Source organism: Oncorhynchus clarkii, unplaced genomic scaffold (genome assembly GCF_045791955.1).
Source record: "Oncorhynchus clarkii lewisi isolate Uvic-CL-2024 unplaced genomic scaffold, UVic_Ocla_1.0 unplaced_contig_11073_pilon_pilon, whole genome shotgun sequence".
Lineage (NCBI taxonomy): Eukaryota > Metazoa > Chordata > Actinopteri > Salmoniformes > Salmonidae > Oncorhynchus > Oncorhynchus clarkii.
This window is the reverse complement of record NW_027258603.1, coordinates 1-64202: the sequence shown is the minus strand read 5'-3', so window position 1 is coordinate 64202 and position 64202 is coordinate 1. Positions and strand designations below refer to the sequence as shown.

The window sequence follows — 64202 nt, the reverse complement described above, 5'->3', positions numbered from 1 at the left end:
AGTAGCTTTGATTGGACTGATCATGTCAACATCATACCTTCAAAATCGTAGCTAGCAGGCTAGACAGTCATCATCATGAATCAAGTCGAATCTACTGGCAAATCATATGATGAGAAATAATAGACAAAACATATCGGTGCTCATCGGCCATTGGACATAAACACAACAAGTTGGAAATTTAACAACACGTGTTGAACGGTCATCCAACTCTGAATTGTAAATCTGGCCTCTTTCTAGAGAAACGACCTGAAGCTCAATGACCTCATGATTTGACCTTGTTTTTTCCGAGTTCCAGTTGTTTTGAAAGCACCATAAATCCAGAAAATTCCAGGCTTTGTTGACAAAATTTCCCCACGAAGGACCGTGCCAACGGCCGTGCCAACTTCCTGTTCAAGTGAGCACAGCAAGGTGAGTCCAAAACTGTTTTCTATGCTGCTGCATAAATGATGTAATATGCCATGGAGATATGTATACTGTAGCTAAGAAAGTAAAACTAAGTGTATGTTGTGTAGTAAGATGTTAGTAGCCCATGTGCCTCACCCTAATAATTTGTTCTATTTACCCCTCTTAATTTCACCTGCTGTTCTGACTTGGTGGTGCACATGTAGCCTATCACCTGTTCTAGAGAAATGTAATCATTGAATATTGTAAGAGCTTTCATTGTCTACTTATATGCCCCCTTTATTTTCTCCTCTGGTTCTGACTTAGTGGCTTTGCTGGCATGCAATCTAGTCTTCAGGAGATTTTATTATATATTTACTTTATTTAGTCTGATTCTTAACACAATGGTCTATAATATACAGTAAGTCTGATCTCCTTAACAATGGTCTATAATATACAGTAAGTCTGATCTCCTTAACACTGGTCTATAATATACAGTAAGTCTGATCAGGGTAATTACTTGTCAGCAACAACACTACTGTAATTCCCCAAACGTATTGTATTATTAGTGTTGCCAGTCTACAGTAATCACATATTGGAAGTCTTATATTCCTACTTCTGTCTTCGGAGATGAATGATATGAGGCTTTGTATTTGTTGCAGCTCGTCACAGACAGGTGTGAATCAGTCATACAAATAAGCATTGGATATTAAATGTTCCAGGAATCAAATACAATTTCTGACATTTTAGTATTGGCCACATGCAGAGATAGTAGGGGACTTACAACTCATAAAGACATCATATTATATCTATGTAGAGATGGTAGGAGGACTTACAAGACATCATATTATATCTATGTAGAGATGGTAGGAGGACTTACAAGACATCATATTATATCTATGTAGAGATGGTAGGAGGACTTACAAGACATCATATTATATCTATGTAGAGATGGTAGGAGGACTTACAACTCATAAAGACATCATATTATATCTATGTAGAGATGGTAGGAGGACTTACAACTCATACAGACATCATATTATATCTATGTAGAGATGGTAGGAGGACTTACAACTCATTAAGACATCATATTATATCTATGTAGAGATGGTAGGAGGACTTACAAGACATCATATTATATCTATGTAGAGATGGTAGGAGGACTTACAAGACATCATATTATATCTATGTAGAGATGGTAGGAGGACTTACAAGACATCATATTATATCTATGTAGAGATGGTAGGAGGACTTACAAGACATCATATTATATCTATGTAGAGATGGTAGGAGGACTTACAAGACATCATATTATATCTATGTAAAGATGGTAGGAGGACTTACAACTCATAAAGACATCATATTATATCTATGTAGAGATGGTAGGAGGACTTACAAGACATCATATTATATCTATGTAGAGATGGTAGGAGGACTTACTTGTATCTATGTAGAGTTAGATGATGACACGGATCTACAACTAGTAGACAGAAACCACCTGAATATTGATTTACAACTAGTAGACAGAAACCACCTGAATATTGATCTACAACTAGTAGACAGAAACCACCTGAATATTGATCTACAACTAGTAGACAGAAACCACCTGAATATTGATCTACAACTAGTAGACAGAAACCACCTGAATATTGATCTACAACTAGTAGACAGAAACCACCTGAATATTGATCTACAACTAGTAGACAGAAACCACCTGAATATTGATCTACAACTAGTAAACAGAAACCACCTGAATATTAATATTCATTAGATTTTTCTTGAAGGTTGGGTGATTTTTAGAAATTAATATTTATAACAAGATGTTCAAACACCTGGGAAACAGGTCGGGGTGGACAACTGTTAGAGGAATTCTAAATTCCTATATGTTTTGTAGCCAAAACCAAAATCGCACTCTCTCTATTTCATTAATGAGTTGTAAATTCATTAATTATGCATGAAATAGATCGAGATCAGTCTTAAAAGTCAGGTAACAGCGTTTAATTCAAGAGAGTACTAGTTACATACACATTTTTCCACAGGTTATAAACTGAAATTGACGTCATCAGTTTCTCACACTCTCTCCGATCCACACAATAGCGCAGTGTCTTCAGGTCTGGAGACTGTCTTCTACTCCCCTCATAAAACAAACATTCCAGTCTGTCTAAAGAGATATGCCATCCCTCTCCCTTAAACCCAAGGTCCAGACAATTCATTCGTTTTACTTACATTTTCAGTAACAGCTTAACCAAGAACCCATACATTTCACACCATAACATAATAGTATTAAAATAACTGGTTCTAAGCTAAATGTATACATAATTAATCATTTCAACTATAATTTCCTCCAGCACCAACCCTCCTGGAGAGCAGCATTTTCTTCCAGACCTATTTTAAACATATACTTCGCCCAAATTACAAAATCTTAAATGTTTGTGTCCGTACCTGAAATCAGTCTATGGACAAGCAGACTGAACTCTGCCATCAACCATTAATATGATGATTTCCTGTGCAGAGCCTTGGTGTAGTGGTGACACTTCCTGGTACGTGTCTGATTTCCTGTGCAGAGCGTTGGTGTAGTGGTAACACTTCCTGGTACGTGTCTGATTTCCTGTGCAGAGCCTTGGTGTCGTGGTGACACTTCCTGGTACGTCTCATACAACTTTCCACCTGAGAACAGAGATCAATCCCTGCTTCCAACCTGTTAATAACCTCTTGCGACGAGCAATCCCGTATCCGGGAGCGTAATTATAGCCTCAAGCTCATTACCATAACGCAACGTTAACTATTTTTGAAAATCGCAAATGAAATGAAATAAATATATTGGCCCACATGCTTAGCCTTTTGTTAACAACACTGTCTTCTCAGATTTTCAAAATATGCTTTTCAACCATAGCTACAAAAGCATTTGTGTAAGAGTATTGATAGCTAGCATAGCATTAAGCCTAGCATTCAGCAGGCAACATTTTCACAAAAACAAGAAAAGCATTCAAATAAAATAATTTACCTTTGAAGAACTTCGGATGTTTTCAATGAGGAGACTCTGTTAGATAGCAAATGTTCAGTTTTTCCAAAAATATTATTTGTGTAGTAGAAATTGCTCCGTTTTGTTCATCACGTTTAGCTAAGAAAAAACCCCGAAAATTCAGTCATTACAACGCAAAATTTTTTCAGAATTAACTCCATAATATCGACAGAAACATGGCAAACGTTGTTTAGAATCAATGCTCAAGGTGTTTTTCACATATCTATTCGATGCTAAATCATTCGTGGCAGTTGCCTTTCTCTTCTGAACCAAATGGAAACGTCCATGCAGCTGGAGATTACGCAATAATTTTGACGGAGGACACCAGGCGGACACCTTGTAAATGTAGTCTCTGATGGTCAATCTTCCAATGATATGCCTACAAATACGTCACAATGCTGTAGACACCTTGGGGAAACGAGTGTAGTGTAGGCTCATTCCTTGCGCATTCACAGCCATATAAGGAGTCATTGGAACACATTGCATTCAAAATCTGGGGACTTTCCTGTTTGAAATGTCATCTTGGTTTCGCCTGTAGCATCAGTTCTGTGGCACTCACAGACAATATCTTTGCAGTTTTGGAAACATCAGAGTGTTTTCTTTCCAAAGCTGTCAATTATATGCGTAGTCGAGCATCTTTTCGTGACAAAATTTCTTTTTTAAAACGGGAACGTTTTTCATCCAAAAATGAAATACTGCCCCCAGAGGTTCAAGAGGTTAAGGGATTTTTTTTATCAATGATGACTAATTATGTATACATTACAATCAGGACTGACTAATCAGAATACTATTATGTTACTGTATATGTACTAATCCGAATACTATTATGTTACTGTATATGTACTAATCAGAATACTATTATGTTGTTGTATATGTATGAGTTTTAATTCTTGATCCCAGTACTGAATATAATGTGTGTGAATGAATCGAGGATTAGAACAATGACGGTCTGTTCCTGGGTAGGAATGAATTAACGATATCTTCAGACTGGCTAGAATGCTTATCTACACCGGAAAACCTTGGCTCAGTCATAAATTATATTAAATTGGTAGGGAGACAGATGTGGGAAGGCTTGAGATACATCCTTTGTACTGGAACGGAGATGGCACGGGTTGGTACTGGAACTAATGACGTCATTTTCAGTTTATAACCTGTGGTAACCTGTATCGTGTTCAGTACTCTCGTGAATAAACTCTGCTGTTGGACTTTAAGACTGGGCTCTGTCCATTATTATAGAATAAGGGTCTTACAAATCCTTATGAATCGACAGAGTGTTTAATTTTAATTGGGTATTACAACATAGAGCAATGTAATTCCTTTAACAAATTGGTCCTTCGAGCCGGATCTAAATATCCGTCCCTGCCATCTGGAGGTCGTACGCCGTTAAAATCGTGCACGTTAGTTAAGACCTGGCCTCTGAATTGAGGTTTAAAAAAAACAGGCCGGTATACACCCCAGAAGACAGGGGTGGTGACTAGATCCAAACGAACAGGGCAGGTCAGTAGCCTTTATTCTCGAATTTGGGAGGGATTATTTAGGATATATTTTTGATTCATGTTCTAAAGGAGTTTGGATGAGGTTAACTTAGTTTAGAGTAGTGAGATATGAGATATGAGATATTAACGTTGATATTAACGTTGAAAGTCCCAAGGAGAATATCCTACTGGTGAAATGTAATGTCCGATCAAAAGTCATCTATAGACGTGGTTTCCAAAAAGGAGAAATACATACTGATTATCTTTAAAGAGACACACACATAGTCAGACAGAAAAGCAACTAAAGTAACTAAGTAACGGTAAATAGCAGATTCATAGAAATACACGCACATAGAATGTAAAATTAAATATAGAAAGGCATAGATAAGTGATTAAATACCATAGCTAAGTAACGGTAAGGATGGATAGAAATTCCTCAAAGGAAGTGTCAGAACTAACGGGAGATTACCGTTATAGGAGAACAAAGAGAATGGAAGGGAGGCGTCCAAAATCTCACTCAGACAAAGAACCCGAATGGAAGCTGATATTACTAATATAGTCAAAAATCAATGATTTTAGATAAAGTCAGTGAGACGCTTAGTGGTATTTGAGAGATAGGAGAGAAAGGAATTACTGTTTATATATTTAAGAATATATAAGTAGCACAGATACTTCTTAAAGTAGATAAGACACTTGACAGAGAATTGGTACAGGATTGATTTTTTAAAATCTTTATTTAACTAGGCAAGTCAGTTAAGAACAGATTCTTATTTTCAATGACAGCCAGTGGGTTAACTGCCTGTTCAGGGGCAGAACGACAGATTTGTACCTTGTCAGCTTGGGGGTTTGAACTTGCAACCTTCTGGTTACTACTCCAACACTCTAACCACTAAGCTACCCTGCCGCCCCTAATGGATGCCCAAGGGAGAATTGGACATACATGATAATGTCAGAACATAAGGATAATTTACTAATCCTACTAGTCATTACTAGTCATTATTTAGGGTAGATAAGGTTGTTACCTGGGCAGAGCCAGGTATCAAAAGGGGGATGGGTAAGTTTGTGGTCTAGGATAGGACACTTAGTGGCCTATTGGATAATAAACTAATAATACATTTTAAAAAATGTAGCTAACAAATAGGCATAGAAGTTAAAGATAGAATCCGATAAAACATATGAGAAACTGTTTGTTAACCAAGCCTGTATGTCCAGGATTTTATGCATTACAGGTGAGGTCACTCAATCCGGTCCCTGAAGCCTGTTGGGGGGACCATACCAAGCACTCCTGGTGACTTCCTTCGCGGTGAGGATAGCTGAAAGAGTTCCTGGGGTGCGTATCACACATTGTGGGAGGGTAGGACACACTGACACTGTCGAACAATCACAGACGTAGGAGAGGAACCGCAAACCTTTTAGGGTGCGGGGGTCAAACTACTATTGAAGATTCCCGATTTTTCCCCAGCTGTGAGCGTTCATAGAAGTGAAGTCTTGGCCTCTTGCTGGTGATATATTTTCTGTGAAAAGGGTGGGGCTTCATCGGAGGGCTGTTCGTCTGAGCTGTCTTCTCGTGGGGGCCATATTCCTGATACAGCACGTCCCACCTGAGTATGCAGAGAGTGGTAATTGACCCATGGTTTAGACAATGAGGATTTTGTTCCAAACAAGCATAAGAGATCCCTAGATCTGGGTAGACAGGAAGTTGGAGTAGAGGTTGGGAAGGATCTCTCAATGGAGTTTTATATAGACCAAATGGGGTCTTTAACTACATGGCAGTCTAGGACTCTGAGCCATTACGGTATATATCGGTGCAGGTCCCCATGTGGGTCGTGGGGACAGGTCATAGCTCATAGGGAGAGAGAGGGCTATATGAATCTACTTACCCAGTATGGAAGGAGGTGGAGTATAGTGAAGGTGAGAGTTTTTGACTGTAATCCGGAGAGAGGGATGTATTGCATAAAGATACGCCTTACCCTTTAAAAAGTAATGAAAGAGGATCTAGGATTATTGTATGTTGGATATGACCAGTTTTCAGTCGACACCCTAGTACAGTTCCGGGTAGAGGAGGTTAGGCCAGTATGGTAAAGCTGTTCACGAAAGCAGGAATGCCAGATAATGACAATTACATTGATTTGCACTATTTATATCCACAGGTTCCCCTTTAAATCAAGACTTCCTCCCTTTACAGTGACCGGAGGAGATTATTACCGTTTGGCCCGGTACAGTACTCTTGGGAAATATGTAGGGGAAGTTAGTACCTGCAATTGGACAGAGAATATTACCACTGACGAGACCATGTCTAATTTGACAGGCTGTTTGAATAAGGTAAAGTGGGCCAGGGCTGACATCTGGAGGTTGTGTGGGGGAATGATGTCAGGGCCAGGTTTTACCGGCAGATTGGACAGGATTATGCTCCCTTGTACATTTGGGAATGCCTTTCACACTCATTCAACACTAAGACATGACGTTAGCCAAACGGGAGAAAATAAGTACTCCATCTGGGTCTTTTGAAGAGAGAGTATATATTGATAACGTTGAGGTTCTACTGGGGATACCAGACGAGTTCAAAGCAAGAAATCAGATCGTAGCAGGATTAGAGTTAAGCATTTCCTGGTGGTCTACTCTCAATAAGAACGTGGACTGGATTAATTACATTTATTATATTCAACAGCGCTTTATCAATTATACCAGAGATGCTATTAAAGGTTTGGCAGAACAGACTGAAGCAACCAGCCTGATGGCTTGGCAGAATAGAATTGCATTAGATATGTTATTGGCTGAAAAGGGAGGAGTATGCGTGATTTTCGGGACCATGTGTTGTACTTACATCCCAAATAACACAGCTCTGGACGAATCAGTGACCGAAGCCTCAGCTGGTTTGACCACCCTGGCTCACGGTTTGGCAGAAAACTCTGGGGTTGATACTTATCTGACTACTTGGTTTGATAGTACGTTTGGAAATTGGAAAAATATTATGATCACTGTGTTATGGGCTACATTCACCTGATGTGACTGTTTTAGTTTTATGTGGCTGTTGTCTAATTCCCTGTGTATGAGGCCTTATTTCCAGGACTCTGGAGAAATCGATGACAATATATGGTGAGGTACCAGCCGATTCCAGGTTCTGACCCGTGGAGTGCTGAATGCATGTCTACAGAACAAGTGGACGAATCTGGATCCTTCATTTGCGGGGAATTTATGTTTGAGGAGACCATTTTTGATGTGTAGGGAGCTAGGTTGTATCCTGTTTCAATATTAGACTGTTTTTTTTATGAAGATTGTAACGAAAATCCTGATAACAAGAGTTATGATTCTGATGTAGGCCTGAGAAACAGTCATGGCGAATGCAAGTAGTGGGTTATGTTTAGGTGATGTTTTGATGACAAGAAATATCTCTAATAAAAATAGAAATAGGCTTTTTAATATTACAATATAACTACATGTGATTGGATGTATAATATTTAATCAAAGGGTGGATATGTTAAGGGAATTTTTATCAATAATGACTAATTATGTATACATTTCAATCAGGACTGACTAATCAGAATACTATTATGTTACTGTATATGTACTAATCAGAATACTATTATGTTACTGTATATGTACTAATCAGAATACTATTATGTTACAGTATATGTATCTAATCAGAATACTATTATGTTACTGTATATGTATCTAATCAGAATACTATTATGTTACTGTATATGTATCTAATCAGAATACTATTATGTTACTGTATACGTACTAATCCGAATACTATTATGTTACTGTATATGTACTAATCAGAATACTATTATGTTACTGTATATGTACTAATCAGAATACTATTATGTTGTTGTATATGTATGATTTTCTTTATTTATCCCAGTACTGAATATAATGTGTGTGAATGTCGTCAAGAGTTAGAACAATGACTGTCTGTTCCTTGGTACAAATGAATGAACAATATCTTCAGACTGGCTAGAATGCTTATCTACACCGGAAAACCTTGGCTCAGTCGTAAATTATATTCAATTGGTAGTGAGACGGATGTGGGAAGGCTTGAGATACATCCTTTGTACTGGAACGGAGATGGCACGGGTTGGTACTGGAACTAATGACGTCATTTTCAGTTTATAACCTGTGGTAACCTGTATCGTGTTCAGTACTCTCGTGAATAAACTCTGCTGTTTGACTTTAAGACTGGGCTCTGTCTATTATTATAGAATAAGGGTCTTACAAATCCTTCTGAATTGACAGAGTGTTAAATTTTAATTGGGTATTAAAACATAGAGTAATTTAATTCCTTTAACATCATTCTACTACTGTATAGCCTGGTTGTTGTTATTAAATGGTGCTTTGTATCAGTCATTCTACTACTGTATAGCCTGGTTGTTAGTGTTGTTATTAAATAGTGCTTTGTATCAGTAATTCTACTACTGTATAGCCTGGTTGTTGTTATTAAATAGTGCTTTGTATCAGTCATTCTACTACTGTATAGCCTGGTTGTTGTTATTAAATAGTGCTTTGTATTAGTCATTCTACTACTGTATAGCCTGGTTGTTGTTATTAAATGGTGCTTTGTATCAGTCATTCTACTACTGTATAGCCTGGTTGTTGTTAGTAAATAGTGCTTTGTATCAGTCATTCTACTACTGTATAGCCTGGTTGTTAGTATTGTTATTAAATGTGGCTTTGTATCAGTCATTCTACTACTGTATAGCCTGGTTGTTGTTAGTAAATAGTGCTTTGTATCAGTCATTCTACTACTGTATAGCCTGGTTGTTAGTGTTGATATTAAATGGTGCTTTGTATCAGTCATTCTACTACTGTATAGCCTGGTTGTTAGTGTTGTTATTAAATAGTGCTTTGTATCAGTCATTCTACTACTGTATAGCCTGGTTGTTAGTATTGTTATTAAATGTGGCTTTGTATCAGTCATTCTACTACTGTATAGCCTGGTTGTTGTTAGTAAATAGTGCTTTGTATCAGTCATTCTACTACTGTATAGCCTGGTTGTTAGTGTTGATATTAAATGGTGCTTTGTATCAGTCATTCTACTACTGTATAGCCTGGTTGTTAGTGTTGTTATTAAATAGTGCTTTGTATCAGTCATTCTACTACTGTATAGCCTGGTTGTTGTTATTAACTGGTGCTTTGTATCAGTCATTCTACTACTGTATAGCCTGGTTGTTAGTGTTGATATTAAATGGCGCTTTGTATCAGTCATTCTACTACTGTATAGCCTGGTTGTTGTTATTAAATAGTGCTTTGTATCAGTCATTCTACTACTGTATAGCCAGGTTGTTAGTGTTGTCATTAAATGGTGCTTTGTATCAGTCATTCTACTACTGTATAGCCTGGTTGTTGTTATTAAATAGTGCTTTGTATCAGTCATTCTACTACTGTATAGCCTGGTTGTTGATATTAATGGTGCTTTGTATCAGTCATTCTACTACGGTATAGCCTGGTTGTTGTTATTAACTGGTGCTTTGTATCAGTCATTCTACTACTGTATAGCCTGGTTGTTAGTGTTGATATTAAATGGTGCTTTGTATCAGTCATTCTACTACTGTATAGCCTGGTTGTTGATATTAAATGGTGCTTTGTATCAGTCATTCTTCTACTGTATAGCCTGGTTGTTGTTATTAAATGGTGCTTTGTATCAGTCATTCTACTACTGTATAGCCTGGTTGTTAGTGTTGATATTAAATGTGGCTTTGTATCAGTCATTCTACTACTGTATAGCCTGGTTGTTGTTATTAAATAGTGCTTTGTATCAGTCATTCTACTACTGTATAGCCTGGTTGTTAGTGTTGTAAAATTATTTTAACAACGCTAGTGACGTGGGTCTTGTACGTGTGCCCTTTCTGTTCAAAGGCAATTTGCAGCTTTTTTGTCTAAATTCTTATTAATAAAAACTTTGAAATAATATTTCATTAATCCTCTCCAAACTGGCCTGATTTACAGAGCCTCAATACTGATCTTAACCACAGAGTGGGGCTGTAATACAGAGAGAGGAACTGTTGTGAGACAGTATCCCAAACTGTGTGTGCGTGTGTGACATTCCTACACATTTGTGTGTATGTGTTACATTCTAGACTTGACATTCTTTACAATGCTGACATATGTGTATATAAAGAGGTACAGAATACATATCTAGCTGAACCAACAACACATGGGTCTATAATGAGGTACAGAACACATCTATCTGAACCAACCACACATGGGTCTATAATGAGGTACAGAATACACATCTATCTGAACCAACCACACATGGGTCTATAATGAGGTACAGAATACACATCTATCTGAACCAACCACACATGGGTCTATAATGAGGTACAGAATACATATCTATGTGAACCAACCACACATGGGTCTATAATGAGGTACAGAATACATATCTATCTGAACCAACCACACATGGGTCTATAATGAGGTACAGAATACATATCTATCTGAACCAACCACACATGGGTCTATAATGAGGTACAGAATACATATCTATCTGAACCAACCACACATGGGTCTATAATGAGGTACAGAATACATATCTATCTGAACCAACCACACATGGGTCTATAATGAGGTACAGAACACAAATCTAGCTGAACCAACCATAGAACCACTGAAAGCTTAGGGTTAGGGTTGGGTTAGATTTAGGGTTAGGGTTGGGTTAGGGTTTGGGTTGGTGTTAGGGTTGGGTTAGGGTTAAGGATAGGGTTAGGATTGTGAATAGGGTTGGGTTGAAGCTTGGTAGGTTAGAGTAGGCTAGGTAGGGTTAGAGTTGGGGTTGGGTTAGGGTTGGGTTAGGGTTGGGTTGGTGTTGGGGTTGGGTTAGGGTTAGGGTTGGGTTAGGGTTGGGTTGGTGTTCAGGTTAGGTTTTTGGTTAGGGTTCGAGTTGGGTTAGGGTTAGGTTAGGGTTTGGGTTGGTGTTAGGGTTAGGGTTAAGGATAGGGTTAGGGTTGTGAATAGGGTTGGGTTGAAGCTAGGGTTAGGGTTAGGGTTGGGTTGGTGTTAAGGTTAGGATTTGGTTAGGGTTAGAGTTGGGTTAGGGTTAGGGTTATGTTTTGGGTTGGTGTTAGGGTTAGGGTTAAGGATAGGGTTAGGGTTGTATATAGGGTTGGGTTGAAGCTAGGGCTAGGGTTAGGGTTGGGTTGGTGTTCAGGTTAGGTTTTGGTTAGGGTTAGAGTTGGGTTAGGGTTAGGGTTAGGGTTAGTGTTAGGGTTAGGGTTGGGTTAGGATTAGTGTTAGTGTTGGATTAGGGTTAGAGTTGGGGTTGGGTTAGGGTTGGGTTAGAGTTGGGGTCGAGTTAGGGTTGGATTAGGGTTAGGTTAGGGTTAGGGTTGGATTAGGGTTGGGTTAGGGTTAGGGTTGAGTTAGGTTTGGGTTAGTGTTGGATTAGGGTTGGGTTAGGGTTAGGGTTGAGTTAGGGTTGGGTTAGGGTTAAGGATTGAGTTGGGTTAGTGTTGGGTTGGGTTAGGGTTAAGGATATAGTTGGGTTAGTGTTGGGTTAGGTTAGTGTTGGGTTGGGTTAGGGTTAGTGTTGAGTTGGGTTAAGGATATAGTTGGGTTAGGGTTGGGTTAGGGTTGGGATTGGGTTGGGTTAGGTTTGGATTAGGGTTGGGTTAGGGTTGGGTTGGATTGGTTTAGGGTTAAGGATATAGTTGGGTTAGGGTTGGGTTAGGGTTGGGTTGGATTGGTTTAGGGTTAAGGATATAGTTGGGTTAGGGTTGGTTTAGGGTTGGGTTGGTTTAGGGTTAAGGATATAGTTGGGTTAGGGTTGGGTTGGTTTAGGGTTAAGGATATAGTTTGGTTAGGTTAGTGTTGGGTTGGGTTAGGATTGGGTTGGGTTAGGGTTGGATTAGGGTTAGGGTTGAGTTAGGGTTAAGGATTGAGTTGGGTTAGGTTAGTGTTGGGTTGGGTTAGGTTAGTGTTGGGTTGGGTTAGGTTAGTGTTGGGTTAGGGTTGGATTAGGGTTGGGTTAGGGTTAGGGTTGAGTTAGGATTAAGGATTTGAGTTGGGGTTGGGTTATGGTTGGGTTAGGTTTAGGGTTGGGATAGGGTTAAGGGTTAGGGTTGGGATTGGGTTATGGTTGGGTTAGGTTTAGGGTTGGGATAGGGTTAAGGATAGAGTTGGGTTAAGGTTAGGGTTAAGGATATAGTTGGGTTAGGGTTGGTTTAGGGTTAGGGTTGGGTTAGGTTTATTGTTGGGTTAGGGTTGGTTTAGGGTTGGGTTGGGTTAAGGTTAGGTTTATAGGGAAGGGTTAGGGTTGGTTTAGGGTTGGGTTGGGTTAGTGTTGGTTTATGGTTAAGGATATAGTTGGGTTAGGGTTAGGTTAGTATTGGGTTGGGTTAGTATTGGGTTAGGGTTGGTTTAGGGTTAGGTTAGTGTTTGGTTGGGTTAGGGTTAAGGATGTAGTTGGGTTAGGGTTAGGTTAGTGTTGGGTTGGGTTAGGGTTGGTTTAGGGTTAGGTTCGTGTTGGGTTGGGTTAGGATTGGGTTAGGGTTAGGGTTGGTTTAGGGGTTAGGGTTAGGTTAGTGTTGGGTTGGGTTGAAGCCAGCATGTGGATGGACTTGAGAATTAGGTTTAGGATATATAGTTAATTCTCTGACTGTATGACTTGAGAATAAGGTATAGGATATAGAGTTAATTCTCTGACTTATTTGACTATAGAATAAGGTTTAGGATATATAGTTAATTCTCTGACTGTTTTGACCCAATGGAACCCCATTTCTAGTCCTGTAAACAGAAACAGAACAACATACATGGAAATGAGTTCAACACGTTTTAGTGTATTTTTAGTTTTAATCATGTTCATTTGTATCTCTCTCTTTATGGCAGATTCTCAGTCGGTTTCCATGGTCCATTAACCTAACAGCCTGGCAGGTCTACACAGTGAGAGAGAGAGAGAGAGAGAGAGGGTGGGGGGCGAGATAGAGGGGAGAGACAGCGGCTCTCACCCCCTCTGAGCACCCCCCCTGTCAGCCACCCTGATAGCCCTTCTGACAACCCCCCGCCCCACACACACACACCCACTGAGGACAAACACAAGACACAGATTGTACTACTTATGGACTCAAATTGGAAATATATAGAAGAAAAAAAACTTTTTCCCAAACACAGTGTGTCTAAGCTCTGGTGTCCAAACACCCAGTGCACCCTGGACCTTCTGTCTGAGGCCAAACTAGGCTCACCCAGCCACATAATAATACACACAGGCACAAACGACCTGAGAGCACAGCAGGAAAGGGTGGCCACAGCACTGAAGGGAGTGATTGAAAAGGCTTCTTCTACTTTCCCCAATGCACAAGTGGTTATCTCCACCCTGGTACCACGAAAAGACTTCCACCCTGACACAATACAGTGGGTAAACGCAAGTATTTCCCGTGACTGTGCCTCAAAACCAAATGTTTTCCTGGCCCACCACTCTACCCTGGACTTGAACAGTCTCTATGACCAGGTCCACCTCTACAAGGCAGCAGTGCCCACCTTTGTCCGAACTCTAAAGGACATCGCTCTCAAACGTATCCCCAACACTTCACACAGGAGCAACAGATCAATAGACACCCCACCCAGACCAGCGAGACACCCTCCCAGACCTGCAGGACCCCCCCTGGACCTACACATAGAGGACCCACGCCAAGAGGAATTACATCCAGACCACAGCACCCCCAGACACATCCACACCCCCACCCCAACCAATCAACACCCCCCCACGTCAACCATGCCCACACCCAATTTAGGCCCCCTCAGATCAGACCTATGCCACCCCCATGCACCCCACCCCCGCAAAGAGGGCCTCAACATGGTAGCCACACATACGCCCAGGTAGTGAGCGGGCAAACAGTCCCAACCCCCACTCTCACACTCGCCCAAGCCCTTCTGACAACCCCCAGATGCTCAGCAGGCTCTGCTCACACTTACTGGCCTGAGGCCAAACCACGACCAACAACATTGGACACTCTATGGAACAAAAAGCCTTCACTATATCATCCTGGAATAACCAAGGCCTGAGGTCATCTGCCTTTGGCCTAAAGAGCAGGAACCCGGACTTCACCAAAGAAATCGGTAATACAGACATTGTCATCCTGCAAGAAACCTGGTATAGAGGAGACGGACCCACTGGTTGCCCTCTAGGTTACAGAGAGCTGGTAGTCCCACCACCAAACTACCAGGTGTGAAACAGGGAAGGGACTCAGGGGGTATGCTAATTTGGTATAGAGCAGACCTAACTCACTCCATTAAATTAATCAAAACAGGAACATTCTACATTTGGTTAGAAATTCAAAAGGAAATTATCCTAACAGAGAAAAATGTTCTCCTGTGTGCTACCTATATCCCCCCACTAGAATCCCCATACTTTAATGAAGACAGCTTCTCCATCCTGGAAGGGGAAATCAATCATTTCCAGGCCCAGGGACATGTACTAGTCTGTGGCGACCTAAATGCCAGAACCGGACAAGAACCTGACACCCTCAGCACACAGGGGGACAAACACCTGCCTGGAGGTGACAGCATTCCCTCCCACATATGCCCCCCTAGGCACAACTATGACAACATAACCAACAAAAACGGGTCACAACTCCTGCAGCTCTGTCGCACGCTGGGTATGTACATAGTCAATGGTAGGCTTCGAGGGGACAACTATGTTGGGTACACCTATAGCTCATCTCTTGGCAGTAGTACTGTAGACTACTTTATCACTGACCTCAACCCAGAGTCTCTCAGAGCGTTCACAGTCAGCCCACTGACACCCCTATCAGACCACAGCAAAATCACAGTCTACTTAAAGAGAGCAATACTCAATCATGAGGCATCAAAGCCAAAGGAACTGAGTAACATTAAGAAATGCTATAGATGGAAGGAATGCAGTTTGGAAACCTACCAAAACACAATTAGGCAACAACAAATTCAATCCCTTTTAGACAATTTCCTGGGTAAAACATTGCACTGTAATAGTGAAGGTGTAAACTTGGCAGTAGAAAATCTTAACAGTATATTTGACCTCTCAGCTTCCCTATCAAATCTAAAAATCTCATATAGAAAACCGAAGAAAATTAACAATAATGACAAATGGTTTGATGAAGAATGCAAATATCTAAGAAAGAAATTGAGAAACCTGTCCAACCAAAAACATAGAGACCCGGAAAACCTGAGTCTACGCCTTCACTATGGTGAATCACTAAAACAATACAGAAATACACTACGGAAAAAGAAGGAACAGCATGTCAGGAATCAGCTCAATGTAATTGAAGAATCCATAGACTCTAACCACTTCTGGGAAAATTGGAAAACACTAAACAAACAACAACACGAACAATTATCTATCCAAAATGGAGATGTATGGGTAAACCACTTCTCCAATCTTTTTGGCTCTATAACATAGAATAAAGAGCAAAAACATATACATGATCAAATACAGATCTTAGAATCAACTATTAAAGACTACCAGAACCCACTGGATTCTCCAATTACATTGAATGAGTTACAGGACAAAATAAAAACTCTCCAACCCAAAAAGGCCTGTGGTGTTGATGGTATCCTCAATGAAATGATCAAATATACAGACAACAAATTCCAATTAGCTATACTAAACCTCTTTAACATCATCCTTAGCTCTGGCATCTTCCCCAATATTTGGAACCAAGGACTGATCACCCCAATCCACAAAAGTGGAGACAAATTTGACCCCAATAACTACCGTGGAATATGCGTCAACAGTAACCTTGGGAAAATCCTCTGCATTATCATTAACAGCAGACTCGTACATTTCCTCAATGAAAACAATGTACTGAGCAAATGTCAAATTGGCTTTTTACCAAATTACCGTACAACAGCCCATGTATTCACCCTGCACACCCTAATTGACAACCAAACAAACCAAAACAAAGGCAAAGTCTTCTCATGCTTTGTTGATTTCAAAAAAGCCTTCGACTCAATTTGGCATGAGGGTCTGCTATACAAACTGATGGAAAGTGGTGTTGGGGGTAAAACATACGACATTATAAAATCCATGTACACAAACAACAAGTGTGCGGTTAAAATTGGTAAAAAACACACACATTTCTTCACACAGGGTCGTGGGGTGAGACAGGGATGCAGCTTAAGCCCAACCCTCTTCCACATATATATTAATGAATTGGCGCGGGCACCAGAAAAGTCTGCAGCACCCGGCCTCACCCTACTAGAATCCGAATTCAAATGTCTGCTGTTTGCTGATGATCTGGTGCTTCTGTCACCAACCAAGGAGGGCCTACAGCAGCACCTAGATCTTATGCAGAGATTCTGTCAGACCTGGGCCCTGACAGTAAATCTCAGTAAGACCAAAATAATGGTGTTCCAAAAAATGTCCAGTCACCAGGACCACAAATACAAATTCCACCTAGACACTGTTGCCCTAGAGCACACAAAAAACTATACATACCTTGGCCTAAACATCAGCGCCACAGGTAACTTCCACAAAGCTGTGAATGATCTGAGAGACAAGGCAAGAAGGGCATTCTATGCCATCAAAAGGAACATAAATTTCAACATACCAATTAGGATTTGGCTAAAAATACTTGAATCAGTCATAGAGCCCATTGCCCATTATGGTTGTGAGGTCTGGGGTCCGCTCACCAACCAAGACTTCACAAAATGGGACAAACACCAAATTGAGACTCTGCACGCAGAATTCTGCAAAAAATATCCTCCGTGTACAACGTAGAACACCAAATAATGCATGCAGAGCAGAATTAGGCCGATACCCACTAATTATCAAAATCCAGAAAAGAGCCGTTAAATTCTATAACCACCTCAAAGGAAGCGATTCCCAAACCTTCCATAACAAAGCCATCACCTACAGAGAGCTGAACCTGGAGAAGAGTCCCCTAAGCAAGCTGGTCTTGGGGCTCTGTTCACAAACACACCCTACAGAGCCCCAGGACAGCAGCACAATTAGACCCAACCAAATAATGAGAAAACAAAAAGATAATTACTTGACACATTGGAAAGAATTAACAAAAAAACAGAGCAAACTAGAATGCTATTTGGCCCTACACAGAGAGTACACAGCGGCAGAATACCTGACCACTGTGACTGACCCAAAATTAAGGAAAGCTTTGACTATGTACAGACTTAGTGAGCATAGCCTTGCTATTGAGAAAGGCCGCCGTAGGCAGACATGGCTCTCAAGAGAAGACAGGCTATGTGCTCACTGCCCACAAAATGAGGGGGAAACTGAGCTGCACTTCCTAACCTCCTGCCCAATGTATGACCATATTAGAAATACATATTTCCCTCAGATTACACAGATCCACAAAGAATTTGAAAACAAATCCAATTTTGATAAACTCCCATATCTACTCGGTGAAATTCCACAGGGTGCCATCACAGCAGCAAGATGTAGTATGTATGTAGGGAATAGGGTGTTATAGAGCTCTGGTCAAAGTAGTGCACTATGTAGGGAATAGGGTGTTATAGAGCTCTGGTCAAAGTAGTGTAGTACAGTATGTAGGGGATTGGGTGTTATCGAGCTCTGGTCAAAAGTAGTGCACTATGTAGGGAATAGGGTGTTATAGAGCTCTGGTCAAAGTAGTGCACTATGTAGGGAATAGGGTGTTATAGAGCTCTGGTCAAAAGTAGTGCACTACAGTATGTAGGGAATAGGGTGTTATAGAGCTCTGGTCAAAGTAGTGCACTACAGTATGTAGGGAATAGGGTTTTATAGAGCTGTGGTCTATAGTAGTGTACTACAGTATGTAGGGAATAGGGTGTTATAAAGCTCTGGTCTAAAGTAGTGCACTATATAGTGAATAGGGTGCCATAGAGCTCTGTTCAAAGTAGTGTACTCTATAGGGAATAGGGTGTTATAAAGCTCTGGTCTAAAGTAGTGCACTATATAGTGAATAGGGTGCCATAGAGCTCTGTTCAAAGTAGTGTACTCTATAGGGAATAGGGTGTTATAGAGCTCTGGTCAAAGTAGTGTACTCTATAGGGAATAGGGTTGTCACGCCCTGACCATAGTTTACTTTGTATTTTCTATGTTTTGATTGGTCAGGGTGTGATCTGAGTGGGTATTCTATGTTTCATGTCTTGTTTGTCTATTTCTATGTTCAGCCTGATATGGTTCTCAGTCAGAGGCAGGTGTTCGTCATTGTCTCTGATTGGGAACCATATTTAGGTAGCCTGGGTTTCACTGTGTGTTTGTGGGTGATTGTTCCTGTCCTATGTGTCCACACTATATAGGCTGTTAGGGTTTCGTTACGTTTTGTTTTTGTAGTATTGTATTGGAGATTCGTGTTTCGTATTATTAATAAACATGGATCGTAAACCACACGCTGCATTTTGGTCCGACTCTCCTTCGTATGAAGACGAAACTCATTACAGAATCACCCACCACCAACGGACCAAGCGGCGTGTCAACAGGCAGCAGCAGCAGCAAAAGGAGGAGTTATGTTGTAAGGATTTCTGGACATGGGAGGAAATCCTCGACGGGAGAGGACCCTGGGCTAAACCAGGGGAGTATAGCCGCACCAAGGTGCAGCCGAAGAAGGAACAGAGGCAGCAGGAGCAGCAGCAGCCGCAGTGGGAGAGAGCGTCATGGGAGTATGAATTAGATAATGGTGGACCATGGGCTCAACCGGGAGAATATCGCCGTCCCAAGGAAGAACTGGAGGCGGCGAAAGCTGAGAGGCGCAAATATGAGGAAGTAGCACGACGGAGCGGATGGAAGCCCGAGAGTAAGCCTCAAAAATTTCTTGGGGGGGGGCTAACAGGGAGTATGGCTACGCCAGGTCGCAGACCTGAGCCAACTCCCCCTGTTTATCGTGAGGAGCCAAGGAGGAGACCAGAACCGGTGTTGGAGGTAAGCGAAGCAGAGACTGTGAAGGAGTTAATGGGGAAATTGGAGGAGAGTGAAATGAGGGAGTTGCTGTGTTGGTGCTTTAAATATGATATTCGCCCGAAGGAGCGTGTCGGGGATTTATTGGCACCTGGGTCAGTGCTCTCTACTCGTCCTGAGGTGCGTGCTAGTCAGCTGGTGAAGACAGTGCCAGTCTCACGCACCAGGCCTCCTGTGTACCTCCCTAGCCTTGCATGTCCTGTGCCAACACCGCTCTCAAGATCTCCAGTACGCCTTCACGGTCTAACCCATCCTGTGCCACCTCCACACCCCAGCCCTCCGGTAGCAGCTCCCCGCACTAGGCTTCCTGTGCGTGTCCTCGGCCCAGTACCACCAGTGCCAGCACCACGCATCAGGCCTACAGTGCGCCTCGCCTGTTTAGCGCTGTCGGAGCCTTCCTCCTCTCCAGCGCTGTCGGAGTCTCTCACCTGTTCAGCGCTGCCAGAGCCTTCCTCCTCTTCAGCGCTGTTGGAGTCTCCCGCCTGTTTAGCGCTGTCAGAGCTTTCCGCCTCTACAGCGTTGCCGGAGTCTCCCGCCTGTTCGGAGCTGCCAGTCTGCATGGAGCTGCCAGTCTGCATGGAGCTGCAAGTTTGTATAGAGCTGCCAGTCAGCAAGGAGCTGCCAGTATGCATAGAGCTGCCAGTCTGCAAGGAGCTGCCAGTCTGCAAGGAGCCGCCAGAGCTGCCAGTCTGCAGGATGCTGCCAAAGCTGCCAGTCTGCAAGGAGCCGCCAGAGCTGCCAGTTTGTAAGGAGCCGCCGGAGCTGCCAGTTTGTAAGGAGCAGCCAGGGCCGCCAGTTAGCAGGGAGCAGCCAGGGCCGCCAGTTAGCAGGGAGCAGCCAGGGCCGCCAGTTAGCAGGGAGCAGCCAGGGCCGCCAGTCAGCAGGGAGCAGCCAGGGCCGCCAGTCAGCAGGGAGCAGCCAGGGCCGCCAGTCAGCAGGGAGCAGCCAGGGCCGCCAGTCAGCATGGAGCAGCCAGAGCAGCCAGGGCCGCCAGTCAGCATGGAGCAGCCAGAGCAGCCAGAGCTGTCAGTCAGCATGGAGCAGCCAGAGCAGCCAGGGCCGCCAGTCAGCATGGAGCAGCCAGAGCTGCCAGTCAGCATGGAGCAGCCAGAGCAGTCTGCCAGCATGGAGCAGCCAGAGCTGTCAGTCAGCATAGAGCAGCCAGTCTGTGTCGACCAGTCTCTTCCAGATCTGCCAGTCGTCCAGACTCTTCCAGATCTGCCCGTCGTCCAGACTCTTCCAGATCTGCCAGTCGTCCAGACTCTTCCAGATCTGCCAGTCGACCAGACTCTTCCAGATCTGCCAGTCGACCAGACTCTTCCAGATCTGCCCGTCGTCCAGACTCTTCCAGATCTGCCAGTCGTCCAGACTCTTCCAGATCTGCCAGTCGTCCAGACTCTTCCAGATCTGCCAGTCGTCCAGACTCTTCCAGATCTGCCAGTCGTCCAGACTCTTCCAGATCTGCCAGTCGTCCAGACTCTTCCAGATCTGCCAGTCGTCCAGACTCTTCCAGATCTGCCAGTCGTCCAGACTCTTCCAGATCTGCCAGTCGTCCAGACTCTTCCAGATCTGCCAGTCGTCCAGACTCTTCCAGATCTGCCAGTCGTCCAGACTCTTCCAGATCTGCCAGTCGTCCAGACTCTTCCAGATCTGCCAGTCGACCAGACTCTTCCAGATCTGCCAGTCGACCAGACTCTTCCAGATCTGCCAGTCGACCAGACTCTTCCAGATCTGCCAGTCGACCAGACTCTTCCAGATCTGCCAGTCGACCAGACTCTTCCAGATCTGCCAGTCGACCAGACTCTTCCAGATCTGCCAGTCGTCCAGACTCTTCCAGATCTGCCAGTCGTCCAGATTCTCCCAGATCCGCCAGTCGACCAGATTCTCCCAGATCCGCCAGTCGACCAGATTCTCCCAGATCCGCCAGTCGACCAGATTCTCCCAGATCCGCCAGTCGACCAGATTCTCCCAGATCCGCCAGTCGACCAGATTCTCCCAGATCCGCCAGTCGACCAGATTCTCCCAGATCCGCCAGTCGACCAGATTCTCCCAGATCCGCCAGTCGACCAGATTCTCCCAGATCTGCTAGTCGACCAGGATCTGCTGAAACCGCCAGCCAGGTTCTGGTAATTTCTACTACCTGCCTGGGCTTCTTCTCAGTGCTGAGCTTCTTCTCAGTGCTGAGCTTCCTCTCAGTGCTGAGCTACCCATCTGTCCCGAGTTACCTCTGTCCCGAGCTGTCCCTCTGTCCCATGTTATCATTGTGGTGGGTAACCTATTTAGGGACGTTTAGGAGGGGGATTAAAACTGTCATGGAGTGGGGTCCACGTCCAGCGCCAGAGCCGCCTCCGCGGACAGATGCCCACCCAGACCCTCCCCTATAGGTTCAGGTTTTGCGGCCGGAGTCCGCACCTTGGGGGGGGGGGTACTGTCACGCCCTGACCATAGTTTACTTTGTATTTTCTATGTTTTGATTGGTCAGGGTGTGATCTGAGTGGGTATTCTATGTTTCATGTCTTGTTTGTCTATTTCTATGTTCAGCCTGATATGGTTCTCAGTCAGAGGCAGGTGTTCGTCATTGTCTCTGATTGGGAACCATATTTAGGTAGCCTGGGTTTCACTGTGTGTTTGTGGGTGATTGTTCCTGTCCTATGTGTCCACACTATATAGGCTGTTAGGGTTTCGTTACGTTTTGTTTTTGTAGTATTGTATTGGAGATTCGTGTTTCGTATTATTAATAAACATGGATCGTAAACCACACGCTGCATTTTGGTCCGACTCTCCTTCGTATGAAGACGAAACTCATTACAAGGGTGCCATAGAGCTCTGTTCAAAGTAGTGTACTCTATAGGGAATAGGGTGCCACTTTGGGACAGAAACTCAGACTTGAATCACTGATCCTTGAGACAGCTAGTTGTTCATACGGTGTTGTTATTAATGATTAACCTTGAAATGCAGTGGGCTGAATCAGGGTCACACAGTGTTGTTATTAATGATTAACCTTGAAATGCAGTGGGCTGAATCAGGGTCCCACAGTGTTTGTTGGAAGTCTTAAAGAAATCTACTCTGAAACAAAGGTATCACCTCAAAAACATGGTTCTGGGCTTAAAGAAAGAAGACACCTGTACCATGTCAGATATGGAGTTGAAATATATTACATGTTGAGTTGCATCCCAATATGACACTTTATATACATCACAGAAGACTGAAATATAACAACACCATTTGGCAGAGAAACACCGGATTTTCAGCCTTAAAAAACAATTAATGTTTATTAATTATGAAATTATAAAAAATATGAATAACATTCCACCATGAGGTCACTAGGTAATAATGATACAATATGAATAACATTCCACCATGAGGTCACTAGGTAATAATGATACAATATGAATAACATTCCACCATGAGGTCACTAGGTAATAATGATACAATATGAATAACATTCCACCATGAGGTCACTAGGTAATAATGATATAATATGAATAACATTCCACCATGAGGTCACTAGGTAATAATGATACAATATGAATAACATTCCACCATGAGGTCACTAGGTAATAATGATACAATATGAATAACATTCCACCATGAGGTCACTAGGTAATAATGATACAATATGAATAACATTCCACCATGAGGTCACTAGGTAATCTGACTGCAGGAAAGCAGTAGCTACACAGCGATGTTATTGTAAACCCAAGGCTTTTCTGGTAAACAGGATAAACTGGGTTTCTGATGATGCTGACATGGGGTCAGAGCCACTAAACTTTAACAGAAATGATGGAGTCCTAAATTAATCAGTAACAAAAATCACACAACGTTTCTTGACATTGGGGAGGTGAATAAACTGTTCCCAAGGTTTCATTCTCAACACAAAGGAAACTCTCACTGACTTGACATGTTCTGGTTTTGAATTCAGGCTGCAAGGTAAGAATCCTACCAGGAATTATTCATGTAGGATGTTGGTAGAAAGTTGGTAGAAAGTTGCAGATACAGAGCCACTTGTCATCAGGAAGGTGCTCTCTCAGCAGAACTGAAAATATCTCAATGACTTGACATGTTCTGGTTGTGAATTCAGGCTACAAGGTAAGACTCTTCCCAGGGATTATTGTAAAGTGTGAAGAGAAATTAAATGTCTGGTGTTATTTTAATTTAGTGAATGAAAGTAAAACACTCACATCTAACAGTTGATTTCACCTGGGACAGCTACGTGACAGTTCAATCATACAAAATGGCGCTAACTGGGTGTAGTCAAGTCATATTCAATAACATATTGTTCATATATTCGTATATCGCGGTTATTTTACAATTTGTATATTTTTTCATGAATTATAATTCAATGACATGTTGGATCTTTGTTTAGGTGTCATTGCTCGAAAATGAGTCTCTCTGGGGAGAGAGAGGAGGGCGGCCATGCCTCTAAAATGAGTCTCTCTGGGGAGAGAGAGGAGGGCGGCCATGCCTCTAAAATGAGTCTCTCTGGGGAACATGACACCAACGTTAAGAGGTGAGATTAGAATTTTGTTTAGGAATTTATGAAGAGTTTATATCCAGAACGCTATATCCATAATTTTTTCACATTTGTGTTTTTTCATCAGAAATGAAGTCTTCTGGGTACCTTCATGTGTAAAATATAACTGTTCTAAGATTCATAGATTTTAGTGTCTGATATTTTCTCCTAAACGTCAACTGAACGGCACAGAGACACCATTCAAATGTGTGCAGATTCATTACATCTTCAGCTGGAAACACTAAGTGATGTTGTCCGTCTGTGACCAAGAGAAAGTGGTCTTAGTTCAATTCTACGAAATGATTTAGTATTTATTTTCATTTTGGGGACTGAACATCACAGCGAATATTGTTACATCACAGCAAGATGAAACTAATATTGTTACATCACAGCAAGATGAAACTAATATTGTTACATCACAGCAAGATGAAACTAATATTGTTACATCACAGCAAGATGAAACTAATATTGTTACATCACAGCAAGATGAAACTAATATTGTTACATCACAGCAAGATGAAACTAATATTGTTACATCACAGCAAGATGAAACTAATATTGTTACATCACAGCGAATATTGTTACATCACAGCGAATATTGTTACATCACAGCAAGATGAAACTAATATTGTTACAATCTCTAGATTCTCCCGTTTCATTTGATCTATAGAGCCCCACAGTGGAGGTGTCATAATACCCATAACACCTAGTGGTCAAACAGGGAAATGGTTCCAATAGTTTTATAGAGCCCCACAGTGGAGGTGTCATAATACCCATAACACCTAGCGGTCAAACAGGGAAATGGTTCCAATAGTTTTATAGAGCCCCACAGTGGAGGTGTCATAATACCCATAACACCTAGTGATCAAACAGGGAAATGGTGCCAATAGTTTTATAGAGCCCCACAGTGGAGGTGTCATAGTACCCATAACACCTAGCGGTCAGACAGGGAAATGTTCCAATAGTTTTATAGAGCCCCACAGTGGAGGTGTTGTAGTACCCATAACACCTAGCGGTCAAACAGGGAAATGGTTCCAATAGTTTTATAGAGCCCCACAGTGGAGGTGTCATAGTACCCATAACACCTAGCGGTCAGACAGGGAAATGTTCCAATAGTTTTATAGAGCCCCACAGTGGAGGTGTCATAGTACCCATAACACCTAGTGGTCAAACAGGGAATTGTAGAAACACTTGAGCCTTTTGGCTCACTTCTAATGTAACACAATAATCAGCAGTGGTGCTGCAGTGGTGCTGCAGTGGTGCCTGGGTAATATCACTGGGGAAGACATGGTACAACACATGTGTTGTGATAATAGTGGGTAATATCACTGGGGAAGACATGGTACAACACATGTGTTGTGATAATAGTGGGTAATATAGTGGGTAATATCACTGGGGAAGACATGGTACAACACATGTGTTGTGATAATAGTGGGTAATATAGTGGGTAATATCACTGGGGAAGACATGGTACAACACATGTGTTGTGATAATTGCTTTGTTTGCTCTATAACCTGCTAGTTCATATGCTTTGTAACCATGATATATAAGCCTAAGGCCCAGACAATAAGACGACACAGTGGCAGATTCAACCACACCTTTGTTTCACCACTAAATCAGAGAGTCTGTCCGGTGGAGTCCACAACACATATTGCATTTAACAGACAGATACAACTAAAAGATACCAACAACTATTTAGTCTAATCAACGTAAGCTACATATGTGGCACTCCATGGTTCTGGTGTGTGTGTGTGTGTGTGTGTGTGTGTGTGTGTGTGTGTGTGTGTGTGTGTGTGTGTGTGTGTGTGTGTGTGTGTGTGTGTGTGTGTGTGTGTGTGTGTGTGTGTGTGTGTGTGTCAGCAGATTTCTCTACTTGTTGTTGATGTTGAAATTCAACTCACGGTCACTCGAAGTCAAACTTAAATGAATCATTTAGTTAACTGGAGAGGTTTAAACCAACTCAATGCACCACAGTAGAGAAGAGATGGCACCCTGTCACAGTCACCTGCATGGACCAAAACAGAGTGAGAGAAGAGATGGCACCCTGTCACAGTCACCTGCATGGACCAAAACAGAGTGAGAGAAGAGATGGCACCCTGTCACAGTCACCTGCATGGACCAAAACAGAGTGAGAGAAGAGATGGCACCCTGTCACAGTCACCTGCATGGACCAAAACAGAGTGAGAGAAGAGATGGCACCCTGTCACAGTCACCTGCATGGACCAAAACAGAGTGAGAGAAGAGATGGCACCCTGTCACAGTCACCTGCATGGACCAAAACAGAGTGAGAGAAGAGATTCAACAAAATCTCAGAAGAACAAAATGGTCTACCACCCTGTCATACTGTTTCATTTGTTATTTAACCTTTATTTAACCAGGTAGGCTAGTTGAGAACACCTTTATTTAACCAGGTAGGCTAGTTGAGAACACCTTTATTTAACCAGGTAGGCTAGTTGAGAACAAGTTCTCATTTACAACTGCGACCTGGCCAAGATAAAGCAAAGCTGTTCGACACAAACAACGACACAGAGTTACACATGGAATGAACCAACATACAAGCAATAATGATCCAGTAGTGAGTCATTTAGCAGACGGTCTGATCCAGTAGTGAGTCATTTAGCAGACGCTCTGATCCAGTAGTGAGTCCTTTAGCAGACGCTCTGATCCAGTAGTGAGTCATTTAGCAGACGCTCTGATCCAGTAGTGAGTCATTTAGCAGACGCTCTGATCCAGTAGTGAGTCATTTAGCAGACGCTCTGATCCAGTAGTGAATCATTTAGCTGACGCTCTGATCCAGTAGTGAGTCATTTAGCAGGCGCTCTGATCCAGTAATGAGTAATTTAGCAGACGCTCTGATCCAGTAATGAGTCATTTAGCAGACGCTCTGATCCAGTATTGAGTCATTTAGCAGACGCTCTGATCCAGTAATGAGTCATTTAGCAGACGGTCTGATCCAGTAATGAGTCATTTAGCAGACGCTCTGATCCAGTAATGAGTCATTTAGCAGACGCTCTGATCCAGTAGTGAGTCATTTAGCAGACGGTCTTATCCAGTAATGAGTCATTTAGCAGACACTTCAACGGCTCAGACACGAGAGGTATGTGGCAGAGTCTACAGTCAATCACGGACCTCAGAAAGAAAACCAGCCCAGTGGCGGACCATGATGTCCTGCTCCCAGACAAACTAAACAACTACTTGGTTCGCTTTGAGGACAATACAATGCCAACGACACGGCCCGCTACCAAAACCTGTGGGCTCTTCTTCACTGCAGCCAACGTGAGTAAAGCATTTAAACGTGTTAACCCTCGCAAGGCTGCCGGCCCAGACGGCATCCCCAGCCGCGCCCTCAGAGCATGCGCAGACCAGCTGGCCGGTGTGTTTACGGACATATTCAATCAATCCTTATCCCAGTCTGCTGTTCCCACATGCTTCAAGAGGGCCACCATTGTTCCTGTTCTCAAGAAAGCTAACGTCACTAAGCTAAATGACTACCGCCCCGTAGCACTCACTTCCGTCATCATGAAGTGCTTTGAGAGACTAGTCAAGGACCATATCACCTCCACCCTACCTGACACCCTAGACCCACTCCAATTTGCTTACCACCCCAATAAGTCCACAGACGACGCAATCGCAATCACACTGCACACCGCCCTAACCCATCTGGACAAGAGGAATACCTATGTAAGAATGCTGTTCATCGATTACAGCTCATCATTTAACACCATAGTACCCTCCAAACTCGCCATTAAGCTTGAGACCCTGGGTCTCGACCCCGCCTTGTGCAACTGGGTTCTGGACTTCCTGACGGGCCGCACCCAGGTGGTGAGAGTAGGTAACAACATCTCCACCCCGCTGATCCTCAACACTGGGGCCCCACAAGGGTGCGTTCTGAGCCCTCTCCTGTACTCCCTGTTCACCCACGACTGCGTGGCCATGCACGCCTCCAACGCAATCATCAAGTTTGCAGACGACACTACAGTGGTAGGCTTGATTACGCATCACTGGGGACAAACTACCTGCCCTCCAGGACACCTACACCAACCGATGTCACAGGAAGGCCAAAACGATCATCAAGGACAACAACCACCCGAGCCACTGCCTGTTCATCCCGCTATCATCCAGAAGGCGAGGTCAGTACAGGTGCATCAAAGCTGGGACCGAGAGACTGAAAAACAGCTTCCATCTCAAGGCCATCAGACTGTTAAACAGCCACCACTAACATTGAGGGGCTGCTGCCAACATACTGACTCTAATCTCTAGCCACTTTAATAATGGAAAAATGGATGTAATAAATGTACCACTAGTCACTTTAAACAATGGCACTTTATATAATGTTTACATACCCTACATTACTCATCTCATATGTATATACTGTACTCTATGCCATCTACTGCATCTTGCCTATGCCGTTCGGCCATCACTCATTCATATAATTTTATGTACATATTCCTATTCATTCCTTTACACTTGTGTGTATAAGGTAGTTGTTGTGAAATTGTTAGGTTAGATTACTTGTTAGATATTATTGCATGGTCGGAACGAGAAGCACAAGCATTTCACTACACTCACATTAACATCTGCTAACCATGTGTATGTGACAAATAACATTTGATTTGATTTGATTTAACGAATAAGATTACATGGAGAGGAAGACCTGATCCTAGATCATAATGAATCAGATAACATGGAGAGGAAGACCTGATCCTAGATCATAATGAATCAGATTACATGGAGAGGAGGACCTGATCCTAGATCATAATGAATCAGATTACATGGAGAGGAAGACCTGATCCTAGATCATAATGAATCAGATTACATGGAGAGGAGGACCTGATCCTAGATCATAATGAATCAGATTACATGGAGAGGAGGACCTGATCCTAGATCATAATGAATCAGATTACATGGAGAGGAGGACCTGATCCTAGATCATAATGAATCAGATTACATGGAGAGGGGGACCTGATCCTAGATCATAATGAATCAGATTACATGGACAGGGGGACCTGATCCTAGATCATAATGAATCAGATTACATGGACAGGGGGGACCTGATCCTAGATCATAATGAATCAGATTACATGGAGGACCTGATCCTAGATCATAATGAATCAGATTAGATGGACAGGGGGACCTGATCCTAGATCATAATGAATCAGATTACATGGAGGACCTGATCCTAGATCATAATGAATCAGATTACATGGAGGACCTGATCCTAGATCATAATGAATCAGATTAGATGGACAGGGGGGACCTGATCCTAGATTATAATGAATCAGATTACATGGAGAGGGGGGACCTGATCCTAGATCAGCACTCCTCCTCTGGGACACTGCCTATATAAAACCGAACAGAAACAGAACACACAGTTGTAAAGTCTAGTCACAGCAGGTGTTTACTGCCATCTAGTGGAAGATACCAATATAACACTTTATTATCAGGGTGGGGAGGCGGCTGAGTGAAACAGAAAGTAAAGCTGTTGTTTTGTACAGGATCCATTTTGAGACGACAGAGCAGAAAACACTATATGGAGATTATTGAAAAATAAAGTAAGTATTTCTGAACAATAATCTATTCTAATGGACAGAGTAAAATAATGAATACCTGGAATGAGATATTACTAGTTAGTAGAACTGCTACTTGAGCTGAGTTGCTGACAGACAGCAGTTTTCAAAGTGTAAACTAATCAGTAGGCCGACATGTTATCAGTAACACGTCTGGTAAAGATGGTGGAGGAGCTTTTCAATGATATGGTTTTATGTTTATCTCAGGGTTTCTCCATCCTTTTGTTCTTACCAGCACTTACACACCTGATTCAACTAATCATCAAATATTTTAAGACAGTTTAACATTTGAGGCATACAAATGAACATTCTCAAATTAAAACCTTTTGGGTTTGTAGGCCTGCTTACAATTATTAAAGGCCTACAGTAACATTTTGGAGGAAAGAAACACAGCTAAACTTGGTTTAGAGTAAATTATATGTTTATCAAAAATAATGTAAGAGAGATGTCTTGAAGAAACGCGTCTGGGTTTAGAACTCTGTGTCGCTGCGACAGTAGGAAATTCGTTTTGCATGGCCCGGTGCTACAGCTGAGTGGACATATAATTTATGGACCAATGGAATGGTCTAAAATGCTTAAACTCTGCTCCCCCGGGGAGCCGGGCAATGCACAACTAATTCACCCAGTGACCGTTACTTTGTTTCCTGATTGAAAGTAACTTTGTAGCCGACGCAGTTCCAGAATGTCTGTTGAAACTGTGTCTCATATGGAACGTTAGAACAGTGGTGGAAACAGAACTCAGTTCCAGAATGTCTGTTGAAACTGTGTCTCATATGGAACGTTAGAACAGTGGTGGAAACAGAACTCAGTTCCAGAATGTGTGTTGAAACTGTGTCTCATATGGAACGTTAGAACAGTGGTGGAAACAGAACTCAGTTCCAGAATGTCTGTTGAAACTGTGTCTCATATGGAACGTTATAACAGTGGTGGAAACAGAACTCAGTTCAAGAATGTCTGTTGAAACTGTGTCTCATATGGAACGTTAGAACAGTGGTGGAAACAGAACTCAGTTCCAGAATGTCTGTTGAAACTGTGACTCATATGGAACGTTAGAACAGCGGTGGAAACAGAACTCAGTTCCAGAATGTCTGTTGAAACTGTGTCTCATATGGAACGTTAGAACAGTGGTGGAAACAGAACTCAGTTCTCAAACAGGAGTAAAAGTAAAGATTCCTTCATAGAAAATGACTCAATTAAAAGTGAAAATCACCCAGTAAAATACTACTTCAGTGAAAGTCTAGAAGTATTTGGTTTGAAATATAATTAAGTATCAAAAGTAAAAGTAAACTAGTAATAATTTAAATTCCTTTTATTAATCAAACCAGACGGCACAATGTTCATGTTATTTTAATTTATGGATAGCCAGGGTCACACTCCAACACTCAGACATCATTTAAAAACAAAGCATTTGTGTTTAGTGAGTCCTCCAGATCAGAGGCAGTAGAGATGACCAGGGATGTTCTCTGTTTAGTGAGTCCACCAGATCAGAGACAGTAGGGATGACCAGGGATGTTCTCTGTTTAGTGAGTCCTCCAGATCAGAGGCAGTAGGGATGATCAGGGATGTTCTCTGTTTAGTGAGTCCTCCAGATCAGAGGCAGTAGGGATGACCAGGGATGTTCTCTGTTTAGTGAGTCCTCCAGATCAGAGGCAGTAGGGATGACCAGGGAGTCCTCCAGATCAGAGGCAGTAGGGATGACCAGGGATTCTGTTCTCTGTTTAGTGAGTCCTCCAGATCAGAGGCAGTAGGGATGACCAGGGATGTTCTCCAGGGATGTTCTCTGTTTAGTGAGTCCTCCAGATCAGAGGCAGTAGGGATGACCAGATGTTCTCTGTTTAGTGAGTCCACCAGATCAGAGGCAGTAGGGATGACCAGGGATGTTCTCTGTTTAGTGAGTCCTCCAGATCAGAGGCAGTATGACCAGGGATGTTCTCTGTTTAGTGAGTCCTCCAGATCAGAGACAGTAGGGACGACCAGGGATGTTCTCTGTTTAGTGAGTCCCCCAGATCAGAGGCAGTAGGGATGACCAGGGATGTTCTCTGTTTAGTGAGTCCTCCAGATCAGAGGCAGTAGGGACGACCAGGGATGTTCTCTGTTTAGTGAGTCCACCAGATCAGAGACAGTAGGGATGACCAGGGATGTTCTCTGTTTAGTGAGTCCACCAGATCAGAGGCAGTAGGGACGACCAGGGATGTTCTCTGTTTAGTGAGTCCTCCAGATCAGAGGCAGTGTTGTTCTCTGTTTAGTGAGTCCTCCAGATCAGAGGCAGTAGTGAGTCCTCCAGATCAGAGGCAGTGACCCAGGGATGTTCTCTGTTTAGTGAGTCCTCCAGATCAGAGGCAGTAGGGATGACCAGGGATGTTCTCTGTTTAGTGAGTCCTCCAGATCAGAGGCAGTAGGGATGACCAGGGATGTTCTCTGTTTAGTGAGTCCTCCAGTCAGAGGCAGTAGGGATGACCAGGGATGTTCTCTGTTTAGTGAGTCCCCCAGATCAGAGGCAGTAGGGATGACCAGGGATGTTCTCTGTTTAGTGAGTCCTCCAGATCAGAGGCAGTAGGGACGACCAGGGATGTTCTCTGTTTAGTGAGTCTGCCAGATCAGCGGCAGTAGGGATGACCAGGGATGTTCTCTGTTTAGTGAGTCCTCCAGATCAGAGGCAGTAGGGATGACCAGGGATGTTCTCTGTTTAGTGAGTCCTCCAGATCAGAGGCAGTAGGGACGACCAGGGATGTTCTCTGTTTAGTGAGTCCTCCAGATCAGAGGCAGTAGGGATGACCAGGGATGTTCTCTGTTTAGTGAGTCTGCCAGATCAGAGGCAGTAGGGATGACCAGGGATGTTCTCTGTTTAGTGAGTCCTCCAGATCAGAGGCAGTAGGGATGACCAGGGATGTTCTCTGTTTAGTGAGTCCTCCAGATCAGAGGCAGTAGGGATGACCAGGGATGTTCTCTGTTTAGTGAGTCCTCCAGATCAGAGGCAGTAGGGATGACCAGGGATGTTCTCTGTTTAGTGAGTCCTCCAGATCAGAGGCAGTAGGGATGATCAGGGATGTTCTCTGTTTAGTGAGTCCTCTAGACCAGAGGCAGTAGGGATGACCAGGGATGTTCTCTGTTTAGTGAGTCCTCCAGATCAGAGGCAGTAGGGATGACCAGGGATGTTCTCTGTTTAGTGAGTCTGCCAGATCAGAGGCAGTAGGGATGACAGGGATGTTCTCTGTTTAGTGAGTCCTCCAGATAGAGGCAGTAGGGACCAGGGATGTTCTCTGTTTAGTGAGTCCTCCAGGGATGTTCTCTGTTTAGTGAGTCCTCCAGATCAGAGGCAGTAGGGATGACCAGGGATGTTCTCTGTTTAGTGAGTCCTCCAGTAGGGATGACCAGGGATGTTCTCTGTTTAGTGAGTCTGCCAGATCAGGGCAGTAGGGATGACCAGGGATGTTCTCTGTTTAGTGAGTCCTCCAGATCAGAGGCAGTGTTTAGTGAGTCCTCCAGATCAGAGGCAGTAGGGATGACCAGGGATGTTCTCTGTTTAGTGAGTCTGCCATGACCAGGGATGTTCTCTGTTTAGTGAGTCCTCCAGATAGGGATGATCAGAGGCAGTAGGGATGACCAGGGATGTTCTCTGTTTAGTGAGTCCTCCAGATCAGAGGCAGTAGGGATGACCAGGGATGTTCTCTGTTTAGTGAGTCCTCAGAGGCAGTAGGGATGACCAGGGATGTTCTCTGTTTAGTGAGTCTGCCAGGGATCTCTGTTTAGAGTCCTCCAGCAGAGGCAGTAGGGATGACCAGGGATGTTCTCTGTTTAGTGAGTCCTCCAGATCAGAGGCAGTAGGGATGACCAGGGATGTTCTCTGTTTAGTGAGTCCTGCCAGATCAGAGGCAGTAGGGATGACCAGGGATGTTCTCTGTTTAGTGAGTCCTCCAGAGGCAGTAGGGATGACCAGGGATGGTTTAGTGAGTCTGCCAGATCAGAGGCAGTAGGGATGACCAGGGATCCAGGGATGTTCTCTGTTTAGTGAGTCCTCCAGTAGATGGTTTAGTGAGTCCTCCAGATGAGGCAGTAGGGATGATCCAGGGATGTTCTCTGTTTAGTGAGTCTGCCAGATCAGAGGCAGTAGGGATGACCAGGGATGTTCTCTGTTTAGTGAGTCCTCCAGATCAGAGGCAGTAGGGATGACCAGGGATGTTCTCTGTTTTCTCTGTTTAGTGAGTCTGCCAGAGTCTGACAGATCAGAGGCAGTAGGGATGACCAGGGATGTTCTCTGTTTAGTGAGTCCTCCAGATCCAGGGATGTTCTCTGTTTAGTGAGTCCTCCAGCTCAGAGGCAGTAGGGATGACCAGGGATGGTTTAGTGAGTCTGCCAGATCAGAGGCAGTAGGGATGACCAGGGATGTTCTCTGTTTAGTGAGTCCTCCAGATCAGAGGCAGTAGGGATGACCAGGGATGTTCTCTGTTTAGTGAGTCTGCCAGATCAGAGGCAGTAGGGATGACCAGGGATGTTCTCTGTTTAGTGAGTCCTCCAGATAAGAGGCAGTAGGGATGACCAGGGATGTTCTCTGTTTAGTGAGTCCTCCAGATCAGAGGCAGTAGGGATGACCAGGGATGTTCTCTGTTTAGTGAGTCTGCCAGATAAGAGGCAGTAGGGATGACCAGGGATGTTCTCTGTTTAGTGAGTCTGCCAGATCAGAGGCAGTAGGGATGACCAGGGATGTTCTCTGTTTAGTGAGTCCTCCAGCTCAGAGGCAGTAGGGATGACCAGGGATGTTCTCTGTTTAGTGAGTCCTCCAGATCAGAGGCAGTAGGGATGACCAGGGATGTTCTCTGTTTAGTGAGTCCTCCAGATCAGAGGCAGTAGGGATGACCAGGGATGTTCTCTGTTTAGTGAGTCCTCCAGATCAGAGGCAGTAGGGATGACCAGGGATGTTCTCTGTTTAGTGAGTCCTCCAGATCAGAGGCAGTAGGGATGACCAGGGATGTTCTCTGTTTAGTGAGTCCACCAGATCAGAGGCAGTAGGGATGACCAGGGATGTTCTCTGTTTAGTGAGTCCTCCAGATCAGAGGCAGTAGGGATGACCAGGGATGTTCTCTGTTTAGTGAGTCCTCCAGATCAGAGGCAGTAGGGATGACCAGGGATGTTCTCTGTTTAGTGAGTCCTCCAGATCCAGAGGCAGTAGGGATGACCAGGGATGTTCTCTGTTTAGTGAGTCCTCCAGATCAGAGGCAGTAGGGATGACCAGGGATGTTCTCTGTTTAGTGAGTCCTCCAGATCAGAGGCAGTAGGGATGACCAGGGATGTTCTCTGTTTAGTGAGTCCTCCAGATCAGAGGCAGTAGGGATGACCAGGGATGTTCTCTGTTTAGTGAGTCCTCCAGATCAGAGGCAGTAGGGATGACCAGGGATGTTCTCTGTTTAGTGAGTCCTCCAGATCAGAGGCAGTAGGGATGACCAGGGATGTTCTCTTGATAAGTGCGTGAATTGGACCATTTTCTGTCCTGCTAAGCATTCAGAACGTAAGGAGTACTTTTGTCTGTCAGGGAAAATGTCTGGAGTTAAAAGTACATCATTTTCTTTATGATTGTAGTGAAGTAAAAGTTGTTAAAATATAAATATTAAAGTAAAGGACAGATTCCCCCCAAAAACTACTGAAGTAGTACTTTAAAGTATTTTACTGAAGTACTTTACACCACTGCATTAGAAGACAGATAAATGTGTTGATTTGAAGGAAAGACGGGCAGATTCTGGTAGGTCGGCTACGAACTATTATAAAGTTAGGTCGTCGTCAGACATTCAACAGTCACAGTAGGTTTGAGCTACAGTATGATCACTAATCATGCCGACCAACCTGATGGTCTCTGTTGGAAATGTTGTGAAAAGTATCTGGCCTCGGCTATAAATATCTGGCATTACTCATCTCATATGTATATACTGTATTCTATACTATTCTACTGTATCTTAGTCTATACATTACTAATCTCATATGTATATACTGTATTCTATACTATTCTACTGTATCTTAGTCTATGCATTACTCATCTCATATGTATATACTGTATTCTATACTATTCTACTGTATCTTAGTCTATGCATTACTCATCTCATATGTATATACTGTATTATTCTACTGTATCTTAGTCTATGCATTACTCATCTCATATGTATATACTGTATTCTATACTATTCTACTGTATCTTAGTCTATGCCGCTCTGACATTGTGACCAATAACATTTGACTTGATTTAGATTACACTATATTATATTATTTTATTTAGATTAGGCTATATATACAACATGACCAAAAGTATGTAGACACCTGCTAGTCGAACATCTCATTCCAAAATCATAGGCATTCATATGGAGTTGGTCAGCCCTTTGCTGCAAGAACAGCCTCCACTCTTCTGGGAAGGCTTTCCAGTAGATGTTGGAACATTGCTGCGGGGACTTGCTTCCGTTCAGCCACAAGACCATTAGGGAGGTCGGGCACTGATGTTGGGTTTTTAGGCCTGGCTCGAAGTCAGCGTTCCAATTCATCCCAAAGGTGTTCGATGGGGTTGAGGTCAGGGCTCTGTGCAGGCCTGTCAAGTTCATCCACACCGATCTCGAGAAGCCATTTCTGTAATGACCTCACTTTGTGCACAGGGACATTGTCATGCTGAAACTGGAAAGGCCTTCCCTAAACTGTTGCCACCAAGTTGGAAGCACAGAATCGTCTAGAATGTCATTTTATACTGTAGAGTTAAGATTTCTCTTCACTAGAACTAGGGGGCCCAAACCATGAAAAACAGCCCCATTGCACATGGTTATCTTGTGTGCGGCTGCTCGGCCATGGAAACACATTTGCTGACGTTGCAGTTAGGAACTCGGTAGTGGGTGCAACTGAGGACATTTTTATGTGCTTCCGCACTCCAGCGGGCCCGTTCTGTGAGCTTGTGTGGCCTACCACTTCACGGTTGAGCCGTTGTTGCTCCTAGATGTTTCCACTTCACAATAACAGCACTTACAGTTGACCGGAGCAGCTATAGCAGGAATTTGAAGAACTGACTTTGTTGGAAAGGTGGCATCCTATGACGGTGCCACGTTGAAAGTCACTGAGCTCTTCAGTAAGGCCATTCTACTGCCAATGTTTGTCTATGGAGATTGCATGGCTGTCTGTCCGACTTTATACACCTGTCAGCAACTGGTGTGGCTGAAATAGAATCCACTAATTTGAAGGGGTGTCCAAATACTTCTGTATATATAGTATAGATTCTCTGTCCTGCTACTGGTAGGACTATAACATTATGTGAACTGATCTGAACAGGTTTAGGCTGGTCATCTATGATATGTAGATTATATACAGTACATTCTCTGTCCTGCTACTGGTAGGACTATAACATTATGTGAAATGACCTGAACAGGTTTAGGCTGGTCATCTATGATATGTAGGCTGTAGCTGAGGTATAGACTTTCATCTGCATATCACTAACAAACTGCTAGTATACATTATAACCTAGTCTACTTTACATAATATAACATCTACATATCACTAACAACCCACTACTATACATTATAACCTAGTCTACTTTACATAATATAACATATCACTAACAACCCACTACTATACATTATAACCTAGTCTACTTTACATAATATAACATCTACATATCACTAACAACCCACTACTATACATTATAACCTAGTCTACTTTACATTATATAACATTAACATATCACTAACAACCCACTACTATACATTATAACCTAGTCTACTTTACATAATATAACATCTACATATCACTAACAACCCACTACTATACATTATAACCTAGTCTACTTTACATAATATAACATATCACTAACAACCCACTACTATACATTATAACCTAGTCTACTTTACATAATATAACATCTACATATCACTAACAACCCACTACTATACATTATAACCTAGTCTACTTTACATAATATAACATCTACATATCACTAACAACCCACTACTATACATTATAACCTAGTCTACTTTACATAATATAACATCTACATATCACTAACAACCCACTACTATACATTATAATCTAGTCTACTTTACATAATATAACATCTACATATCACTAACAACCCACTACTATACATTATAACCTAGTCTACTTTACATAATATAACATATCACTAACAACCCACTACTATACATTATAACCTAGCCTACTTTACATAATATAACATCTACATATCACTAACAACCCACTATTATACATTATAACCTAGTCTACTTTACATAATATAACATATCACTAACAACCCACTACTATACATTATAACCTAGTCTACTTTACATAATATAACATCTATATATCACTAACAACCCACTACTATACATTATAACCTAGTCTACTTTACATAATATAACATCTATATATCACTAACAACCCACTACTATACATTATAACCTAGTCTACTTTACATAATATAACATCTACATATCACTAACAACCCACTACTATACATTATAACCTAGTCTACTTTACATAATATAACATCTACATATCACTAACAACCCACTACTATACATTATAACCTAGTCTACTTTACATAATATAACATATCACTAACAACCCACTACTATACATTATAACCTAGTCTACTTTACATAATATAACATATCACTAACAACCCACTATTATACATTATAACCTAGTCTACTTTACATAATATAACATATCACTAACAACCCACTACTATACATTATAACCTAGTCTACTTTACATAATATAACATATCACTAACAACCCACTATTATACATTATAACCTAGTCTACTTTACATAATATAACATATCACTAACAACCCACTACTATACATTATAACCTAGTCTACTTTACATAATATAACATCTACACATCACTAACAACCCACTACTATACATTATAACCTAGTCTACTTTACATAATATAACATATCACTAACAACCCACTACTATACATTATAACCTAGTCTACTTTACATAATATAACATCTACATGTCACTAACAACCCACTACTATACATTATAACCTAGTCTACTTTACATAATATAACATCTACACATCACTAACAACCCACTACTATACATTATAACCTAGTCTACTTTACATAATATAACATATCACTAACAACCCACTACTATACATTATAACCTAGTCTACCTTTACATAATATAACATCTACATATCACTAACAACCCACTACTATACATTATAACCTAGCCTACTTTACATAATATAACATATCACTAACAACCCACTACTATACATTATAACCTAGTCTACTTTACATAATATAACATATCACTAACAACCCACTATTATACATTATAACCTAGTCTACTTTACATAATATAACATATCACTAACAACCCACTACTATACATTATAACCTAGTCTACTTTACATAATATAACATCTACATATCACTAACAACCCACTATTATACATTATAACCTAGCCTACTTTACATAATATAACATCTACATATCACTTGATGCAAAAAAACCTTTCTGAATGGATCAATGATTTCCCCCTCAGATCAATCATGTCCGTTTTAGCCTTTCTGTCTACATTCTCAGATACGTTTAGAAAATAACAGATTGAAAGACAATAAATAGCCACTTTTGGTGAATAAAAATAAGTGTGAGACATGGCCTTGTGTTGCTGTACTGTCTATAACTACCTTAACAAACAGTGACTTATTATTATTATTGTTGTTGTACTGTCTATAACTACCTTAACAAACTGTGACTTATAATTATTATTGACAGTTGCCATGGAGATGAAATGTCACAACTACATGTTCATGTGATGCATTAAATCACCTGACTGTTTCTATGTCTGTTAGTAAATGTTTTATTTCTCAAAGAGATAATGAATACATGAGAACAATTGACAATCAATAATTAGTTGTCACCATGTTAACCACAACCAACATGTTGGATCTCTGTTTAGTTGTCACTGTGTTAATAACCACAACCAACATGTTATATCTCTGTTTAGTTGTCACTGTGTTAACCACAACCAACATGTTGGATCTCTGTTTAGTTGTCACTGTGTTAACCACAACCAACATGTTGGATCTCTGTTTAGGGGTCACTGTGTTAACCACAACCAACATGCTGGATCTCTGTTTAGTTGTCACTGTGTTAACCACAACTAACATGTTGGATCTCTGTTTAGTTGTTACTGTGTTAACCACAACCAACATGTTGGATCTCTGTTTATAGGGGTCAGTGCTCTAAAATGAGTCTCTCTGGGGAGAGAGAGGAGGGGGGCCCTGCCTCTAAAATGCATCTCTCTGGGGGACATGACACCAAAGCTAAGAGGTAAGATGACAATTTGATGAAGAATTTATTAAGTTTATTTCCAAAATAAATAGATATCTTAAGATGAATGCACTTACTGTAAATAGCTCTGGATAAGAGCATCTGCTAAATCAGGGGTTCTCAATCCGGGGTCTGTGGAGGTACTGCAGGGGTTCTCAATCCGGGGGCTGTGGAGGTACTGCAGGGGTTCTCAATCCGGGGTCTGTGGAGGTACTGCAGGGGTTCTCAATCCGGGGTCTGTGGAGGTACTGCAGGGGTTCTCAATCCGGGGTCTGTGGAGGTACTGCAGGGGTTCTCAATCCGGGGTCTGTGGAGGTACTGCAGGGGTTCTCAATCCGGGGTCTGTGGAGGTACTGCAGGGTTCTCAATCCGGGGTCTGTGGAGGTACTGCAGGGGTTCTCAATCCGGGGTCTGTGGAGGTACTGCAGGGGTTCTCAATCCGGGGTCTGTGAAGGTACTGCAGGGGTTCTCAATCCGGGGTCTGTGGAGGTACTGCAGGGGTTCCACGGCACCCTGACTGTACTCGTTGCAATGTAAGACATTTGATAGGATTTTCACGACACGACCACTTGATCTGATATAATGGAATGGAATAATATAATGAACTCTTAATTATTGCCTAATATAATTTAATGCATATTTTTTTTACCAATTCTGATGGTTGTTACAAACAGAATTTTGACAATATTACCGTTATATCAACACATTCTTCACACCCCTTTAACAACTCTAAATATCTTTGGCATAGTAGGCATCAAGTTCCTTGCCAATAATGTTGCCTACAACGTTGCAACAATGTTCATATTCATCAAACACATACAGTGCCTTGCAAAAGTATCCGGCCCCCTTGAACTTTGCGACCTTTTGCCACATTTCAGGCTTCAAACATAAAGATATAAAACTGTATTTTTTTGTGAAGAATCAACAACAAGTGGAACACAATCATGAAGTGGAACGACATTTATTGGATATTTCAAACTTTTTTAACAAATCAAAAACTGAAAAATTGGGCGTGCAAAATGATTCATCCCCCTTAAGTTAATACTTTGTAGCGCCACCTTTTGCTGCGATTACAGCTGTAAGTCGCTTGGGGTATGTCTCTAACAGTTGTGCACATCGAGTGACAAATTTTTTTTCCCATTCCTCCTTGCAAAACAGCTCGAGCTCAGTGAGGTTGGATGGAGAGCATTTGTGAACAGAAGTTTTCAGTTCTTTCCACAGATTCTCGATTGGATTCAGGTCTGGACTTTGACTTGGCCATTCTAACACCTGGATATGTTTATTTTTGAACCATTCCATTGTAGATTTTGCTTTATGTTTTGGATCATTGTCTTGTTGGAAGACAAATCTCCGTCCCAGTCTCAGGTCTTTTGCAGACTCCATCAGGATTTCTTCCAGAATGGTCCTGTATTTGGCTCCATCCATCTTCCCATCAATTTTAACCATCTTCCCTGTCCCTGCTGAAGAAAAGCAGGCCCAAACCATGATGCTGCCACCACCATGTTTGACAGTGGGTATGGTGTGTTCAGGGTGATGAGCTGTGTTGCTTTTACGCCAAACATAACGTTTTGCATTGTTGCCAAAAAGTTCAATTTTGGTTTCATCTGACCAGAGCACCTTCTTCCACATGTTTGGTGTGTCTCCCAGGTGGCTTGTGGCAAACTTTAAACAACACTTTTTATGGATATCTTTAAGAAATGGCTTTCTTCTTGCCACTCTTCCATAAAGGCCAGATTTGTGCAATATACGACTGATTTTTGTCCTATGGACATTGTCTCCCACCTCAGCTGTAGATCTCTGCAGTTCATCCAGAGTGATCATGGGCCTCTTGGCTGCATCTCTGATCAGTCTTCTCCTTGGATGAGCTGAAAGTTTAGAGGGATGGCCAGGTCTTGGTAGATTTGCAGTGGCCTGATACTCCTTCCATTTCAATATTATCGCTTGCACAGTGCTTCTTGGGATGTTTAAAGCTTGGGAAATATTTTTGTATCCAAATCCGGCTTTAAACTTCTTCACAACAGTATCTCGGACCTGCCTGGTGTGTTCCTTGTTCTTCATGATGCTCTCTGCGCTTTTAACGGACCTCTGAGACTATCACAGTGCAGGTGCATTTATACGGAGACTTGATTACACACAGGTGGATTGTATTTATCATCATTAGTCATTTAAGTCAACATTGGATCATTCAGAGATCCTCACTGAACTTCTGGAGAGAGTTTGCTGCACTGAAAGTAAAGGGGCTGAATAATTTTGCACGCCCAATTTTTCAGTTTTTGATTTGTTAAAAAAGTTTGAAATATCCAATAAATGTCGTTCCACTTCATGATTGTGTCTCACTTGTTGTTGATTCTTCACAAAAAAATACAGTTTTATATCTTTATGTTTGAATTCTGAAATGTGGCAAAAGGTCGCAAAGTTCAAGGGGGCCAAATACTTTCGCAAGGCACTGTATTACGCCCTAGATGCCTTCAACTGCCCAATTTATAGCCACGCCCAATTTATAGCCACGCCCAATTTATAGCCACGCCCAATTTAGGATTATTATTTAACAACATGATGTTGTGCTCCAAAGGGAGAACTTGAAATAACATGATGTAGATAATTAAATAATCAGAAGAACAACGTGTTTATTATTATACACTCTTAGAACAGAAGGTTCCTTCTAGAACCAAAAAGGCTTCTATCACTTCCTTGAATATGGAACCACTAAAAGTTCTATATATTTTTGGGTTCAATGAACCTGTAGAGTTCTGATAACCAAAAGGTTAATGTTTTGAGGATGGGAACCCAGCAGCCCTCCAGTGGTCAGAACAAAGTCTGCCCATTTTTTCCAGCACCCGGCCCGGGATTCGAACCAGCCACCTTTCCTCCAACTCCAACCTGAGTTAATCTTCAGAAATAAGCATGAGTTAATTAATCTGCCAAAATGAAGACAAAATGCTTTACAGACATACATGGTATCACTTGTTATACATAATTGTTATACATAAATCATTGCCAAAAGCACAAGACATACTGTTGCACATAAATCTATATTATTTATGGATTGATTATATAGAAATATCAAACATTATTTTTAACTACTCAAAACAATTACATGTGGCGCAGGAACCACTGACTTACTGCATTATTCTATAGTATTATCAAGACACCTGCTGTTAACTTTTAACTACTTAGGACACCTGCTGTTAACTCTTAACTACTTAGGACAGCTGCTGTTAACTCTTAACTACTTAGGACACCTGCTGTTAACTCTTAACTACTTAGGACACCTGCTGTTAACTCTTAACTACAGCTCACGATGTGTCCTAAATATCTGTCGACTAGGTGGGACATTCATGCATAGTTACCCACCCACTTATACCCATAAGTGTAAAATGTCTTTATTCTCAGCACTTATACGACCAATTTTCTACTCTGAGACATTTTGGCGATATGGGCTCAAAATAGATCTCAAAATATTGTTCTAAAAAAACATAGAATGTTTGTTTAACATAATGATAAAAAATGAATATTACTAATGTAACCCACTGTAAAGACTGGGTTTAGTTGATTGTGTTGCACTGATCATGTCCTCCTTCTGGAACTGTCCGCGTCCCCATACAGAACTGTCCGCGTCCCCGTACAGAACTGTCCGCGTCCCCGTACAGAACTGTCCGCGTCCCCGTACAGAACTGTCCGCGTCCCAAGGATATTGTCCGGTTACGCGCAGAGTGGACTGAGGTGATCTTGGGGAATAACGACGGAGTTTGTTACAGTGTTGAGACGCCAAAGTTTATTGTTTAATTTGCTTTTTTCTTTACGGTCAGGGACAGTATGAGTGTAGCCAGATCCTTTTCACTCTCTATTCTTTTTTCATTTTGTGTTTCACCGGATTCGTCATCATCATCGAACGACCTGCTAGCTAGTCGGTACAGCTCGGTAAGCTAGCTACTCTACCAGCAGCATCCTAGTTACCATAGCTACCACTACTTCATCACCAGCTGTCTGCATTTCTTGTGGACTGATGTCTTTTATACTGATAACAAGTTCAAACAGGTGCCATTAATACAGGTAGCGAGTGGAGGACAGAGGAGCCTCTTAAATAAGAAGTTACAGGTCTGTGAGAGCCAGAAATCTTGCTTGTTTGTAGGTGACCAAATTCTTATTTTCCACCATAATTTGCAAAGAAATTCATAAAAAATCCTACAATGTAATTTTCTGGATTTTTTTTCCCTCATTTTGTCTGTCATAGTTGAAGTGTACCTATGATGAAAATGACAGGCCTCTCATCTTTTTAAGTGGGAGAACTTGCACAATTGGTGGCTGACTAAATACTTTTTTGCCCCACTGTATATATATATATATTTAGCAAAAAAACATGATTATATGTCTCTCTGAAATGACATCATCAATTGATAGATTGTTTTAACTAATAGATGTCTGCCATTGAACAATCGCCTGATTAGCTTGTGAAAAACACCAAACTCTTTCATCATTTCTTTAAACAATAACAGCTAATTTACCAACATTTCTGAAAAGTGATATGCAGCGTTTTGGAATGAAACTCTTCTTATGTTTCCCCATCTGAGCTCAGAGTAGATGAGAGATGTAATGTTTGTCTCTGTTGTGTTGAAGTCAAATCAAGCAGGAGAGACCAGCCTCCCCTGTACCCAGCTGTGTGTCCATGAAGAGTGACCAGTCTATGGGTCAACCTATATGGTTTAGAGAGGGAGACTTTTCTACTGAACAAAGGTAAGAAGAACTCATGAACTCATGTTCAGTGAGTTAAACAACACTGTCTCTAGTCAAAATCAAATCAAATCAAATGTATTTATATAGCTCTTCGTACATCAGCTGATATCTCAAAGTGCTGTACAGAAACAGCAAGCAATGCAGGTGTATAAGTACGGTGGCTAGGAAAAACTCCCTAGAAAGGCCAAAACCTTGGAAGAAACCTAGAGAGGAACCAGGCTATGTGGGGTGGCCAGGCCTCTTCAGGCTGTGCCGGGTGGAGATTATAACAGAACATGGCCAAGATGTTCAAATGTTCATAAATGACCAGCATGGTCCAATAATAATAAGGCAGAACAGTTGAAACTGGAGCAGCATCATGTCAGGTAGTCCTGAGGCATGGTCCTAGGGCTCAGGTCCCCCGAGAGAGAGAAAGAAAGAGAGAAAGAGAGAATTAGAGAGAGCACACTTAAATTCACACAGGACACCGAATAGGACAGGAGAAGTACTCCAGATAAAACAAACTGACCCTAGCCCCCCGACACATAAACTACTGGAGCATAAATACTGGAGGCTGAGACAGGAGGGGTCAGGAGACACTGTGGCCCCATCCGAGGACACCCCCGGACAGGGCCAAACAGGAAGGATATAACCCCACCCACTTTGCCAAAGCACAGCCCCCACACCACTAGAGGGATATCTTCAACCACCAACTTACCATCCTGAGACAAGGCTGAGTATAGCCCACATAGATCTCCGCCACGGCAGAACCCAAGGGGGGGGGGGGGGGGCGCCAACCCAGACAGGATGATCACATCAGTGACTCAACCCACTCAGGTGACGCACCCCTCCCAGGGACGGTATGAGAGAGCCCCAGCAAGCCAGTGACTCAGCCCCTGTAATAGGGTTAGAGGCAGAGAATCCCAGTGGAAAGAGGGGAACCGGCCAGGCAGAGACAGCAAGGGCGGTTCGTTGCTCCAGAGCCTTTCCGTTCACCTTCCCACTCCTGGGCCAGACTACACTCAATCATGTGACCCACTGAAGAGATGAGTCTTCAGTAAAGACTTAAAGGTTGAGACCGAGTTTGCGTCTCTGACATGGGTAGGCAGACCATACCATACAAATGGAGCTCTATAGGAGAAAGCCCTGCCTCCAGCTGTTTGCTTAGAAATTCTAGGGACAATTAGGAGGCCTACGTCTTGTGACCGTAGCGTATGTGTAGGTATGTACGGCAGGACCAAATCGGAGAGATAGGTAGGAGCAAGCCCATGTAATGCTTTGTAGGTTAGCAGTAAAACCTTGAAATCAGCCCTTGCCTTGACAGCCTCCTTACACTGGCTTCCTAACACTGGAGTAATATGATCACATTTTTTGGTTCTAGTCAGGATTCTAGCAGCTGTATTTAGCACTAACTGAAGTTTATTTAGTGCTTTATCTGGGTTGCTGGAAAGTAGAGCATTGCAGCAGTCTAACCTAGAAGTGACAAAAGCATGGATTAATTTTTCTGCATCATTTTTGGACAGAAAGTTTCTGATTTTTGCAATGTTACGTAGATGGAAAAAAGCTGAAAAAAAGATGTCCTTGAAAATGGTCTTGATATGTTCTTTAAAAGAGAGATCAGAGTCCAGAGTAACGCCGAGGTCCTTCACAGTTTTATTTGAGACGACTGTACAACCATTAAGATTAATTGTCAGATACAACAGAAGATCTCTTTGTTTCTTGGGACCTAGAACAAGCATCTCTGTTTTGTCCGAGTTTAAAAGTAGAACGTTTGCAGCCATCCACTTCCTTATGTCTGAAACACATGCTTCTAGCGAGGGCAATTTTGGGGCTTCACCATGTTTCATTGAAATGTACAGCTGTGTGTCATCCGCATAGCAGTGAAAGTTAACATTATGTTTTCGAATGACATCCCCAAGAGGTAAAATATATAGTGAAAACAATAGTGGTCCTAAAACGGAACCTTGAGGAACACCGAAATTTACAGTTGATTTGTCAGAGGACAAACCATTCACAGAGACAAACTGATATCTTTCCAACAGATAAGAACTAAACCAGGCCAACACTTGTCCGTGTAGACCAATTTGGGTTTCCAATCACTCCAAAAGAATGTGGTGATCGATGGTATCAAAAGCACTAAGGTCTAGGAGCACGAGGACAGATGCAGAGCCTCGGTCTGATGCCATTAAAAGGTCATTTACCACCTTCACAGGTGCAGTCTCAGTGCTATGATGGGGTCTAAAACCAGACTGAAGCATTTCGTATACATTGTTTGTCTTCAGGAAGGCAGTGAGTTGATGCGCAACAGCCTTTTCTAAAAACGTTGAGAGGAATGGAAGATTCGATATAGGCCGATAGTTTTTTATATTTTCTGGGTCATGGTTTGGCTTTTTCAAGAGAGGCTTTTATTTATTACTGCCACTTTTAGTGAGTTTGGTACACATCCGGTGGATAGAGAGCCGTTTATTATGTTCAACATAGGAGGGCCAAGCACAGGAAGCAGCTCTTTCAGTAGTTTAGTGTAATTTGCTTTCTAATAATCATGATCTTTTCCTCAAAGAAGTTCATGAATTTATCACTGCTAAAGTGAAAGTCATCCTCTCTTGGGGAATGCTGCTTTTTAGTTAGCTTTGCGACAGTATCAAAAAGGAATTTCAGATTGTTCTTATTTTCCTCAAATAAGTTAGAAAAATAGGATGATCGAGCAGCAGTAAGGGCTCTTCAGTACTGCAGGGTACTGCCTATCCAAGCTAGTTGGAAAACTTCCAGTTTGGTGTGGTGCCATTTCCGTTCCAATTTTCTGGAAGCTTGCTTCAGAGCGCGGGTATTTTCTGTGTACCCGGGAGCTAGTTTCTTATGAGAAATGTTTTTAGTTTTTAGGGGTGCAACTGCATCTAGGGTATTGCGCAAGGTTAAATTGAGTTCCTCCGTTAGGTGGTTAACTGATGTGTTGTCTGTGAATTTATAGCACGACTTTTGATGATCCTTGGTTGGGGTCTGAGCAGATTATTTGTTGCAATTGCAAACGTAATAAAATGGTGGTCCGATAGTCCAGGATTATGAGGAAAAACATTAAGATCCACAACATTTATTCCATGGGACAAAACTAGGTCCAGAGTATGACTGTGACAGTGAGTGGGTCCAGAGACATGTTGGACAAAACCCACTGAGTCGATGATGGCTCCGAAAGCCTTTTGGAGTGAGTCTGTGGACTTTTCCATGTGAATATTAAAGTCACCAAAGATTAGAATATTATCTGCTATGACTACAAGGTCCGATAGGAATTCAGGGAACTCAATGAGGAACGCTGTATATGGCCCAGGAGGCCTGTAAACATTAGCTATAAAAAGTGATTGAGTAGGCTGCATAGATTTCATGACTAGAAGCTCACTAGTGTAGCCAGGAGGTGAGGCCTCATTTAACACAGTAAATTAATCAGGCTTAAGCCATGTTTCAGTCAGGCCAATCACATCAGATTATGATCAGTGATTAGTTCATTGATTATAATTGCCTTTGAAGTAAGGGATCTAGCATTAAGTATACCTATTTTGAGATGTAAGGTATCATGATCTCTTTCAATAATGACAGGAATGGAGGTGGTCTTTATCCTAGTGAGATTGCTAAGGCGAACACCGCCATGTTTAGTTTTGCCCAACCTAGGTCGAGGCACAGACACGGTCTCAATGGTAATAGCTGAGCTGACTACACTGACTGTGCTAGTGACAGACTCCACTATGCTGGCAGGCTAGGGAAGTTAGAGCCCTGTCTATGTTGGTAGATAAGATGAGAGCACCCCTCCAGCTAGGATGGAGTCCGTCACTTCTCAGGAGGTCATTTCTCCTCTCCCATTTTCCCATTTATTTTCATGGTTTTCATAATCCATAGGCTAATCATTTTGTCCATTTGCATAGTCACAAACACAACATTCCCTGTGTGTGTGTGTGTGTGTGTGTGTGTGTGTGTGTGTGTGTGTGTGTGTGTGTGTGTGTGTGTGTGTGTGTGTGTGTGTGTGTGTGTGTGTGTGTGTGTGTGTGTGTGTGTGTGTGTGTGTGTGTGTGTGTGTGTGTGTGTGTGTACTCCCTGGATGAGGAGATGTAATCTCATGTTTTGTCCACAGAAACCAACAGGAGAGATCAGAGTCAGAGATTCTCAGTGGTCAGTCTTCCCAGAGTCATCAAACAGACCTGGCCTCCATATTCAGTGTATGTGGGTGGTCCTGTTATGTACATTTGTTTTTGTTTACCTGAAGTAAAGTTGATCTGTCAATCATTCATTAATGTGTTAATGAGAAAGCATTTAGTCTCTTGCTTAACTTATTTACTTGATTTATTTCAGTTGCTTGAAGAGAATATTATGACATTTGTGAAGAACGAGCTGAAGATGTTCACGAGGATTCTTAGTCCAGAACTCCCAGAAGGCTTTGAGAGTCAGAAGCAGGATAAGGAAGTGGTGGACCCTGAAGATGAGAAGCAGGAGAGCAATGCCAGAGAGGGGGCTCTGAAGATCACACTGCACATCCTGAGGAAAATGAACCAGAAGGAGCTTGCTGACACACTGGAGAAATGTAAGATCTGTCTGCCTCATGTTGAATTATGTTTTATAACATTTAAAAGCTGTAGCTAAAGTACAGCTAAAGTAGCTGTGTAACCCAATGATATTGTAGCAGCCTTAACACTGTAATTTTTCAGAGTAAATAACTCACGGACACTAGAGAAGCTTTAACAAAGTTTAATTCTTCCCAAAGGGTCGTTACAGCTGTTATTCAGACAACAAAACATCTGACACAAGCACTGATATTTAACCCTTTCTCCTAGGCTGAGTCTCCTCCTCCCTTTCTCCTAGGCTGAGTCTCCTCCTTGTTATTCAGACAACAAAACATTTGACACAAGTACTTTAACCGTAGGCTGAGTCTCCTCCTCCACAGCCGAACAGCCAATGTATCTATGTTGCAAAACAAACCTAGTGATATCTGTTCTTCCTCACAGACACCGGAGAAGCCAAGTTTAATTCTTCCCAATTGGTCTTTTTTGTAATTCAGACATTTTCACACAGCACTGATGTTTAACCGTTCCTCATAGGCTGAGTCTCCTACACATCTGTATAAACATCGTTCTTTACTACTAGGCAGGACACTAGTGATACAGGCCATGACCTTACCTCAACCCCCCCCCAATCACTAATCATCTATGTCTCTCTCCCTTTATCAATGCCTGCTAATGCCTGTAATCACTTCCCTGCACCAACACATTCCAAGCTTCCTCCTACAGAACCTGCAGTAGACCCTCCACTATATACCTTCCTTCTACAGATACCCATTACCTTCTGGTGTAGACCCTCCACTATATACCTTCCTCCTGCAGATACCCATTAACTTCTGGTGTAGACCCTCCACTATATACCTTCCTCCTACAGATACCCATTACCTTCTGGTGTAGACCCTCCACTATATACCTTCCTCCTATAACCATTACCTTCTGGTCTAGACCCTCCACTATATACCTTCCTCCTATAACCATTACCTTCTGGTGTAGACCCTCCACTATATACCTTCCTCCTGTAACCATTACCTTCTGGTGTAGACCCTCCACTATATACCTTCCTCCTGTAACCATTACCTTCTGGTGTAGACCCTCCACTATATACCTTCCTCCTGTAACCATTACCTTCTGGTCTAGACCCTCCACTATATACCTTCCTCCTACAGATACCCATTACCTTCTGGTCTAGACCCTCCACTATATACCTTCCTCCTACAGATACCCATTACCTTCTGGTGTAGACCCTCCACTATATACCTTCCTCCTACAGATACCCATTACCTTCTGATGTAGACCCTCCACTATATACCTTCCTCCTGTAACCATTAACTTCTGATGTAGACCCTCCACTATATACCTTCCTCCTATAACCATTACCTTCTGGTGTAGACCCTCCACTATATACCTTCCTCCTATAACCATTACCTTTTGGTGTAGACCCTCCACTATATACCTTCCTCCTACAGATACCCGTTACCTTCTGGTGTAGACCCTCCACTATATACCTTCCTCCTACAGATACCCATTACCTTCTGGTGTAGACCCTCCACTATATACCCTCCTCCTATAACCATTACCTTCTGGTGTAGACCCTTCACTATATACCTTCCTCCTATAACCATTACCTTTTGGTGTAGACCCTCCACTATATACCTTCCTCCTACAGATACCCGTTACCTTCTGGTGTAGACCCTCCACTATATACCTTCCTCCTACAGATACCCGTTACCTTCTGGTGTAGACCCTCCACTATATACCTTCCTCCTACAGATACCCATTACCTTCTGGTGTAGACCCTCCACTATATACCCTCCTCCTATAACCATTACCTTCTGGTGTAGACCCTCCACTATATACTTTCTTCCAATACCTATTAACATCTGGTGTAGACCCTCCACTATAAACCTTCCTCCTATAACCATTAACTTCTGATGTAGACCCTCCACTATATACCTTCCTCCTATAACCATTACCTTCTGATGTAGACCCTCCACTATATACCTTCCTCCTATAACCATTACCTTCTGATGTAGACCCTCCACTATATACCTTCCTCCTATAACCATTACCTTCTGGTGTAGACCCTCCACTATATACCTTCCTCCTACAGATACCCATTACCTTCTGGTGTAGACATTCCACTATATACCTTCCTCCTATAACCATTAACTTCTGATATAGACCCTCCACTATATACCTTCCTCCTATAACCATTACCTTCTGATATAGACCCTCCACTATATACCTTCCTCCTATAACCATTACCTTCTGGTGTAGACCCTCCACTATATACCTTCCTCCTACAGATACCCATTACCTTTAGGTGTAGACCCTCCACTATATACCTTCCTCCTACAGATACGCATTACCTTCTGATTAAGACCCTCCACTATATACCTTCCTCCTACAGATACCAGGTACCTTCTGGTGTAGACCCTCCACTATATACTCCACTATATACCCTCCTCCTAAAACCATTAACATCTGGTGTAGACCCTCCATTATATACCTTCCTCCTACAGATACCCATTACCTTCTGGTGTAGACCCTCCACTATATACCTTCCTCCTACAGATACCCGTTACCTTTTGGTGTAGACCCTCCACTATATACCCTCCTCCTATAACCATTACCTTCTGGTGTAGACCATCCACTATATACCTTCCTCCTATAACCATTACCTTCTGGTGTAGACCCTCCACTATATACCTTCCTCCTATAACCACTACCTTCTGGTGTAGACCCTCCACTATATACCCTCCTCATATAACCATTAACTTCTGATGTAGACCCTCCACTATATACCTTCCTCCTATAACCATTACCAGTTGGCTCTCTGTTTTGCGCAAATATCACACTGAGAGACAACAACTGACCACTTACACAATGTAGTCATTCACGCTCATTCTTCAAAATAAAGGCCTGAAACTACGTCTAAAGGCTATAGACACCTGAGGGAAGCCGCAGAAAAGGGAATCTGTTTGATATCCCTTTCAATGGTCAATAGGGATTCATAGAAACACAGAGGTTTCAAAATAAGAGTCACTTCCGGATTGGATTTTTCTCAGGCTTTCGCCTGCAATATCAGTTCTGTTATACTCACAGACAATCTTTTTACAGTTTTGGAAACTTTAGAGTGTTTTCTATCCCAAGCTGTCAATTATATGCATATTCTAGCATCTGGTCCTGAGAAATAGTCTGTTTACTTTGGGAACGTTATTTTTCCAAAAATAAAAATAGTGCCCCCTAGCTTATGTGTAAGTAGCTACTTTTTCAAGAGGTTAACTTCTGTTATTTCTAGATTCAGATGAACTTGCTGTGATTTGCCAACGTGAACTCAAATCTAATCTAAAGAAGAAGTTTCAATGTGTATTTGAGGGGATCGCTAAACAAGGAAACCCAACACTTCTCAATAAGATCTACACAGAGCTCTACATCACAGAGGGTGGAACAGGAGAGGTCAATAATGAACATGAGCTGAGACAGATTGAGACAACAACCAGGAAACAAGCAAGACCAGAGACTGCAATCAAATGTAATGACATCTTCAAACCCTTAACAGGACAAGACAAACTTATCAGAACTGTGCTGACAAAGGGGGTCGCTGGCATTGGAAAAACAGTCTCTGTGCAGAAGTTCATTCTGGACTGGGCTGAAGGAAAAGCAAATCAGGATGTCCAATTTGTATTTTCATTCCCTTTTCGGGAGCTGAATTTGATGAAAGGGGAAAACAATTTCATTGAACTTCTCAATCACTTCTCAATGGAAACCAAACAATCAAGAATCTCCAACTACGACAAGTACAAAGTTCTGTTCATCTTTGATGGTCTGGATGAGTGCCGACTACCCCTAGACTTCCAGAAGAACAAGATCTGTTGTGACGTCACAGAGTCAACCTCAATGGATGTTCTGCTGACAAATCTCTTCAAGGGAAATCTGCTTCCCTCTGCTCTAATCTGGATAACTACCCGACCTGCAGCAGCCAATAAGATCCCTTCAGGGTGTGTTCACCAGGTGACAGAGGTACGAGGGTTCAATGACCCACAGAAGGAGGAGTACTTCAGGAAGAGATTCAGTGATGAGGACCTGGCCAGCAAAATCATCTCACACATAAAGACATCAAGGAGTCTCCACATCATGTGCCACATTCCAGTCTTCTGCTGGATCTCTGCAACAGTCCTTGAACACATGCTGGAACAGAAGAGAGAAAAGATGCCCAAGACTCTGACTGAGATGTACACACACCTTGTGGTGTTTCATACCAAACAGAAGAATGAAAAGTATCTTGGGAAAGAAGAGACAGGTCCACACTGGAATAAAGAGAGCATTCTGTCACTGGGAAAACTGGCTTTTCAACAGCTTGTGAAGGGCAATCTGATTTTCTATGAAGAAGACCTGCAAGAGTCTGGCGTTGATGTTAATGAAGCCTCAGTGTACTCAGGATTGTGCACACAGCTCTTTAAAGAGGAATGTGGGCTGTATCAGGACAAGGTGTACTGCTTCGTACATCTGAGCATTCAGGAGTTTCTGGCTGCTGTATATGTGTTCCTCTCATTCATCAACAACAATGAGAATCTAATGGACGAACCTCAATCAATGTTCAGACACTTTTTGTCGCTCTTCAGAGAGAAGCCTAAAGTTACTGAAGTTACTTTCTACAAGAGTGCTGTGGATAAAGCCTTACAAAGTGAGACAGGAAACCTGGACCTTTTCCTCCGCTTCCTTCTGGGCCTCTCAGTGGAGTCCAATCAGAAGCACTTACGAGGTCTACTGACAAAGACAAGAAGTAGCTCACAGACCCATGAAGAAACAGTCAAGTACATCAAGGAGAAGATCAGGGAGAATCCCTCTCCAGAGAGGTGCATCAATCTGTTCCACTGTCTGAATGAACTGAATGACCATTCTCTAGTGGAGGAGATCCAAAGATACCTGAGCTCAGGAAGTCTCTCAGAAGATGAACTGTCACCTGCACAGTGGTCAGCTCTGGTCTTTGTGTTGCTGACTTCAGAAAAGGAGCTGGATGTGTTTGACCTGAAGAAATACTCCAGATCAGAGGAAGGTCTTCTGAGGCTGCTGCCAGTGGTCAAAGCCTCCAGAGCTGTTCTGTGAGTACATAAAATGACATTTAAGAACTAATCATTAGGAAGAAATATTCAGTTTAGAGAAAAATATGTATTATAATATGTATAATATATTATTTTGAAAACATATTGAATAAATTCATTGATTTTCACATTAGTATAACATAATGACCATACGATTCTAGGAGACGGAAGATGAATCTATATGTTGTTTTAGAGAATAAACCAAATGCATCTGCCATTGTCCTTCTACACTACTGGTGTTAAATTAACAGTGTGTTTGTGAAGTCATGATGATCTCTTTGTCAGGCTGTCAGGCTGTGGACTCACAGAGGAAGGCTGTGCTTCTCTGGTCTCAGCTCTGGAGTCAAACCCCTCACACCTGAGAGAGCTGGACCTGAGTAACAATGACCTGAAGGATTCAGGAGTGAAGCTGCTCTCTGCTGGACTGGAGAATCCCCACTGTAAACTGGAGACTCTGAGGTCAGTATTATCAGATATGAAAGCACTTCATGTATGTAGTTCTCCCATTTGAAAAGTCGTAATTATTCGGTTATATTCACTTATATTGTATTAAAGTAGTCATAAGTTTAGTATTTGGTCCCATATTCCATGCCTGCAGTGATTACATCAAGATTGTGATTCTACTAACTTGTTGAATTAATTTGCAGTTTGTCTTGGTTGTGTTTTAGATGTTTTCCTAATAGAAACTGAATGGTGAATAATGTCCTGTCATTTTGGAGTCACTTCACTTGTATTGTCAGTAAGAATAGAAGATGTTTCTGAACACTTCTACATTCATGTGGATGCTACTATGATGATGAATAATCAGGAATGAATCGAGAACAATGATGAATGAGAAAGTTAGAGGCACAAAGATCATAACCCCTCTGTTATTGGTAATGGTGAGAGGTTAGCATGTTTTGTTGTAGCCTCTGTTATTGGTAATGGTGAGAGGTTAGCATGTTTTGTTGTAGTCTCTGTTATTGGTAATGGTGAGAGGTTAGCATGTTTTGTTGTAGTCTCTGTTATTGGTAATGGTGAGAGGTTAGTATGTTTTGTTGTATCCTCTGTTATTGGTAATGGTGAGAAGTTAACATGTTTTGTTGTAGTCTCTGTTATTGGTAATGGTGAGAGGTTAGTATGTTTTGTTGTAGCCTCTGTTATTGGTAATGGTGAGAAGTTAACATGTTTTGTTGTAGTCTCTGTTATTGGTAATGGTGAGAGGTTAGTATGTTTTGTTATAGCCTCTGTTATTGGTAATGGTGAGAGGTTAGCATGTTTTGTTGTAGCCTCTGTTATTGGTAATGGTGAGAGGTTAGCATGTTTTGTTGTAGCCTCTGTTATTGGTAATGGTGAGAGGTTAGCATGTTTTGTTGTAGCCTCTGTTATTGGTAATGGTGAGAGGTTAGCATGTTTTGTTGTAGCCTCTAACTTTCTCACTCATTATTATTCATGATTCATTCATGATCTTTTCTCCATCATTGCAGTCTCAGGCTGATGTAGTCATGGAATATCAGATCAAATACTTTTCATACTTTTCACTTTAATACACTATAAGTTAATTGTTCAGAATACTTATGACTTCTTCAAATGGGGGAACTAGATACATAAAGTGTTTTGATTTTTAATAGTGAAACACATATGTCTTAAAAAACCCTCATATTAAAGGTGACATTATATACTGTCACCTCATATGAAACATTTGATCTGAAATCCAAAATGTTGGAGAATAGAGACACATTTAAAATGTTAGCTTCACTGTCTAAATAGATATGGTGTGGACTGTATACTCAATACAATCTAAATCTGATACCTCACTGTCTAAATAGATATGGTGTGGACTGTATACTCAATACAATCTAAATCTGATACCTCACTGTCTAAATAGATATGGTGTGGACTGTATACTCAATACAATCTAAATCTGATACCTCACTGTCTAAATAGATATGGTGTGGACTGTTTACTCAATACAATCTAAATCTGATACCTCACTTATTTCTAATAATGAAACATTCATTTATAAATAGATATGGCAGGTTTCAGGACACTGATATATCTGAATATGTTGAAAAAATATACTGCCACTATTTTCACCACCAAAGAATATCAGTGTGATTTTAATATGATTTGACTCTTTGCAGGCTGTCAGGCTGTCTGGTCACAGAGGAAGGCTGTGCTTCTCTGGTCTCAGCTCTGAGGTCAAACCCCTCACACCTGAGAGAGCTGGACCTGAGCTACAATCACCCAGGAGACTCAGGAGTCAGACTGCTCTCTGCTGGACTGGAGGATCCACACTGCAGACTGGAGAAACTCAAGTATGTAGAGGGTTTATGTCAATGTTCATATCAGACATGTTTGACTTATCAGGCGAGTTAAGACAAACATTCTTACCACCAGTATCACACAGGACACACACACTGGACACACACACAGACAAACATTCTTACCACTTGGACAGAATTATATGCTGACTGTGTGTGTGTGTGTGTGTGTGTGTGTGTGTGTGTGTGTGTGTGTGTGTGTGTGTGTGTGTGTGTGTGTGTGTGTGTGTGTGTGTGTGTGTGTGTGTGTGTGTGTGTGTCCCTCAATGACTGCCTGTTCTTCTGCTTACCGCTACAGTGTGGAACATGGTGGAGAGAACAGAATGAAACCTGGGCTTAGAAAATGTGAGTGTTGACTGCTGTGAAGAATATGACTAAGAATAAGTCTTAATTCAAGTTAAGTCAAAGTCAAAGTCAAAGACCACCATCATTACTGACTTGGTCATATTAAATATCAGCTGTAGTTCTACAGAAGCAGTAATCAGGGACACCAAAGTTTACAAAGAGTTGCTTTGACAATGTGTGTGTGATGGGAATAAATGTGTTTTATATTACTATACAGTATAACATATGATCATTCAACAAGTCTCAAGTTACCTTAACTTCTCCTTTTGATACCTAGAAACATCTACATTAAATGAATTAGTGAAAAGTGAGTTAACATTCTAATGTGAATGATGATGATTTCTAATATTGTGTCTGGTTTCATCCATCAGATGTCTGTGATCTCACACTGGACCCAAACACAGTAAACAGACGCCTCTCTCTGTCTGAGGAGAACAGAAAGGTGACATGGAGGACAGAGGAGCAGCCGTATCCTGATGACCCAGAGAGATTTGAGGTCTGGAGACAGGTGCTGTGTAGAGAGGGTCTGACTGGGCGCTGTTACTGGGAGGTAGAGTGGAGGGGGAGAGGGGCTGTTATAGGAGTGACATATAAAGGAATCAGCAGGAGAGGAAGGGGTGATGACTGTTGTCTTGGATACAATGACAAGTCCTGGAGTCTGTTCTGCTCTGACAACAGTTACTCTGCCTGTCACAATAATAATCTCACTACCATAGTCGTCCCCTCCTCCAGCTCCCACAGAGTAGGAGTGTATCTGGACTGGCCAGCCGGCACTCTGTCCTTCTATAGAGCCTCCTCTGACACACTGACCCACCTGATCACATTCACCTCCACATTCACTGAGCCCCTCTATCCAGGGTTTTATGTTTGTGTTGACTCCTCAGTGTCCCTGAAATAATCACCTGACACACACAAACACAGTGGAAACACACACACGAACACACACATTCACTGGACCCACACACAAAACTGGAAACATACAACACTGGACACAGGAATACACTGTACAAACACACACAAGCACACACTGGGCAGAGACACACACACACACACACACTGGGCAGAGACACACACACACACACTGGGCAGAGACACACACACACACACACACTGGGCAGAGACACACACACACACACACTGGGCAGAGACACACACACACACACACTGTGCAGAGACACACACACACACACACACTGGGCAGAGACACACACACACACACACTGGGCAGAGACACACACACACACACACACACTGGGCAGAGACACACAGACAGAGACACACACACACACACACACTGGGCAGAGACACACACACACACACACACACACACACACACACACACTGGGCAGAGACACACACACACACACACACACACACACACACACACTGGGCAGAGACACACACACACACACACACACTGGGCAGAGACACACACACACACACACACTGGGCAGAGACACACACACACACTGGACAAACAAAAATACACACACACACACACACACACTGAACACACACACTGGACACACACACACACACACTGGACACACACACACACACACACACTGGACACACACACACACACACACTGGACACACACACACACACACACACTGGACACACACACACTGGACACACACACACACACACACTGGACACACACACACACACACACACACTGGACACACACACACACTGGACACACACACACACACACTGGACACACACACACACTGGACAAACACACACACTGGACAAACACACACACTGGACAAACACACACACACACACACACATATGGACACACACACACACTGGACTCACAAAAACACACACACACACACTGAACACACACACGCTAGACACACACACACTGGACACACACACACTGAACACACACACACACACTGGACACACACTGCACACACACACACACTGAACACACACTGAACACACACACACACACACACTGGACACAGACACACACACGCTAGACACACACACACACACACACACACTGGACAAACACACACACAAACACAGTGGACACACACTGGACACACACACACACACACACTGGACTCACAAACACACACACACACGCTAGACACACACACACACACAATTGGACACACACACTGATCACACATATACACACTGAACACACACACACACACACACACACACACACACACACACAATTGGACACACACACACGCTGGACACACACACGCTAGACACACACACACACACACACTGCACACACACACACACACACTGAACACACACACACACACTGGACACACACACACACACACAGTTGACACACACTGGACACACACACACACACACACACACACACACACACTGGACAAACGCACACACTGGACACACACACACTGGACAAACACAATCACAAACACACTGGACACACACTGGACACACACACACACTGGACAAACACAATCACACACACACACACTGGACACACACACACACTGGAAACACACACACAGGACATAATTCCTATAATTGTGACCTTGACCTCCACAGCTCTAGGTCTGTGTCTGGGTCTCCTACATCATGAATGTATTTTATGTTGAATAACAAATTGTATACTATAATATATATATAATTATAATAATATAATTATATACAATTATATCTGGACATACGCTCCATAGTTGTACAAGTATACAAGGATATATTGTACTTTTCATAATAAAACATACTTGAAACAAGAAAAGCGTGTTAATTGTGAAAACAGTGTGTTTATTGATTTAACGTTTCCTCTGTCAGGTTGATGTTAACCTGCGACTGGTTGAAACAAGAAAAGGCTGTTAATTGTGAAAACAGTTTGTTTATTGATTTAACGTTTCCTCTGTCAGGTTGATGTTAACCTGCGACTGGTTGAAACATGAAACAAATATGAACTGAAATACAAAACAATTAAATATGTGGAATAGAATTAAACAAATTGTACAATTAGTACAACAGAGTGTTGTGATGCAGGGTCACTATAGCAACAGTGTTGTGATGCAGGGTTACTATAGCAACAGAGTCTCTTTTCTTTGCTCTCTGCTCTCTCTTTGCTCTCTGCTCTCTCTGCTCTTTCACTCTTTGCTCTCTCACTCTTTCTTTGCTTTCTCAGCCTGCTCTCTGCTCTCTCTCTCTCTCTGCTCTTTCACTCTTTGCTCTCTCACTCTTTCTTTGCTTTCTCAGCCTGCTCTCTGCTCTCTCTCTCTCTGCTCCCTCTCTCTCTCCCACACTCTGCTCTCTCTCTCCCACACACTCTGCTCTCTCTCTGCTCTCTCTCTCTCCCACACGCTCTGCTCTCTCTCTCCCACACACTCTGCTCTCTCTCTGCTCTCTCTCTCTCTCCCACACTCTCTGCTCTCTCTCCCACACACTCTGCTCTCTCTCCCACACACTCTGCTCTCTCTCTGCTCTCTCTCTCTCCCACACACTCTGCTCTCTCTCTGCTCTCTCTCCCACACTCTCTGCTCTCTCCCACACACTCTGCTCTCTCTCTCCCACACACTCTGCTCTCTCTCTGCTCTCTCTCTCTCCCACACTCTGCTCTCTCTCCCACACTCTGCTCTCTCTCTCTCCCACACTTTCAGCTCTCTCTCTCCCACACTTTCTGCTCTCTCTCCCACACTCTCTGCTCTCTCTCCCACACTTTCTGCTCTCTCTCCCACACTTTCTGCTCTCTCTCCCACACTTTCTGCTCTCTCTCCCACACTCTCTGCTCTCTCTCCCACACTTTCTGCTCTCTCTCCCACACTTTCTGCTCTCTCTATCTCTCACCATCTTAACAGTGGTGCAGTTTGGACAATCACCACTTGATGGCAGTGTTAAACCAGAAGTGATGAAAACAACATCACTGCATCGAGAGAGAGAGAGTCTAATATACTGATATACAGTAACATTCAGAAAGTATTCAGACCCCTTGACTTTTTACACATTTTGTCACGTTACAGACTTATTCTAAAATGGATTAAATGTGTTTTTCCCCTCATCAATCTACACACAATAACCCACATTTACAAAGCAGAAACGGTTCACTTTATGTGTGAACATTTTCATTTAAAAAAAACGTAGATATCACAGAGGGAGAGGGAGGGTAGAGAGTCAGAAAAGATATAACAGAGAGCAAACCCGTAGCCTCAAGCTCATTACCATAACGCAACGTTAACTATTCATGAAAATCTCAAATGAAATGAAAGAAATATATTCACTCACAAGCTTAGCCTTTTGTTAACAACACTGTCATCTCAGATTTTCTAAATATGCTTTTCAACCATAGCTACACAAGCATTTGTGTAAGAGTATTGATAGCCTAGCATAGCATTAAGCCTAGCATTCAGCAGGCAACATTTTCACAACAACAAGAAAAGCATTCAAATAAAATCATTTACCTTTGAAGAACTTTGGATGTTTTCAATGAGGAGACTCTCAGTTAGATAGCAAATGTTCATTTTTTCCCAAAATATTATTTGTGTAGGAGAAATCGCTCCGTTTTGTTCATCACGTTTGGCTAAGAAAAAAATCTGAAAATGCAGTCTCTACAACGCCGAACTTTTTACCAAATTAACTCCATAATATCGACAGAAACATGGCAAACGTTGTTTAGAATCAATCCTCAATGTGTTTTTCACATATCTATTCGATGATAAATCACTCGTAGCAGTTTGGTTTCTCCTCTGAAGAAAATGGAACGCGCATGGACGTTGAGATTACACAATAATTGCGACGGAGGACACCAAGCGACCACCTGGTAGAAGTAGTCTCTTATGGTCAATCTTCCAATGATATGCCTACAAATACGTCACAATGCTGCAGACACCTTGGGGAAACGTGGAAAATGTAAGCTGACTCCTAGCTCCTCCACAGCCATATAAGGAGTCATTGCCATGACGCGGTTTCAAAAAATGCAGCACTTCCTGATTGAAATTTCATCTTGGTTTCGCCTGTAGCATCAGTTCTGTGGCACTAACAGACAATATCTTTGCAGTTTTGGAAACGTTTTCTATCCAAAGCTGTCACTTATATGCATAGTCGAGCATCTTGTCGTGACAAAATATCGCGCTTAAAACGGGAACGTTTTTTATCCAAAAATGAAATACCGGCCCTAGAGTTCCAAGAGGATTTATACAGATAATTTACATAAAATACAATATAGTAATAATATAAATTACCTGAGAATTGTGTGTCATCCAGTCTTAATATGAATTGTATATCATCCAGTCTTAATATGTTTGTATGTCATCCAGTCTTAATATGAATTGTATGTCATCCAGTCTTAATATGAATTGTGTGTCATCCAGTCTTAATATGAATTGTATGTCATCCAGTCTTAATATGTTTGTATGTCAACCAGTCTTAATATGAATTGTATGTCATCCAGTCTTAATATGTTTGTAGAAACCAAATATTAATACATTGTTAAAAACATTTTTAAAAGTATTTAGTATTTAGAGAGCGACAACACACACGCACGCTATACAATGTCAAGTAATTGTTTTCTAGAACTCTGTACATCCACTAGGGGGAGCCAGTGGTCCACTCTTGAGTAGAGCCTTGCTTTGGCATGCAATTTCATGGTTCTGAGTCACTGAGACATGTCACACAAAATTGACATTTGTTTGTTGAAAACATTAGGATAAATACATATGTGAGTAGAGTCCTTTCTCGTTAATATTTTTTTTAAATCTATAACACAACATCTAATTTATTATATACTATATAATTTATATAATGCATTAAAATAGGTCCATCTAATAAAATAATACAATGATCCCTTTTTGTATTTTTTATTGACTGAGACATACACTGGACAGTCCATCCTCGGACATCCCAGGATGACCCCCTGAGGACACTTTTTAAAAGGTTAAAGGTTAGGCAGGATTAAAACTGTTTTTTCAAAGACACTAGGGACACCCCTTGTGTGCATATAGTTAGTTCCCTTGTGTGTAAGAGACCCCCTAGATGAACAACCTGTTGACCATTAAAATATGGATTGCTGAGAACTCTTTAAAAGTGTAAAGGTTAAACAGGTTTAAAACAGTTGTTGTTTTGTAAAACCTTTATATAAATCATAATCAGTACTATTACACAATACTACACATTACTACACAATAAACATTATTATCACACATTACTAAACAATACATGTTATTATTAAACAATACCACACATTACTAAACAATACACATAATTATTACACAATACTACACATTACTACACAATACATGTTATTATTACACAATACCACACATTACTAAACAATACACATAATTATTACACAATACTACACATTACTACACAATACACATAATTATTACACAATACCACACATTACTAAACAATACACATAATTATTACACAATACTACACATTACTACACAATACATGTTATTATTACACAATACCACACATTACTAAACAATACACATAATTATTACACAATACTACACATTACTACACAATACACATAATTATTACACAATACCACACATTACTAAACAATACACATTATTATTACACAATACTACACATTACTACACAATACATGTTATTATTACACAATACTACACATTACTACACAATACATGTTTATAAGTATAATAAGACAGTTTATTATTATTTTCTGAGAGAAAAAGAAGAATCAACATTTTCCTCATTTTCAGGGGCCTATTGTAACCTGACACCCCCATCAGTCTCTCCTTTTCAGGGGCCTATTGTAACCCGACACCCCCATCAGTCTCTCCTTTTCAGGGGCCTATTATAACCCGACACCCCCATCAGTCTCTCCTTTTCAGGGGCCTATTGTAACCCGACACCCCCATCAGTCTCTCCTTTTCAGGGGCCTATTGTAACCTGACACCCCCATCAGTCTCTCCTTTTCAGGGGCCTATTGTAACCTGACACCCCCATCAGTCTCTCCTTTTCAGGGGCCTATTGTAACCTGACACCCCCATCAGTCTCTCCTTTTCAGGGGTCTATTGTAACCATCAGTCTCTCCTTTTCAGGGGCCTATTGTAACCTGACACCCC

General features: G+C 42.1%; 1 protein-coding gene across 2 annotated transcripts; it reads left to right on the top strand.

The window, feature by feature from the left end:
• Positions 1–23613: 23613 nt before the first annotated feature.
• On the top strand, positions 23614–58973 carry LOC139397473 (NLR family CARD domain-containing protein 3-like). Of its 2 annotated transcripts, none has more exons than XM_071144172.1 (11): positions 23614–23671; positions 24151–24251; positions 40042–40140; positions 44758–44874; positions 48971–49055; positions 49189–49417; positions 52693–54496; positions 54782–54955; positions 56620–56793; positions 57098–57144; positions 57516–58973. In XM_071144172.1, exons 2-11 carry the CDS (start codon positions 24169–24171, stop codon positions 58040–58042), a joined length of 3339 nt encoding a protein of 1112 aa, XP_071000273.1. In that variant the 5' UTR covers positions 23614–23671; positions 24151–24168; the 3' UTR covers positions 58043–58973. The 2 variants fall into 2 exon arrangements, with proteins under 2 accessions (XP_071000273.1, XP_071000272.1); XM_071144171.1 differs by having other exon boundaries at positions 23614–23830.
• Positions 58974–64202: the final 5229 nt, after the last annotated feature.

Bases quoted from the DNA above. Each gene is read 5' to 3' on its own strand.
- LOC139397473 (XM_071144172.1), top strand. From the start codon at position 24,169: ATGAGTCTCTCTGGGGAGAGAGAGGAGGGCGGCCATGCCTCTAAAATG. The intron at 40,141-44,757 runs GTAAGATGACAA...GTTGTGTTGAAG, and splicing joins CATGACACCAAAGCTAAGAG to TCAAATCAAGCAGGAGAGAC. The intron at 56,794-57,097 runs GTATGTAGAGGG...TTACCGCTACAG, and splicing joins TGCAGACTGGAGAAACTCAA to TGTGGAACATGGTGGAGAGA.